At 41.9% G+C, this 72089-nt stretch overlaps 1 protein-coding gene across 1 annotated transcript; it reads right to left on the reverse strand.

The window, feature by feature from the left end:
- Positions 1-27422: 27422 nt before the first annotated feature.
- On the reverse strand, positions 27423-56496 carry LOC126236576 (40S ribosomal protein SA). The gene is made up of 7 exons (XM_049945989.1): positions 56367-56496; positions 56010-56173; positions 55676-55881; positions 52814-52972; positions 42331-42459; positions 30473-30703; positions 27423-27559 (listed from the first exon to the last, which is right to left on the reverse strand). Exons 2-7 carry the CDS (start codon positions 56140-56142, stop codon positions 27476-27478), a joined length of 942 nt encoding a protein of 313 aa, XP_049801946.1. The 5' UTR covers positions 56143-56173; positions 56367-56496; the 3' UTR covers positions 27423-27475.
- Between the last annotated feature and the right edge of the window lie 15593 nt (positions 56497-72089).

Consider the following 72089-nt stretch of genomic DNA (forward strand, 5'->3'; position numbering starts at 1 on the left):
ATGTCTTCTCGCCTCTTCTAACTGTGCTTGGGAGTTTTGTGCATTCTTGACCATTTGAGAAACAGCTGCAGCACCACCGGCGAGGGAACCTACCGCCGAGAGCGTGGAGAGGGCTGGGATGAGAAAAGGAATAAAACCGCCAGATGTCTTGGGTATTGGTAGAACTCAAGGTGCTTTAACAGATCCTCTTCTTCTTCTTCCCGCATCTTTCTTCTTCAGTGCGTTTTTAGCTGCATACATCACTGTCAGGATACAGTTCTTCAAACAACCCTTCTTGTTCTTACTCTTCTTGCTTAGTGCACAACTTGCAGCATTCATAGCATGCTTGAAATTCATCACTCCTAAACCCAACTTGAATTTTCCATGCATGGTTTTATCAACTGCAAATGCTGTGATGCGTTGACCTATAGCTATATTCTTTCTTCTCTGCATCACCTTAGCCTTATCAGCTAAAATCCAATCTGCAATGTGACTTGATAGATCTTTATTTGCAGCGTATGCAATGTCGTGTTCCATACACACTTCGTAGAGCAGATTAACTCCCTTATCACCTCGCGCCAAGTGTTTCTGAAGCTCTGTCCCAGGTCCACAGTAGTTATACCCAGGGATGCGTAATTTCAGCGGTAGTTTGTCTAGAATACCACCATCTCATCTAATGCATCTCCTAGCACGCATGTTACCGTACACTACTGTGGTGGTTGTGGACAATGCACGCCCATTATATGGCAAATTGCCAGCATCGATCCAGATGTTTTGTATAGCAGGAAAACCAAGCCAATTGACTAGCGTTTCATTTTCTCGACATCTTATGACTCTCTCCACGAGCAAAACATCAGGTTCTGAGCTTTTCTGCATCTCCATGGTGTAGAAGCAGCCTGCAATTTCTTCACCTTAACTATCCTTCAATATATAAGTTCTAGGATTTGTTCGTTGCACTTCTGAAACTGTAAATATCTCAGTTGACCAATTCAGTAGGTATTATTTCTCAAATGCCATCTTGTGTTTTGAGATACGTACCAAATCACCTACATTAAATTTCTGTTTGCGTGGATCCAGTATCTTAATGCGATAGTACATGGTATCCATGAGTCCATTATCGCGAACATCGATTGGTCTCATTTTTATTGTGCTGTGTTTGGTTCTATTATACTGAGCAATTATTTCTGGAAGGATGTCTGTCCATTTGTATGAGCTGTGAAGGTTAAAACAAATCCACATTCGACCTTGTATTGTTCTGTCAGGCGCTCCACGATACTCGCCTTCAGATGAGTGAATGTCAAGTAGTGATGTATTCTCTTCTGAAGATTGCCTCATATCAACAAGACCAGCTTGCCACAAGTCATCCAACCCTTTAATCATAACATGCCTGCGAAGGTATGCTTTGCGTGCTGGCTTGTGCAGTTCTCGAACTGCTGTCTCCATACTTATTCGATGATACTTCTCTCTCTAAGCTCCGAGATTATCGAAACAACCTCATTCGAATGAGTTGTATTACCTGCAGCAGCTGATGACATGAGCAGCCGTAGTCGCTCTATAAGTTCGTTGGGGTCGTCATAATATATATACTGAGGGATTCGATTGTTCACTGCTTTATGCTCAATGTCAATACCATCACCACTGCTGCTACCATTGTTGTTGTTTTCGCCTTCAGGTATTGGTTTTATAATGGTTTTATATTTCTTGTTGTTCAGGCTTTTCGTGACCTTGTGTACATGAGTCTTGTGCAGTATTTCACGGTACTTTTCCCTATCATTAACTGAATAATTTATAGTTTTTTTGGTTGGTCTTAGGAAAATAAGCCTTGTGTTCTCTCAAACCGTCCATCACCAATCTGTATTGTGTCTTCAGTTACAGTTATAGGATGTGCATCCAACAACAAGAGCGACTTCGGCTGCTCATGGCATCAGCTGCTGCAGGTAATACAGCTCATTCAAATGAGGTTGTTTCGATAATATCAGAGCTTAGAGAGAGAGGTATCATCGAATAAGTATGGAGACGGTACACGTTGCTACATGCTAACGCCGAATGTTCTATCTATCTGACCGGGGGTGTGACAAATAATGAATTCATCAATGGAAACGCCCTCGTTATCATGTGTTTTTGTTTTTGCTGAGAGCTGTCAGAGACTCAAAAATCGGCTTAAAGGTCTCTCTTAGTGTTTGCTGTCGGTCCATATGCCATAACTTCAGCAGCTGTAATTTCTCATGAACTGCTTTACCCGCCTGAATCACTTTCTGCTTCGTCGACATCTCGGTGTATACTAATCAGACATCTGTGCAACGTGAGGCTTTATAAATCCGGTGATTTTTCTCCTCCTCTTACTATTATCCTGATCGCCCTTCTCAAGAACATGGAAGTCTACATCTATTTTCACCTGAATAACATCGACCTTTTCAGTTCTTACAGACTTGATTAACTAGCTCATTTAATGCATTCACCATTCTCAGAAGAGTCTAGTAATACATCTGTAGTTCCCTGTGCATACCTGCAACTTTATACGCCATAGCCTGAATTTTAGCATCCTAGTACAGGCGAATGCAATAGCTGTGTACACTCATCCTCTCGGGTTAAGAGGTAGACATACTCTTGAATTTCTCCATGGTGTAGCGTAGACTGACATAGGCCTACTAACCTCTCTTACTCTTGAAAGTTTCACCTGTACCTACCATCGCTCAGTTTTCATGTTTTATCAATAACGAGAAAACCATACTGTGAATGATTCCAGCAATCTTCACATATCTTTACAAAATCATTGAACGACATGTCTGCTCCAACATGTGCCCGGTAAATGTGTTTTAAATTCAGGTTGTCTTCTTTGAAGGCTATAATGAGGTTTGCGTTATCCCTAACCAGCTGTTTGGGGAGTCTGGAATATGTTTGACTTAGATAAAATACATCAGCGCCCATATGACTACGAAAACAAATATTTTCTAATTTGGTCTTGGGGTTTTCCACAGCAACATTGTCAAATGTGAAGACTCTGTTTGGCTTTACTTTTTCAGGTGGAGGGATATCACCACTTTCACTGAATGATGTGTATGTAACACCATCTACACCGCTTAATATCTCTTGCAATAGCTGATACTTGGGTTGAAGCAGTGTTTTTGAGAATACACAAACATGTTCAAATTGAACCCCATGTGTTAGCAGAGTCGTGAGGACATTGGTCTTCCCACAACTGGATGGACCTACAATAATTGCTCGTATATTATCAGGAAGGAGAATTCCGTTCTTCTTCAGGTCTTCATTTGCATCTTCACAGGACCAGTCACCTACAACAAAGTCCTTGTGGCAAGGGTGCTTCACCCAGCCCACCATGATACTAAATGCACCAGGTACAAACAAGTAGTTGGCCTATATATAGAAAAGTACAGTTAAAGGGATAATAATAGTATGTGTAGCCATTATAGTTCCATCACTTAACCAACTGAGCTATATTGACTACACAGAGAAAACAGCTATATACTACTGGACATTAAAATTGCTACAGCAAGAAGAAATGCAGATGATAAACGGGTATTCATTGGACAAATATATTATACTAGAACTGACATGTGATTACATTTTCATGCAATTTGGGTGCATAGATCCTGAGAAATCGGTACCCAGAACAACCAACTCTGGCCGTAATAACGGCCTTGATATGCCTGGGCATTGAGTCAAACAGAGCTTGGATTGTGTGTACAGGTACAGCTGCCCATGCAGCTTCAACACGATACCACAATTCATCTAGAGTGTGACTGGCGTGTTGTGATGAGCCAGTTGCTCGGCCACCATTGACCAGACATTTTCAATTGGTGCGAGATCTGGAGAATGTGCTGGCCAGGGAAGCAGTCGAACATTTTCTGTATCCAGAAAGGCCCGTACAGGACCTGCAACATGCGGTCGTGCATTTTCCTGCTGAAATGTAGAGTTTTGCAGGGATCAAATGAAGGGTAGAACCACGGGTCGTAACACATCTGAAATGTAATGTCCACTGTTCAAAGTGCTGTCAATGCTAACAAGAGGTGACCGAGGTGACAAATACACGTTTCCAATGAGCATTCACCGTGATGGTAACTGCAGCAATGGTCTCCGAGCTGATAGTCCATGCTGCTGCAAACGTCGTCAAACTGTTCGTGCAGATGGTTGTTGTCTTACAAACGTCCCCATCTGTTGACTCAGGGATCAAGACATGGCTGCACGATCCGTTACAGCCATGTGGATAAGATGCCTGTCATCTCGACTGCTAGTGATACGAGGCCGTTGGGATCCAGTATGGTGTTCCGTATTTCCCTCCTGAACCCACCGATTCCATATTCTGCTAACAGTCATTGGATCTTGACCAACGCGAGCAGCAATGTCGCGATACGATAAACCGCAATCGCGATAGGCTACAATCTGACCTTTATCAAAGTCGGAAACGTGATGGTACGCATTTCTCCTCCTTACTCGAGGCATCACAACAATGTTTCACCAGGCAACGCCGGTCAACTGCTGTTTGTGTATGAGAAATCGGTTAGAAACTTTCCTCATGTCAGCACGTTGTAGGTGTCGCCATCGGCACCAACCTTGTGTGAATGCTCTGAAAAGCTAACTATTTGCTTATCATAGCATCTTCTTCCTGTCGGTTAAATTTTGCGTTTGTAGCATGTCATCTTTGTGGTGTAGCAATTTTAATGGCCAGTAGTGTATTTTACTCGTGAGGAGTAACTTGATCATCTGAGTAACTCGTACATCATTCAAGAAAAAAAAAAAAAAAAAAAATTGATATAGTTTGATAATAATGAGAGAGATGTATGAAATAAAACACAAACTCTGTCTGAGATTATAAATAAATTATATATTTAAAAATCATACATGGGGTGTAGTATTTCAGGACTATCATTAGAATCTGTATGTATCTTCTTCTTCTTCTTCTTCTTCGCTCCTGTACAGTATTCACCAAATAAAGCTTTTTGGCAAGCAATAAATTCACCGCGTATCTCACTCAAGCCAGTAGATGACTCACAGTACTCAGGTTTTTCACACACACATTTCATGTGTTTGTCTTTATGTTTGGGCTTCATGTGCGGACAAAGGTGTTGCTTAAGATCATCAACATGTATACTATGCACACTTAGGGAGTTTACAACATCATTGTATGCAGAGTCTATGCTTGGAAACCAACGACTCAGTCTCTCCAGTGCAAGACGTATGGCAGGGTCCAGATCGTGTAACTTCGTAACTGAGGGATTTCTTAGATAAACACAGATGTCACCTGATTTCACACATAATGCACAGTCATCATACACTGTTGTAATAGAAAGTGGCACACCAGTAAGGCAAATGTCTGAGGGAGAATGAGTTGGATAATATTCAGTAGTCATCTGCTGATTGATGTAGCGTTCTGCACCACATATTTCATCCCTGTCAAACTCGGAAATTGGTACTCTGTGGGTGCGCTATCACAGGAATATTCTGCTGGGATGGATCACATGTCAGTGACCAGTACTGACCTCCATCTTGTTGTTTAACATGCCCAGCAGGGTGCAATTTGTGCTTTTACCAGTGGGGGGGATGTCTTAGGGGGTTAGTAGAATTACATATGTTACTAGCTTGGACCGTGGCATTACGCATGGTTAAACAGCTATTTATAAATAGATGTTAGTGCCGAAACTCACTATTGACGCGCATGCACTATCAGAAAAGCCATCCCTTGTTATATCTTTAAAAGTACATTATAGGTAAAGCTTATTTACAAAATCATCTACATACGGGTACAGATAAACGAGAGGAATTCAAAAAGTAGAGGCACATTTGTGAAAAGTTGTACTTATTCTGATGATAGAAAACTGAAACATATTAATAGTAAGACTTATTAAAAACTTTCAGTGTTCGGCTCCACAAATTTAAATTATATGTAAAGTTTTATTTCAGTGCGTGGGAAATAAACATCCCAGGTTGGGATGCATAAACTAAAACCAGAGGAGGGGATGGTCTGATACAGAGGGGGGGAAATCCCCCCATCCCCCCCCCCCCCTGCAAATTGCACACTGACGCCCAGTGACAGCATTCGATGTGTCAGGGGCAGATCATGTGTCCTCATCATATAAATAAATGAGTGGGACAGACAGCAGCAACTCCTTGTCCTGATCCGTGCTACCGGATCCCAAGAGGTCGCTACTGGTTCAGACGTGCTGGAGGCTGTTGCTGTAGGTCTCGACGAGATGGCAGGTGAGGTTGCTACAGGTCCGGACGTTATAACGATATGTTTACGTAATGTGTATACATAAACATACAGTTATAAATGTCCCCGTTCGTAGTCTCTAATTATAACAATATGTTACTTTTGTGCTGTAACATATAGCTATAATCAGCGGTGGAAACATATTTGCGAACGCCGACCGTGTGCGGCTGTTTCTTGTTGGATCGTCTGATCAGTCGGAAGTTGCATTGCAGAGGAGAGTAAATGCCTATTCAAAATATAATTATTTTGGATAGCTCAACATGAATTTCCTAAGGGACCGTAGTTTATCATGCATTTACCAATAGAATATGGCGTGGAGAAAATATTTCGCCGCATGCAACTTCCGTCCGAACTCGACGAAAGAATTCGTGACTGTGAACTCTCTATTTGGCAGAAACATATAGAAAATTAAATAATTTCATGAAGAAGTGAGACATAGATTCTATAGTAAATGAATAGTCCATACACCAGTTCCATTTAACTCTGAATTTATGGCAAGTAATAGACAAACTTACACTGCAATGACGGATTTAACATGGATGCCGTTTTGACTGGCACTTCTCTTAATGAAAACAATTCCTTTGACGTTTTCACATACACGTCGCACAATAAATCTGCTGCTAGGCACTTTTAGTATTACACATTTACTTTACACTAGAACAATATTAATTTTGACAATAATAATACGGCGGCAAGACATGCGCGTCCGACACAAGTTACAGGAGACAAGAGAAGAATGAGTAACTGTTCATTGAGAATATCTCGTACCTCAAAAAAAAAAAAAAAAAAAGTGTAAAAATGTTCTTCTTCTGTCCGTTTTTCGCGCCGCGGTTTTCAAAGTCAATAACTCACAGCATCTCTGACGGCGCTTCGACAATAAACAAGTTACATCACAGGTCGTTCACCTTTTACATTTTCGCAACATTATTTGCTAACTGTAGCTGTTGCCGAGCGACTGCTCGATTAATTAATGATTTAAAATGATAAGGCAATCACATAATGTTACAACATGTCAGCAGAGCTAGGCATGTTGGCACTCGACCCTGTTGAACAAAGACGAGGAAGCATTAGACATTGACAAATATGTGAAAAGTTTGAATAATAATAGTAATAAGGCTAACCTGAGAGATTAATGTGATATGGGATACTTAGTTTTCTATTTAATCCTGTTCTACATGACTGTGCTGGAGTGCGACTGCTGTTGACACTTCATGGTTCTTCTTCTTCTTCTTCTTCTGACTGACTGACTGACTGACTGAAAAAGACTGAGGCCCCGGAGTTGCTGAGTCTCATCTATATCTCCTATAATCACGTCACCAGATACTTCCCATCCTACTGGCTGAAGTCCAACATGTGACTGGGTTAGGGGTTCCAGTTGGTTCCTGTCCTTTGCCCCACCTCAGAATGTCATCAGCTGACGTCATGACACCGCCCTCTGGTGGCGCCGGTGCAAACTAGACCACATGGTGAACACCCTGGTTGCCGTTATCTTGGATAACGGTACTTGTGTCATCACCTGACATCACAGTAGCGCCCTCTGGCAATGTGTACTAAGTCAGTTGGGCTCTGGACCTCATGGTGAACACACTGGATGTCACCATCTTGGATTATGTCACAGATGAGCGCCCTCTGGTGGTGGTGATGTGTACTAAGTCAGTTGGGCTCTGGGCCTCATGGCATACACACCTGCATGAAATTGTTTAAATAAAGACTAATGTCCAAGTCCATGAATACTTAGGAGGAGGTGGCGGTCGGGTGACTTAGTACAAGTGTCCTTTCATTCGCGCCATTTTATTAGCTTAGCAGTGAAACCCCAAGTGACCTTTGTTTACTGCCAAAATTCAAATGGTTCAAATGGCTCTGAGCACTATGGGACTTAACATCGGAGGTCATCAGTCCCCTAGAACTTAGAACTACTTAAACCTAACTAACCTAAGGAAATCACAAACATTCATGCCAGAGGCAGGATTCGAACCTGCGACCATTGCGGTCACGCAGCTCCAGACTGAAACATCTAGAACCACTCAGCCAAAATTCAAACTTGGCGCCAGTTCATAGGAGGAAGTGGCGGTCGAGTGACTTAGGTTAGCGGAGGTAGGCCAAGTGAGCTATCTTCCCATGATTTTCTTTGTTTTGTAGAGATAACCTTGGTGTGATGCATTATACTGTTGGAATTTGAACTTCTCGCCATTTTTTCTGGGGAAGGGGAGCGTGGCACTTTCCCGCCAAAACTGACCATCTTGGATGACGTCATGCACTGTTGCCAAGTGTACAGGACGCCATCTTGGATACATCTGGCAACAATGCAGAGTGCGCTCGTATTGCCCTTGACCCAATACTATCATTGATGGTTTCTTGGATAGCCCACCAGGACAGCATTCCCACATATTTTGGAGCCAGCCAAGCATCAAAGTCATCCATCCCTTCTCTTGATTCCGATAAAGATGTCATCAGGAAATAGCTTTTCATTTTTTGGAGTCTTGGGGCTTGTTTTTCGTTTGAAGATTAAAAAAGGAGGAAGTTTGTTCCCATCTGCTGCCGTTGTCGGCATACTGTAATGTGCTGTTAGTCCCACCCAGTTTTTTTGATGGTAACTTTTTTGTACTGTTCTCATCAATCATGTAATTGTGTGGCATATCAAACCAAACTGGAATCATCAACATTGCCTATTTGGCCAATCGAAAAATTCTTCTCTTTGCGTAGTGTGATGACATACCGCAGAAATTCTTGAAGTTTCTTCTCAAAATCCTATGGAAGCTTTTGGCATATTGTTGTACAGCCTTGCAGAGATAAGGCTGCTCGTTTCATAAAGCGATCAACTAATTCCTAGCTAGCTTTAACGTCTTGCTTCGTTATATTAAGAGCTGCAGCCACCTGTTTTGCTTATTTTTATTATGGTGTCCAAGGGCGTACCCAGGATCTGAACTGGGGGGGGGGGGGGGGGGGCAGGTCATACTAGTCTCAGGAAACAAGGACTCGAGACAACATACAGCACTTCTTATTAAGTAAAACAGTAAACCAGTGCAAAACTGCTTTTAATAAACATTTTAAATACAAGAATGCACTTGTACAATCCGAGAAAACATGCAGCATTTCTTATTAAATAAAACAGTAAACTAGTGAAAAACTGCGAATATCTTCTAGAGGGGGGGGGGCAGCTGCCCCCCCCCCCTTTTGCCCCTCTCTGGGTACGCCCATTGGTGTCACAGGGTGCCCCTTTCTCGTATGAATTCCAAAACATTTACTTTAACGTCAGGATGTCTTCCTTTGAGAGGTCCAGTGAATTTCATTCTAGTAGCGGTAGTTGCAAATAATCCCAATATGTTTCTTCCATAAGCGGAAGTTACTCTCTTCCTGCCCTTCTGTTAGCATATTTTTCAGCTTCCATATTTTTCAGCATAAAAATTTCTTTACACTTGAAAGTAGCTTTGTATGATGTTCTTCTCCACTAGCCTTCCATTTCGTGACTACCTAATGCAAACGCAAAAGGCACAAAATCCTGTAGTGGGCCAACAATAATGAAACGCGGTTGAGAAGTACAACAATGCGTTGTTATGTTCTGGTCAGTACCTAAATTTCAACGAGCAAATAAAAAATAATAAGAGACAGGATCTATTTGAACCGACGACTAAAGAAAATTTCCTCTCGTGGCAGTAATGGATTTTGTGCTGGCGCCTGCAAACGGAATTCGGAATTGGAAATATATACCAGTTCTTTTAACTCGATAATATCTTACCTGATTTACGTCTTCGTTTCTTAAATTAACAGGTACCGTACCTATATTTTCTTGCTAGAGTTTAACAAATGTTTTGTTACTTCAGATCATGTAGGGTAAGAAATATCGGTGAATGAATCAAGTCTGTAATCGAATCCTATGTGTCATCGAATCTTATGCGCATCCCAGTTTTCAGGAGGTGAGGGGTGTTGGCTAAGCGAGCTAAGCATCGGCATTCGCCGACGAAATGATGGGAGTGAATGGTAAAAAGAAGTGCGCACTAGATTCGCATAAATACGGTACTTCGTTGGCACCCACTTGCATGGGGAGAAATGTTCATCATAATGAAATAAGAGAAATTAGAGCTCGCAAGGAAAGATACAAGCGTTCGTGTTTCCAGTGCGCAGTTCGAGATGGGAGGGGTAGGGGGGGGGGGGCGGTAGAGAAATAGCTTGAAGGTGGTTCTATGAACGTTCTGCCAGGCACTTAATTGTGAACTGCAGAGTAATCATGCAGATGTAGAAACTTCACAAGCAGTCAAGGAGGTTTATGTCATGCATTTATAACTTCTTCAAATGTTAATCTGAAAACGATACTTCCATTTTTGACATTCTGAAGACTCAAGAACGAACTGCAGAAGCACGTGTCAGCAAGAGAAAATGTACAGGGAATCGTAAAGAAAAGTGTCGCCTCAAAATCGTCTAAATTCGCAAGAAACCTGTAACCCAAATAGATGGTTTTGAAACGACGTTTGAAAGCGCTCCGTGTTTGAAATGTATATAAGAACGGAATACCCAACATCACAAAAACTTGTTACAGTTATGCCTGAGCAAATTGGCTTCAAAGGCAGCACTTCGTCAGTTCAAATAATCTGAAAATACATTGGTTTTAAACATCTTAAGAAGAGAGCTTTTAATTGAAAGAAATGACGTAGAAGCAGCACGAAACACGTCCATTATAGAGATGCACGTGACAAGAGGTGGTAGTTGTACAGTATATTACCTTGATGAAACATGGGTGAATCAGAATCATCCCATGCATACGTGCTGGAAAATGAGTGATGGTACTGGCGGTTTTAAAGTTCCTTTCGGGAAAGGTTTTCGGATACTTATTCTGCATGTTTGCTCTTATTCTATTTTAGTTCCTGAGAATAAACTTGTATTTAGGTGTAAGAGAAACGGTAGTGACTACCATTCGGGAATGAATGCTGTCACTTTCAAGAAGTGATTCACTGAAATACAGGGTGTGTAAATAAAGTTTCAACGCAGATTTTTTCCTGAGTAGCGGTGTGCGCGCAGACCGGTCTCATCACCTGCGCCAGGAGGTGAGGGGTGTTGGCTAAGCGAGCTAAGCATCGGCATTCGCCGACGAAATGATGGAGTGAAAACATCGCGAGTGCATGGAGCATCTGTTTCAAAGCGTCGTCGAGAAAATCGGAGCGTCCAAAATGCAGCGCCTCTAGTAGCAGCGGCGTTCGATCAAATTTCATTTAAAGCTGAACAAACCGGTGCGGAAACTTTCGAAATGATTCAAGAGGACTATAATGAATACGCCACGTCAAGTGCCGTGGTTTTTATGTGGCAAAAGAGGTTCAAAAATGGCCTCGAAGACTCGGAGGACGATGAACGGTCTGGAAGACCTTTAATGACCAAAACTGACGAAAATCTGGACAAAGTGCGTCAAGTTTTAAACAGTGACCGACATAACAGCATCACAATGAGTGCAGATAAAGTGGGTTTGAATCGCCAAACTGTGTTTCAGCTAGTGACACAACAACTAATGAGAAAAGTGTGCACAAAATTTGTCCCTAAAGTGCTCTCGGACGAACAGAAGGAGCGGCGCCTGGCTTTTTCGCAGGAAATGCTTGAACGTTTACAGACCAAACCTGATTTTTTGAACAAAGTGATCACTGGTAATGACACCTAGGGCTTCGAATACGATCCAGAGTCGAAGAGGCAAAACTTGGAGTGGCACACCACTGCATCACCAAAGTTGAAGAAAGCCTGCATGAGCAAATCACGTGTGAGAAGCATGCTCATTGCTTTCTTTGACGCAAAAGGAATGATCCACAAAGAGAAGAAAGATGACTGGGGTGATCACCATGACAATGCGACTGTTCACACCTGCTTCGCCGTCACTGAAGTTTTGACCCAGTTTAACGTGGCAGTACTGCCGCAGCCACCCTATAGCCCCGACCTCGCCCCCAGTGACTTCTTTTCGTTCCCCCGGATGAAGAGAGACCTGAAAGGAAAGCGATTTGACAGCACCGCAGCAGTCCAAAAGGCTTCGACGAGGGTTTTGAATAGTATTCCGGTTAAGGAGTTCCAGGGAGCTTACCAGCAGTGGAAAAATCTCGTTGGCAGCGGTGTGTGGATTCTCAAGGCGCCTATTTTGAAGAAATTTAATCTGATGTATTTAAGTATTCAATAAATTTTATGTTCTGAGACCAGTCTTGAAACTTTATTTACACACCCTGTATTCTTGCAATGCCTAGTTTCGAAGTCGGTAATTGTAATTACCATGCCAGTTATCATTCAGTTGTTAGAGAGAAATGACCAGGTAGGAGCACCTGGAAAGGGAATACTGTGCTCTGGCTGAAAAATAAAACTATTCCGGACAATATACGCCAGACTCGTTCTGAACTCCCGCAGCTCGTTAATTTATAAAAGTCACGCCACAGAATTTACAAATTTGACTTTCTTGCATGTGAATGTGGGCACACAGTTTTGTGTTTGCCCGCGTATTATTGTCACTATAATCCGATAGACAGAATTTGCGCGCAGGATACGAGCTATGTGGGGAGAAAAAAAAAATAACATTTAAGATAACAGACATTGAAAGGTATGTGCGTGACGCAATAGACAGCGTCCCCCTTCAACGTGGGCACACTGTGCGTGTCATGCTGAAAAGTTTCAGAAATAAGACTTTCACAGGGAGGTGGAGATGGATAAAAGCCTTGAAATCCTAAATTTGCAATCGGGTGGTTCTGACATGGACTCAGATAGCAGATGGTATTACGATGTAGACTTTGAAACAAAGTAAAGAATGATCTTTCTTGGTTTTAAAGACTCATTGTTTAAAAACGTTTTTGTCAACACATCAATAGCATATACTGTACATGAGAACTTGCTAGCTTTTATTGATTAGGAATATGTAACCTGTAAAGTATTCAGACTATAATGTTCAACACATTGCCCAAGAAGTAAAGCTTTTCCCAGCTTCTTGAATTTCTTGCGAGAATGCGGCTGGATAAATTCCTCAAAAACTAGAGTATTTCGACTCGCAAATCCCTGTCATTTTCGTGGCACAAATTGGAAAACGCCTAAAAATGAAAGGGGCGGGTTACCTGTACCTGTCGAGATATCGGTGGTTTTCGACGTTATACGTCAGCATTCCGTCGAGTTATTCACAAAAGATGGTTGTTAGCGTGTTCAATGGATCATAAATGTGTTCTCTCACTGTAATTTCGAACGAGTTACTTGAAACTCATACTGCCTGTTGGCTCCGAAAAATGATAACATACTGACAATTTTTACGATAGTCTTTTTGCACTTTTTTTTGCTACCAGTAATTCGTTTTTACGCATAATGATTAACATTGAACAGCAGTGAAACACACCTACACAGGAGTAGAAAATAAATATAATGATTTCAAAGTTCATTTTGTTATGTATTACGTTTTTATTTACAATACAGTGCAAATTGCAATTACTGCAGCTATTTTCGATGATCTTGTTGTTAGACAATCTACATACATACTCCGCAATCCACCATACGGTGCGTGGCGGAGGGTACCTCGTACCACAACTAGCATCTTCTCTCCCTGTTCCACTCCAATACAGAGCGAGGGAAAAAATGACTGCCTATATGCCACTGTACGAGCCCTAATCTCTCTTATCTTTGTGGTATTTCCGCGAAATGTAAGTTGGCGGCAGTAAAATTGTACTGCAGTCAGCCTCAAATGCTGGTTCTCTAAATTTCCTCAGTAGCGATTCACGAAAAGAACCTCCCCTTTTCTCTAGAGACTCCCACCAGAGTTTCTGAAGCATTTCCGTAACACTCGCGTGGTGATCAAACCTACCAGTAACAAATCTAGCAGCCCGCCTCTTAATTGCTTCTATGTCCCCCCTCAATCCGACCTGATAGGGACCCCAAACGCTCGATCAGTACTCAAGAATAGGTCGTATTAGTGTTTTATAAGCGGTCTCCTTTACAGATGAACCAAATCTTCCCAAAATTCTGCCAATGAACCGAAGATGACTATCCGCCTTCCCCACAACTGCCATTACATGCTTGTCCCACTTCATATCGCTCTGCAATCGTTGTTCTTCACATCTTCACAAAGCTGCATTAGCTGTTCCCGCCTTCCGAGGTCACACAGACAATTCCTGTGTGACGTCGGAAGACGGGAACAGCCAATGCAGCTTTGTGAATTGCTGTGGAGCAATGGACACAACCTCAAGACAAGTAAGATTTCTCATGAAGACGAATGATCGAAACAAGTTTTAAAATATATTATTCCTTCAAGAGTTGAACATATAATACGATGTACCGAAGGCAAATGAACATTATTGTTGTCCGCAGCAACACAGTTCGGCAACACGGACTTCGTTTGTCCGCTCTCCGCCTCTACGCGTGGAAGCGCCATCCTGCGTGAAGTGGGCTATGAAGGGAAGTGGAAAAGAAGAGATGGAAGAGTTACTGAGGGCCATTGCCAGCAACGCAGCACTGGGTGCTAATGCGAAATGTATCAATGGTTTACCGCCAACCCTACAGAGTTCCACAGTACATGCAGCCAATTCTGTACGAATTCATCTATCAGCAAATGAAGGATACGATTTTTGTGGAAAGTAATAGCCCATGAGGGGGGGGGGGAGGGGGGGGAGGGGGGGGGGGAGGCTGGAATTATTGTGCCCATGAAATCACCAGATGGATCATGAAAATATAGATTTTGTTTCGGTTATTGACACCTGAATGCCAAAATTGTAAAGGATGTCTACCCTTGGCCAAACATTACAAAAAGCAATAGTCTGTTTAGTTCATGGCAAGTATTTTTCAACAGTGGACTTAAAGAGTTGCTACTATCAGCTGAAGTCACTGAGGAGGACTAACCAAAAACAGTGTTTTCTTCAGTGTGGGGACATTATCAGTTGAGGAGGATGCCTTTCTGGTTGAAGAACATACCTTGACGTTTCAGAGGTTGTTGGATGGAGTTCTCAGAGGATAGAAACCACATCAATGCATGGTGCATCTTGATGACATAACCGTCTTTGCGAGTGATGCAGAGCAGCACATACAATGCTTCCTAAGACTGAGAGCTATGAATTTAATGTTCAGAACAGAGAAGTGTTATTTTGTGTTGGGGGAGGTGGCATGGTCACAAAATTAGTAATGGCAGGGTTAAGAGAGATCCTGCATTCAGCTATCGTCACACGTATATTTTCTGTACATGTATCAATGAAGGAACTATAATAATTTCTTGGAGTCACAAATTATTATAGAAGGTTAATAAAAGAATCTGTGAAGGTTGCCAGACCATTGGTGGAATTATTGAGAATGATTCAAAGTTTGTTTGGTTAGAGGATTATCAATGTGCTTTTGAGAAACAGTTTATGTCAAGCCCAATCTTGGTGTTTCCAAATCTCAGTAAAGAATTTGTTTCAGCATGCAGTGCATCTAACCATGCATGTGACTCTGTGTGGTCTCAAAAAATAAAGGGCATATAACATCTGGTGGCCTATACATCAAGGCACATGAACTCAGCAGAGAGGAATTAATCCACTATGGAAAAGAAATGTTGAACCTCATCTATGGACTCAGCTACTTCAAGAGAGGAATCTCTATTGGAAAAAAGTTTCAAGTGATCATGAATCATGCCATGCTGTGGTTGGTGGATTCCCCTAGTAACTAGTTGGTTGACATGATGGGCAGTACAACTGGGTGAGTTTGGTTTTGAGGTCATACAATAACCTGAGAAAGTATGAAAGTAGTAGTGTTACAAATAGGTGGAATGACCTTAAGAAATACCAGACAGCACAGAAGATGGATAACGAACATAAACAGTTCAGTGTTACAGACTGGGGAGACAACTACAACAATCCCATTCAGAGGAGTGGATTCCAAGATATTGGAAAGTTCTTTCAGAAATAATCTTACCAGATGATAAAAATACCCACACCCTAAAGTACTGGTTGTGCAAGATTCCATAACTGAAAAGGAACTGTATACTGTAGAGCAGATCAAGAAGTTGTTGTTGTTGTTGTTGTTGTGGTCTTCAGTCCTGAGACTGGTTTGATGCAGCTCTCCATGCTACTCTATCCTGTGCAAGCTTCTTCATCTCGCAGTACCTACTGCAACCTACATCCTTCTGAATCTGCTTAGTGTATTGATCTCTTGGTCTCCCTCTACGATTTTTACCCTCCATATTGGAGAAATTCTAACAGCACAAAGTGCAACAGAAGAGCTGCTGACTGTACTCATAATTATTAACCTTAGTTTTCATTTTTTTAAAGCTCTGTACTGGTTCAGGTTTTAAGGTAGGGGGCGGGTCTTGTAATGAGCTGAAATAGTAATATTGGGTAGTGTATAGTTGAATATGATTAAGCTCTCTTCTAGTAAGATTTATGGGCAGACTCCAGGTTTTAAGGAGTGTAGGACAGTTGATGAACTTGACTACAGGTGGTCAGTAGGAAGTATCATCATGGTCAAATAAAGGTTGTTAAGGTTCCCCAATATTTTTGTGTTGGGAAGAAAAGTGAGGGCAAACATCAGACCCACTTGTGGCCTATGCTTTTTGCGTTTTTCCCTGGAATCTTTCCCTGAGAGTACAAGTATTTTATTCAGAATGGAGGTATCTGGAATTGCTCAAGAATGAGTTCCTTATTGAATGTGATACGTAATTTATTTGAATACATAGTCCTGGGAGCAGCCAAGTGCTGCTATGTGGAGGAAAAAGTTGTGATGTGACCTTCGGAGTTCCTGAGAGGATACCCACTGCATTTTCCACAGTAATTAATGCACACCATATTCAACGATACTTCCGGAACAGAGCATTAGGACTTCCCATTACTGTCTGAGGCCACAATGTTTAAACTTTCAACTTACACTGCAATGGAGCACAAACTCAGTACTGTTGGAAAATGAATGGCTGCTATATCTTATTCCTGTGAAAAGGTCAATGATGAAGTATTAATGGGTATACTTCGAAGGAGAGGCAGGCAGCATTGGTCGTATATTTTTGTTTATTATCGCAAAATCGATTTTCGGTCACTTAGTGACCATCTTCAGTGCTGTAATATATAACTTAAATTAGTAAGCACTGGTGTCAATAAGCTTACGGCGATCACATAGACTGAGGTCGCTGTTTACATGCTTACTAATATAAGTTATATATTACAGCACTGAAGATGGTCACTAAGTGACCGAAAATCGATTTTGCGATAATAAACAAAAATATACGACCAATGCTGTCTCTCCTTCCAAGTATACCCATTATCTGGTCGTAGTGCACAGGACACTATGGAGTCGCCAATCAATAGAAGTATTAGTGAAAATACATATCTTAGCCAATTACGACAGAGGATACAACACACCCAGTTGGAAGGTTATTGGCAAATCAGGCCATTGCATGTGCAAATTAAAGAGGCCCACCAGCTATGGTGTCGCCAAACACATTCTTCGTTTGGTTTCCTCCAACTGAACAAGAGAGTGGTACTCATGCACTCATTGAAAAAGATGTTCCATCCTGAGCTGCTAGCATGCGGTCCAAAGAGGCGAGCAAAGTCAGGTCTAATGTGCTATTCAAAAGAGTGAGATTTTCTTTCGTGACAAATTGCACCGGTTGGTCGGGTACATAGATCAATGTGCGTGTTATGTTCATGATTGTAGCTCCAGTAATCACGGCTGGTAAACGGAAAGTTGACCCTGAAATGTCACACTGTATGCCGTTAATTAACAGTCCCTGACCCTGCAAATCTATTCCCTTGCTCGTAACAAATGCAAGTAACGACTGTGTTTTCCATTACTGAAAATACCCAATGTGGATCCACTTGCTGATAGAACTGCACCGTGCCTGCCATAATTTCCTTAGGGCACTCCGCGACTGGTTCTTGAGAGTGGAAAAGAGAATACTCACAAGATTTGGGAACAGTGTGAACCAATTTCGCAGGGCAGATGGAAACTGGACCTGTTCGACAACGCAGCAAGTCTTGTGCAGTGTGAAACGCATGAGCTTGTCTGTTACGTGCCACTAACAGTATTTCCCGTACAGTTAATTGTATGAATTCCTGCAAAATTTCCCACTTCATTGGATACATATGCAAGGCGTAACATTCAAATTTACAATCTTTATATGTTAATGGTATTATGATATGAACTCTCAGCAGGATACCCGTCCGCGTACTGGTAACAGTGGACATTTTGTAGTACAGAGATAAGTGTTCGTCTGTTAATGTCATCAGTAGCTCCAGGGATGCGGGCAATTCCGATTGAACTTCTCGTAATCCTTCCCGAAGTTGTTCCGAAGGTAACAGTACCAGGGTTAGGTGCCCGCACATTGCATGCAACAAAGCCTCCTGTAGTTCCGTGGCTTCTGTGTGTGCTTCCGTAATACTATCTGCAAGAAAATGGAGCAGCTTAGTGATTATCAGCTGTGATTCGATGTTATCGAACCGGTACTTGATTATACCCAACTTGTGATTGGTTGTGTAAGCTGTGGCCTTAATGTGGGACATCAAGGTCGCAGCCAAAGCTCGCAATTGGCGCGTATTATTAACTACATCTTTCTCCAAACTCTGTAATTGGGTTGTGTGCAGATCTAGCATTCCCTGGTTGCTATTCACATTATCTGGTACCTGCCGTAGCGTTTCATTAATACTTCCGTGTCAGCGGTCCCATTTTTAGGATACAGCCACCTGCATCTAACCATCCACTTTTCCTACGGACGTGCGGGATTAGCCCTGCAGTTTGTCGCAACTGAGCTTGTAAGCATGCAAAAGCTGATCGTAGTAGCTGATATTCCCCCTGTGTGTCATTAAACCTTGACTGATTAGCCACCATGAAAAGAAGTTCATTAAATGTATCCTCTAATTTACAGATTTTGTCTTCAACAGCACAAATATTAAAGTCCACCCTTAAGGTCCATTGATGTCTGGACATAATTATGTTTCCTTGTCGCAAGAACAAAACACCACTTGATATAGGGCGTACCTTCAAGGCTTGAGCTAAGTTGCAACAGCAAAACAGAATAACTCTGTTGAGAGATAGTGCACACCTTCCCTCTTCGGTGCAACTCTTGGAACTGCTGGTCTTACCTGAACGTCACGCCTCCTGAGAAACAAAAGAAAAACAACTCACTTTAGCTCTTCCTTTTCACGCGTGGCCTAAGAGCATAATAGCATGTCTGATCACTTCCACAATTAACTTGGTTCTCTTGTTTATCTACTCCTTACTTATTCTTTTTCTTAGATTCATCTTTCTCTCCACTAGAAGTTACTGCAGACAATGAAGGAAGTTCCTCAAAATTCCCCTTGAAAGGCCTAATTCGGCTCACATGCACAATAGTAGGGCGAGTTGGAAGCTGTAATTTTAAATTCACTGGCGATGTCATCTCTATCACCTGGAAAGGGCCTTGATAACGGGATACAAATTTTTTCGTTTTGCCTTTTGGCACATACGAATTATTCATCATCACCCATCGTCCTACATGATATTTGGGTAAAGCCGCCTTTCTATTGTGAACTTTGTCCTGTCTCTCTAACGCTTTAGTGTTCATTTTTTTTTTTTCACCTGTCGCCAGATTGTTTTCAACTTTGTGGATAAATCCTTAACAGCCGAAATATCAGTTCCTGGTGGGGTCTTGAGCAATTCAAATGGAGATGGCATCTTCCGACCGAACAGTACTCCATACGGAGACAATCCTGTACTTTAATAAACTTTTGAGTTATACGCCACAGTTACAAATGCCAATAGGGTATCCCACCTGTTGTGTTGCGACATTTGCGTAACAACTCATCTTAGCTATTGTACGATCATCTCTCTCGGTACAACCATTAGGCTGCGGGTGTAATGCGCTTGTTCTCAATTTCTTTAATGCAACAACTTGCATAACTCTTTCATCAAATTGGTCATAAAGTTTGTCCCTTGATCTGTAATTATAGTTTCAGGTGTTCCTAATTTCAGCATCCATTGATGTACCATGGTGTGAGCAACTGTTTTGGCTCGCTGGTCTGGAATAGCTGTCATAGACACATGGCGCGAAAAATGATATATTATTGTTAAAACATAGCGATTACCCACTGGTGTTTGCACAAACGGCCCCAAGACGTCGAAGCCAAGTAACTGAAAAGGTCTATCCGCTTCCGGTAGTCGTTGCAACACAATTTTCTGATGACTCAATTCTGCCCGTTGAGCACACGGAATGCAATTCTTTACGTACTGATCGACATCTTGCCTACACGTTGACCACCAATAACTCTATGCTACCCTCCTTTCCGTTGCTCTTCGACCCGAATGACCAGAAAACATTGAACCATGTGCTTGCCTTAAAATTTCGCTTTGCAATTTTTCTTGTACGACTATGCGTGGACTGTTCCTAGTTTTACGGTACAATATCCCGTATTCCAAGACAAACTGTCACTGCGAGGTAAATCGTTGACAATCTGTGTCGGCAGTTTGTGCCTCCTCCCATTCGTTCTCATTTATTCCTGTGCATTCCATAGCGCATACTTTATGACTCGGACTATCCGCGTTACCGTGCGATTTACCCAGTCGATGAATCACTTCAAAATCGTACTCACTAATTCGCAAAGCCCACTTAGTTAATCTACTTGTTGGGTCCTTAAGCACTAACAACCACTCAAGCGCTGCATGGTCAGTAATCAACTAGAAACATCGTCCATACAAATAACACCGGAAATAGGTTATTCCGAAAATTAATGCCAATAACTCCTCGGTTGTTGAGTAATTTTTTTTTCTGTATTGTTTAGCTGTCTGGAAGCATATGCTATAGGGTGTTCCTGCCCATCTATTTCCTGAGATAATATAATACCCAAACCAAAACTGCTAGAGTCACAAGATAATATAAACTGTATACTAAAATTTGGAAAAGCCAAAACCGGACTAGATGTTAACAAATTTTTTACCTTTTGAAAATCCTCTTCGCATTCTGCTGACCAGTGAAATTTTGCTCCCTTCTTCAATAACTGCGTGAGGGGCCTTGCAATTTTCGCAAATTTTGGAATATACCTCCAGTAAAAATTGGCGAGACCTAAATAAGACTGCAACTCCTTTATTTTTGTAGGAGTCGGAAAATTCATTACCACCTCTACAAGTTTTGGAACCGTGTGGGCATCCTCCAGTCCTATAATATGACCTAAATAACGGACTTCTTGCAACAAAAAATGACAGTTTTCCATATGAAGAGTTAACCACACTGCTTTCAGACAATCGAAAACTTCGCGCAAACGGCGCACATGTTGTTCTATGTCCTTTGAGAAAACAATTATTTCGTCCAAATATACCATATACTGATTAGGTTTCAGCCCTCTTAACACACTATCTATTAACCGTTGGAAGGTTGCCGGAGCATTTTTGAGTCCGATAGGCAGTCACCGATACTGAAAATGACCTGTAGGTGTTGAAAAAGCTGTCTTCGGTCAGTCTTCCGGAGCGATCTCCAACTGGAGGTACCCACTTCGAAGATCCAAGGTCGTGAAGTACCTACACTGACCCAAATTATCCAGAGTTTCAGTGATATTAGGCACTGGGTATGCATCCAATACAGTTTTTTGATGCCTTGCCCCCATCAGGTGATTTTTTACCCACTATTATGACAGGAGCGGACCAGGGACTAATACTGGTTTCTATTATCCCATCCCTAGGCTGTTGATTAATTAATTCTTCCATGAGAGGCTGTAAACTTTTTGGAACACGATATGGACATTTATACATCGGTGCTTCATTCCCAGTGGGGAACGAACGGTGTGGCGGGCAGTGGACCATGAGAATTAAATAACTCTCTATATTCTGTCAAAAGGTTTTCCATGACTTCTCTGTCTTGCCCTTCTAAATGTGCCACTTTACCCCTCAGTGCGGACCAGCTGACAGACTCTCCCGGCATTGTGTAATTTGCTGCGAAATCCTTATCCAGTTCCCCTATTATCTCCAGATTCGCTATTACAGTACCCCGTGCTAACTGCACCTCTTCAAGGCCAAAATTATCAATACTGACAGGCACAACCTTTTTCCCTTCTATCTCCCGCACGTAGGACATGCTAAGGAGCATAAAACACTTCATTTTATCCAGCGGCTCATTCTCAGACAAAGGTTCAACGACAACGAATTTACCGGCACGCTAGCTCCAACATTTGCCCAGATTATTTTCCCTGTACCCTTCCGTATAGTATCCTGCGAATTAACCCTAATGGACCTTGTAGCAACAGTACTGGTTTTTCGGCCGCAGAACCTAGGCGAAATTGTATTCCGTCCAGTTCTTCTGTACGCCGTTCCAGGTTAACTTTTAAGTGATGCACAACCAGGAAATCCAATTCGAGTATGACATCATAGCTGCTGCCAACAACTGGAAGAACTTCTACCTTCACCTGGAAGTTCCTCATTTCCACTCGGAAGTTTAACACCGCTGATCTGAGTGACTTCACCTGTCCTCCACCCATGCCACTTAACGCCCAGCGTAGTGGTTTTAATTCTACTTTACTGAGCACATTTCTACTCGCCACGGATACCTGAGCCCCGGTATCCAATAAAAATTTGCACGGTCTGCCTCTCATCAAGCCGGTCAGAACAAAGTCTGCCACTGATTCTGCACTAGCAATAATCCGTACCAGGGGTGTTGCACAGTGGACATATCACCACCTGCCCCATTTAACTGAGGGGGCTGAGGCCCACCTTGCAGTTTCCAATCATGTTTCTGCCAGGACCCATTGCAATTACACTCCCGATGACCCCAACGGCTGTTTTTAGCAATCTTCTTCTTTATTGTTGGTTCTTCCAATACATTTTCCGGTAGCTCAGCCCCACCGCTCGTGTCCTGCAGGGACGTGCTGATGCGCGCAGCCCAGGGAATGCGACGCCGTGCTCAGTCAGCGGCTGCGCATGCGGTAGGTTAGCAGCACGAGGCTGGCCTAGCTCGCCTACTGCAGACGCTGCGGCTCTTGACGACGCCGAGAGTTGCTGGTGCAGCAGTGGGCAACGCCCTCCGCCGGCCGGTCCTCGACGACGTAACAGCAACTGAACGCCCAATTGGTTGAACTGATGCCGATGCCCACCTCCGATGCCCTTAAATAGTGCAGACCGCTGCTGAATCCAATGGTTACACGGTGCCGTTTTATTACAATGTTCTCAATGAGTTGGCTAACGCAACCGCGCCTGCGTAATTCTGCTAATGCTGCGTTCCGGGTGTTATGGCTGCCGCACACATACCGACGCTTGTTGCAAAACTGTGTCACACGCAGGCCAGCCTTTGTCCGCTGTTTGCCGTGAGGCTGGCGCATTGCGCACTGAAAGACACTAAATCACAATTTCACACCATATTTCCTAAAAATAACCCCTTGTCCTCTACAGCTTTCATTGGTAACGCCCACATCAAGTCAAGAACTACAACTTGCATTCTACTTACATTAAGCTTTTACTGATAATGAAATCCCTTTATGGAAACAGAATCTCACATTAAGATAGGTTTTGGAGAAACAATAGATTGATCTGTGCCCAGCAAATCAAGTTTACAAAAATGTTACAACAATGTATTAAAGATGAAGTAAAAAATAAAAAAGACCTCCATTTCAATCACTGAGTCAACTGATCCTACAGCCTGTTTTAATGCCAATGTCATTGTTGGGACCATTACATCTTTCAGCAGATAACTCAATAAAAAAATTTTTGCTTGGAACAGTGGCAGGAAAAGTTCACAATTGCCCCATACTTAAAAAAGGCTCAATAACTTCACTGATTTCCAGCATTAAGATCTTTATGAAAACCTGTCAAGAATTCAGACATTGCACCATATAAATCACTGCCCCAACAAATATGACGGGGAGGGGCACATGGATTTCAGCAGCAGTTTACTAAAATTCAAATTTCCAGAATATAATACCTAAGATGGTCATCACTCTGGAGGATGAAGCACCTTCAGTTGCAACAGCAAAGAAACTTGCCAAATCTTAGGAAGAAAGAAATACTCAACTTTCATTGCGGTCTAGTTGTATTTCCTACTGTAAGTGATCTGCCAGCTTTAAGAAACAGGGCAGCCTTTGGCAAAGTTAGTGAAAACTATAAATGCTGAAGTACAAAGACTGGAGAGTGTGCATGAAATGGGAGTTCATTTGTTAGGAAAAGGTGTAAAATGTTTTCAATAAATCTTGGTCTCAACACACTTCCACAACACACTTCCAGAACTGTACACAGTTAGAAGTCTACTGCGGAAGAAATGGATATTACAATATTTCAAAGCTTTAGATTTGCTCCAATCACCTCTGTAGATGCTAAAAGGTCATTTCTTTAGAGGAAATGTATTATCTTACAGAAGAGTCAACATGACTCCAGACTATTTTAAAGAACATGCTGCCTGTAATTAATAAGCTGATAAGGCATTGTAATGCTGAGGCTTTCAAGAAACATTTTCATGTTTCTGTCAAGAACAATTAACTTTTGGTCTAAAACTTTAAAGATACCTTAAAATATAATACAAAACAACTTTAGCATGAATATGCTGATAATGTGATTGGGTAGCACAATTTAGTAAAAAATAGGCATACAGTAAGGTTTTTCTGTATTCACACACACAAACTCAAATGCAACTCACAAACATACGACCACTGTGCCCGGATGCTGAGGCCACATTGCGAGTCGGATAGGAGAAGCAACAAGGTGGTGGGGGTGAGGAGGAGGCTGTAATGGGAAGGGGGAAGGATAGCAAGATAGGGGCGGCAACGGTTAAGTGCTGCAGTAAAGGAGAGAAGTAAAATGACTGGGTGTGTTGGTGAGGACAAAAACTAATGAACGTTGAGGCCAGGAGGGTTATGGGAATGTATGATATATTTCAGGGAGAGTTCCCAGATGCACAGTTCAGAAAAGCTGGTGTTGGTGGGAAGAATCCAGATGACAGGCTGTGAAGCAGTCATTGAAATGAAAAACACTATGTTGGGAAGCATGCTCAGTGATGGGGCAGTCCAGCCATTTCTTGGCCAGTTTGTTGGCAGCCATTCACGCAAACAGCTTGTTAGTTGACATGCCCACATAGAATGCAGCACAGTGTTTGCAGCTTAGCTTGTAGATCACAACTGGTTTCACAGGTAGCCCTGCCTTTGATGGGAAACCAGCCATGTGATCTACAAGCTAAGCTGTAATCATTGTGCCACATTCTGTGAGGGAATGACAACTAACAAGTTGTCTGTACACGTGAACGGCCACCAACAAGCTGTTGACAAGAAACAGCTAGGCCACCCCAGTGCTGAGCACACTGTCCAATGCAGTGTTCATTTCAATGACTGCTTCACAGCCTGTGCCATCTGAATCCTCCCCACAAACACCAGCTTTTCTGAATTGCGCAGGTGGGAATTCTCCCTGCCATATATCCTACATTCCCGTAACCCTCCTGGCCTCAACCTTTGTTAGTCTTTGCCCTTACTCTCTAGTCCCTTCCCTGTTCCCATTCCACCACTACAGTGTCCTCTATTCCACTAACGCACCCAATCATTTTAACTCTCTCCTTTTGTGCTAACCCCTCATCCTCCGTCTAATATCATGACTGCACCTAGCTGCCCTACCTTCTCTCCACCTCACCCCTTTTTGTGCTTCCAAATAAATAGCACTTTACCATGATCCTCATCTACCCTGCTATCCCTCTTCCTACCTGCCCCAGCCTCCTCCTCGCCCCCATCTGACTGCCTCTCTCATCACGTGCAGCCACTCACAGTGAGGCCTCAGAAACCAGACTGCAGTTTGTGTGTGTGTGTGTGTGTGTGTGTGTGTGTGTGTGTGTGTGAGAGAGAGAGAGAGAGAGAGAGAGAGAGAGAGAGAGAGAGAGAGAGAGAGAGATTATATATTAGTGCACATGCATGTGCATTCTATTTCCGACAAAGGCCTTGTTGGCCGAAAGCTTGTTTTCTGGCAGTCTTTATTGTGCCTATCTGCGACTCAGCATCTCTGCTATAAGGTGAGTTGCAACTGTCCTTTTCATAATACTGTTACATTCAATCTTGGAATTTCCATTGTTGAATTTAAGCTAGTAAGCGAGGCAAATATTGCAGGAGTGGTGAGAAGAGGAACAGCACAAAGATGAGGCAATCAAGGAACCTATCATCATACACACCAAGACTCAAATGTTTTAAACTGTTATGAGAGGACACACAACAAAATTTGTTAACCTGTATACCAGCACTGACTCTGGAAATTGGTAACCATTACTGTGAAAAAGGGAATAAAAAACAGAACTGAAAAAATTTGGATGCTCGTTTCACACAAGTGAACTCAAAGCGAGGGATACAAAACTCAGTGGTTTTGCCCAGGTGCTACAGACATGTATAGTATATGCACGCTGCTCGAGTTTTCCCACAGTGCTACTGAAATGTGTGGGGGTCCTAAGCCACGAATTGCTGAAGACAAGTTACTTCCAAATTTTTGCAAATAAAAATCTTGGATGTTTGTCATGCAAACTGTGTGCCTCTTTGCATGCTATCATTTGCAAAAAACCTCACTTCGGTATCTTGAACTTATATGACGACTGTTATGGCCACGTAATGCCCAATGCACACTGACTGAACTGGAAATCTCACATGCGACCATCCATCAGATATAAAAATCAGAAACTGAAAACAAAATTAGATACCATTCTGCACTCCATTTTAAATAAAATTTCAATATTCTACCTAAGTTTCATATACTGCTATGTATGAGCTAAAATGAAGTTTATGCAATGTGTTTTTACCTCAGCATTATGTTTGCTTAATTTGATGGAGCACAATAACTAGGACGAATAGCAAAAAAGAAACTTATTCCTTTGTCATGCAAAGATATCAGACTGTAATACGTGCATAAATCAAATTTTTTTTGGTAAGTAGTTTACTAAAATCAGATGATAAGCATTTCATAGTGGCTGGAACACCGTATCTCATCAAAGGTAGCAGCACTTTTCTATCAGTACAGCCACAACAAAGCCGCGCTCAGCATGGACCATAGCTGTAGCAGCAAAAGGGTTAACTTCATGGGTATATCTGTTACCCTTAAGGGAGAGGGGAAAATAGTCTATCCTCTGAATATAATTTGTTTCAATCCAGGACACAACTGTCTAAAACATTCTCATCTTAAAGGTGGACACACACACACACACACACACACACACACACACACACACACCACTGTTGCAGGAGTGAGTGAGGAAATGGTGGGTGACTAGGTGAAGTGAAATGAGGAAGAGAAATTGACAGGGGTGCAATTCCACCCTTCAGCTTTCAGTGAGAGGTCTGAAATAAGATACAGAACTCAAAACTTTATCAAAGTTTTCCACCTTTATTACAATTGTGTACACATTCCATACAGAAATTATGCCCAATTAGTAGAGCCTCCCCACTCAGCAGCTCCAGCAGTAGGGGCTGCCGCTGCCTGCGGTGCCCAGTCTTCAGGAACCTGGAAACATATGCATCTCACAGTGATTCTGGAAAATCAAAAATCTTATTTCCTTCGGCCATTGAAAAATAGAAAAACCTATTCCCAAATTTCAAGACCATCACGTAAGTCAACTGAAATGCAAATTAAACCTGTACCAAGAATAAAACAGATAAATCTAGGCAACAATCTTTTTACTGGACATTTCACTGTGCCTATTTAATAAATGAAGTCACATGATTTGCAAGTAGAAATATTTACAGGTCCTTTTGCTTATGATTATTCAGAATGTAATTTTCCTATGGCCAAAAATGGAATGAAAACTTTTGCTGGAACATACACAGCAATCAGCTACTTCTCAAGGTGTTCAGGTGCATTTGTCAGGGTGCGAGATCAAAAGTACTTCAGCTGTTACCTGGGGCTATTCCTAAGGGGGGAGCACAAACACATCAAGAATTTCTTAAGCATCAAAGCCTTGTTGTGATGTTTAAAGCTTTCCCGGAGTACTGATGGTTCCATAAAAAGTTCCAAAAGTTTGATGTATGGGCCAAAATTTGTGTGTCGTCGTAATTCATGGAATGGTCTGTGGAAATACAATGTTCGGTGATTGCGGACTTGGTGGGTTGGAGAAGGCGAGTATGCCGTTGGTGTTCCACAATGCGTTCCTGCACAATTCGTGTTGTTTGCCCTATATATGATTTGCCGCATTCACACGGAATTTTGTAAACACCTGGTTTACGCAGGCCCAGGTCGTCTTTAACGGATCCCACCAGTGATGAAATTTTGGAAGTAGGGCGAAAGATGACTCTCACTTGATACTTTCTCAATATTCTGCCTATCTGTGAAGAAATATTCCTAATAAATGGTAGATAAACAGTCGACCTGAAGGCCTCTTCCTCTTCCTTGTTCCGTCGTTTGTAGGTCTCCATCACTCTGTTCACTTGCCTAGGTGAAAAGCCATTCTTCAAAAATACTTTTTGCAGGTGTTCCAGTTCCGCTTGAAGACTGTCGGCTTCAGAGATAGTATGGGCACGGTGGACCAAGGTTTTGAGAACACCCATTGTTTGTGCTGGATGGTGGCAACTAGTAGCTTGTAGATACAGGTCTGTATGAGTGGGCTTTCTGTACACTGAGTGACCAAGTGTGCCGTCACTCTTCCGTCACACCAAGACGTCTAAAATTGGCAGACAACCATCTCTATCTCCATGGTAAACTTTATGTTTTCATGTATGGAGTTCATACATCAAACTTTTGGAGCTCGATTATCAATGAATCTGTGGAAATAAGATTGTCTGACAACGAGACTCTCATCAGTTGAGATAGCGGTTATCAGCTGAACTCTGCTTAGAATCCTGTTATAGAGAAACTTCGTAGTCGACGTAGTTATCTGCATAAAGATGGAAATCGACCTGACACCGATACGCCAGGCTTTCACAGTGGAGGGCGCGAGGCGCAGCGCACGGAGCCATTATGAATGCGCACGCTGAGCAGCGCATGCGCAATGTCACCTCAGAAGGCTTTAAATAGCGGAGCTCAGCGCATACTCGCCACTACTACTACAGTGGCATTCACTTGAAGATGGCCAGAAGACTCTGCGCCGAAATATCGTGGCAGGAAGTTACTGATATCCGGCAGTTCTCCCGTGTTTTTATCAAAGCCTTATTTGCATTGCTAAATTAAATGTCACAAACACTTTCATAAGTCGGAGCTCTTGGTGTGTTTAAAAATTAGCCTGTTCATATAAATGCTTAGGCAGCACAGTACAAAGTTTTCTCACAAATCCCATCCCTAACTGCAGCTTGGGCATTACTGGTGTCTGCATTTTTTGGAACTATGAAAACACACATCAGACAAAAATTGTCAGGTGTATATAAAATGTGGAAATACATGAAACAAAGGTAAGGCACAAGCAACAGAAAACAATATTTACACCAGCTTTCGAGTTCTAGCTCTTTCTCTAATAGTCACCCATCTCAGTCAGCTATAGGTTAGTAGTTGCCTTTCATTTTAATATTCTTCCATCCAGGAATTTCCATCATTAAACATTGAAATAATTTGGGCTACAATAAACAGTATATAGGAGGCTTGATTAAAAACAATTTAACTTAATTCCTCAATAAAATATGTTGGCTGCTGAACTGTGTGTGCAAAACACTCATTCATTAATCAGTATTCCAAATCTGTTTCAATTTCCAGAATTGTTCACAATTGCAGGAAATTAAGGTTAAAGTCTGCAATCATAAAGGGCTGGTTCTTTGTAATGTGGTGTTGAACTTGCTTCATAGCAGAAATCAGTCATCAATAGAGTCTCTCACCCATACTGCTCTTGTCTACAGATATTTTGATTATCTCCAAAAAAACTGCCTGGAATATCCATCTTTCACTTATGTACATTCATCTAATTCTTTACAAATTGCTGAAAGAACAAGTTAAAAGACTTTAATGCAAAAAGATATCAAGCATGGCTTCACTAGTGCAAATGAATGTTCAGTATCCTGAATCTGCACCTGTGGATATTCAATTTTTCAACATCCAGTTCCTGATGAAAACTTTTTTTCAGTTACTAATCTCACAATAATTTTATTGATATCAAGGAAAAGAGCCTGATCATTCCTTTACATTTTTCTTACTCATAGTTTCAACAGTCACTATGGATAAAATTAACTTAATCTCTTTTTTGGCGTAGAAAATTGTGTGTTCAGTGCCACACACCTTGTAGTTACTTATCAGTAACTTATTTGTACCATCAACTACTATCAAAAATCTTCATTATTGTTAGCACTTTCGAGGGCCGCAATCATCAAGCAAAATTTCTTAATCACAGTATCTGTGTGAATTCACCTATTCAATACCAATCAATACGTCATGAATGTATCTACATATAACAAGATTTGTTCAGCAGTATCACTGTATTGCAGGTATGAGGAATTTTACCTGTGATGCCCAATCTTCACTGGCAGGAAATGCAGCTGGTGCTGGAGCACCTGGAACAGCTGGTGCCACAGGAACATCTTCACTCCAGGTAGTGGCAGCTGCAGCTGCTGCTTCTGGAGCAACTGGTTCCTGAGCCCAACTATCTGCAGTGGCAGCAGCAGCAGCAGTGAAGTCTGGAATCTCTGGCTTCGCAGGGACCAGCATTTCCTTAATTACCTCCTCTTTCTCAGCCTGAAATTATTAAGATGAACTCAGAGCCTTATTTTTACTGGAAAACCTAACATCAAATCAGATAATTACACTAAAAAACAAAGCTTAAGGGATAGCATTTTTATAATAATGGCAACAACTTGTCAGTGCACAGATCTATTTTAACTGCTTATTAGTTCCCAAGGATACCAATGTGCTATTAGCAAGAACATGTGAACTCTCTATACTACGGGCATATTGACAAAGGAATCTATCAAAGTTGTGCTGACATTAAATATCTAGTAGTTATAAGCCTGCAGTGCATACTTTACTGAAAACATTGCAATGTTGCAGTGAAGATATTATATACCACAGAAATTGTGAGACTGCAAATTCACCTCAATATTTCATATGGATATGTTAAGGCATGCACTGGACAGGATGGAGGGAATTCATTAGCTGTATAAGCAACAGAAGCTGCACCTCCCCCCCGCTGCCCCAAATGTCACAGTTGCAAACACCAACTGTGTTGGCATAATTATGGAGGTGCAGGGAAAGGTTATCATAGAGGTTTTTATCAGACGGCATGAAGTAATTTGCTCACTCTTATGATACATCAGGATGACTCTGGGCTACTGACATGACATCCCATGTTATCAACACTTTTCAGATACACATCAGTTGTTGAGTTCACCTTCAGGTTACCTAGCAGGGTCAGTCAAGAGCACAAAAGTACATTTTTTTCTGTCTTATTTTGACGTTTTAGTCAGAAGATATACTTAATGACACTTTACTGTCAGATACATAGCTACCTCATGTCTCTTGTGTTGGCTACGTAACTAAGCAAATAAAATGGAAACAATATTTCTATTGAATGGGGTCTCTGTTGACCACACACGACTGAGTTTACAAAAATTTCTTTTTCAAGATATGATTTCTCTTTGTTACACTGACAATAATGATGCAACTAATAAAGATTGTTTGAAGCACGAATAGTCATTCTTTTGTCTCACTTCATTTAGTGTATTATTTGGACTTGATTTAACAGGTTACAAGTACTGTGTGTTAGAGATAGAAAATGACAGGTACTGTGACGTGATTTTAACCCAGAATACCTTCGTGGAGTAATTTCCATTATAGAAAATGGTGACATTGAGGAAATAAATAGTGACAATGGATTAGAATCAGCAGAAAATGAGACTGTGTTAGAGGCAAGAGCACATGAAATAGAAAACAGTGTTGTTGAAGATGATGATGATGATGATGATGATAATTATTATAGCAACACACCATATATAAAAAAAATTATGGAACTAAAAATGGAATATCTTGGTCTAAAAATTCCACCAAAAGCTACGCGTCTAACTGTTTATAGTGTTCTTTTAAGTTCTTCCAGGATTTACAGTAGATCTAGTGGAACAGGATCAGTAAGTGATGCTTTCAAGTTGTTCTTTCATGACAGTATTTTAGAAATCCTTGTGAAATGTACCTCTGCCACATACCTCATGGTAGTTTGCAGAGTACTGATGTAGATAAAAAGGCACAGGCATATTACGAGGAGTGGGATGCTACATACCTAGAAAATCAGAAACCAAGGTTGGCAACAGATGTAGATGACGAGTACTCGTGTGCTCTGAAAGCTAAACACGGGAGCCTGTAGCATTATTGTTAATTGCAGATCCTATGTACAAGGGAGATTTTCCTGCTTCAATGTCTATTCCAAAAATTGCCTACATTCATCAGATTTGATGACACTATAAGAAACTAAAGGTTTTGGTGGATTTCTAGACCAAGATATTCCATTTTTAGGTACATAATTTTTTATATATTTGGTGTGTTGTTATGATCATCATCATGCTATCAGAGATGACTGTACACTGCCAATAACTGTAGGTCTAATTACAATTCTCATTAACATCTCTTAGTATACAAACAACTTGCTTCCTTCTGGGGGCATTGACCGTTTGTTGTTTATATGAAGTCAAAGCCAGCTAAGTGAAAGTATGGGATTTTGATTGATGTAAAATCAAATTATGCTTTGAACTTACAAGGGTATACTGTAAAAGAAAGATTTTCCTAGAGAAAAATCAAGGAAAAAGTGTAGTGCTGGATCCAACTAGCTGGTTGCATCATCACCACTGAATCTGTCTGCCTCTTCCACATGTACTTTAACTTTACACAAGAAATTTGACTACATGGAACAACAAGGACTAAATACCTAAAGTTTTGTTGCTTAACCCCATAAAGAAAGCAATGTCACCCATCTTAGTTTTTCATAATGATCTTACATTAGTCCTATGTCACATAGAATAATCGTGCTCCGATCCTGATTAGTACCAAGCATTACGACAAATGTAGGAGGAGAGTTTGAAAGCTACAAACGAAACATAATTCTGCAATATATCACCACCAGGTGGGGGGGGGGGGGGGGGTTCAATACAATGAACAAGATGGTCAATGAATACTATGTGAAAATAACCACGTCACTTCACTTTATTACTCAAACTTTCAACACAGTAGTGTTTGAATGCTTATGTATTATGGAAGACACACAATCGGCATCTTCCATCAAGTTCTATGAAATATATTTGTCATTTACTTAGCATTCTGTTATATTTTGTACTAATTTCTATTCAAGCTAGAACTCAATTCCATTTTATTCATTGGTCTTATAATTTAGCTCCAAGTATTTACACTATTTATTCAGTGTGTCTACAGAGTTGTTAACAGCAGCACTTGTTATAAACTGTATGAACAAAAGTTAGTTTATGTGAAATCTCAAGGGATTTGAGTGTAACTGTATGATAGATCTGCCCTGAAGGTTTAAATGAACAAAAGTTAGTTTATGTGAAATCTCAAGGGATTTGAGTGTAACTGTATGATAGATCTGCCCTGAAGGTTTAAATTCAAATGTCCTCTTAACATCACCATAGGTACATATGTCATTCTGCTCAGAAGTTAAAAACTTAAATTATAATTATCTCATAAATAACCCAAAATCATAACAGGAGCCCCATTGTATCACAATTATGAACTTTCTATTAATTCTACTTCTATAGATCAAGCTTCAAAATGCTAATCACTGCAAAATCAGAGGGTGTATTCTGCACTATTTCTTAATATAAATGGTAACTTCAGCTTCCACTTCTCTGAGTAGCTTATGGTCCCTGGAAATCTTAAAATACTAACAAACTTCTTATTTAGCATGGGCAGAGCAAAACAAAATTACAGAACCACTCTTAATAAGGCCGGTATTACACTATCAAATTTCTTTGTCCAATATCTTTGTCAAAGATATTTGATAGTGTAATAGGGATCTTTGACAAATGTCGTCCAATATTTGATCAAATCTAGGCCGAGGCCGTATATTTGATCAAAGAAATCGCTTGTCTTCTGTTCACTGCAATGCGATATGTTACCACGCGGAGCGCTAGCATCGCTGCAGCGTTCTGTCGTCTGTAGTGTTTTTATAACCATTGCCGGTAAATACAATTGGTGTGTGCCGACAACTACAGAATTAATAGAGACGTCTGAAGCTGATGAGGCGCTTTACAACGTGAGGAACCCTGAATACAAAAATAGATTAAGAAGATTGGAGACCTAACCTGACCTAACCTAAACTAACCTAACATAACCCTCTCCTGTAGCAAGGAATCTGAGTGTTATAGTGAGCCTGTCTTCTGAAGATGTGGCAGTTCTTAAGTGAAAATTGTGCTTTGTGATATGAGGATACACTTCATTGAGCACATACAGAAATGTATGCTCATCCATTCTTAAGTAATTGATGTACGACTTGACATCTTCCACTGTAAGCTCACGTAACAAGTTTTGTTGAATGCTTTTATAGTGTCGTCGTAAAACCTACGGCTTCACCCAGATTAGATTAGTTTTTCGTTCCATAGATCCGTGCTGAGGAGATCCTCGTGGATGTGGACCATGTCGATTTTTTTAAGCTGAAATAAAAATACTAATAGTATGAATAAATACAATACATCATTTGTTTCTATTAAAAATTTCGCCAATGGAGTAGAAGGAGTTGGCCAGTAGTAAGTCTTTCAGGCTCCTTTTAAACTGATAAACTGATCTTTATTTCTAACTAAATTTTTTATGTTTCCTGGCAAATTATTGAAGATGAGTGTTCCTGAGTAGTGGACCCCTTTTTGAACTAAAGTAAGTGCTTTTAAGTCCTTGTGCAGATCATTTTTGTTCCTGGTATTGTATGTATGAACTGAGTTGTTTGTTGGAAAAAGAGATATATTATTTACGGCAAATTTTATTAAGAAGTAAATATACTGAGAGGCAGTAGTTAGTATACCCAGTTCTTTGAAGAGGTTTCTGCAGGAGGTCCGTGAATTTACTCCACAAATAATACGTATTACACGCTTTTGGACCTTGAAAACTTTTGTTTGACTTCAAGATTTACCCCAAAATATTATCCCATATGACATTATGGAATGAAAGTATGCAAGCTTTTTCATTTTTATGTTGCCTATGTCTGCTAACACTCGAATTGCAAATACAGATTTGTTAAGGCGTTTCTGCAGTTCTGTGGTGTGCTCCTCCCAACTGAATTTATCATCAAGTTGTAATCCCAGGACTTTTAAGACTGTCAACCTCGTATGTATGGTTCCATTTTTCCACCCCACTTCTTTTCCGCATGTGCACACAATGCAATTGGAGTACGTAGAACTGCTGCGGTTAATAACAAGTTGTTGTCAGCCATCTTGAACTTTGACGAAAAATTTGATGACAGTGTAATACCCCTTGTAGCGCTACGTCAAAGATCTTTGTCAAATATATTGGACGGAATATTGGATCACATCTTTGATCAAATCTTTGACAAAGAAATTTGATAGTGTAATACCGGCCTAAACAGAGAAATGAGCCACCGCCAATTGTCAAACAACTCTTCTAACCAGCCAGGCAGCCATACTGCATGCACAAATCGAACACCATCTGCCAGATTGCCTGGGATTTCCACATGACCGGTGACCAGCAACCGATCATTGTGATTTGCCCCCCCCCCCCCCCCGCCCCCCACACACACTCGCTATGAAGTGATCAGTCACCCATGCGCCAGATTGCTGTAATACTTCGCTTGTGTGTGGAGTCCTTCAAATATGTACATAGTAGTGACGTAACGCTCATCAAGAGCAGTTTATAGTTGTGAAGTATTTCATAGTCTTTGTCCTAAAGCCTTTGACACAGGTACTTGATTGTGCACTGTGTTTTGTCGTCATAAATGGTGCATTTTCTTTGCAACTGCAGTTTCATTTTGGTGTTTTTTCTCGTTCATGTTTTACTGCTGCAATAGTGGTCTAGAGTAGAGAATCTGTTCTTACCAGTGAGAATTACAAAAATTTAACTTGAAACGAAAAATGCCTGGGTGTCCTGAGGCGTATACACCCTGAATAAACTACTAACGTACAGAAGTTGCACTAACCAAGTATCACAGCCAGCTTTTGGACCAAAGGAAACCATTTTTAAAATAACTTAGCAAATCCCTTGCTTGTGAGTGGTAATGTATCCTGTGTACCAGTGCCATGACTGTCAATTACTGCCAGAGAAAACATGGAAGTTTCAGCGACACCGATGTCAGCAATAAACATTACCGTGGGGTAAGAACGATGACCAAAACTATGGTGAAAACTTTGGATAAACATGAATGCATTTCACTCTTGCTTACAGAAAGTATGAGCATAGACAAATTTGCTTGATGTTATTGAAATTGGACTGCTGCTGTCTTCTCAAAAGGGATGTCTTGCTTCATAGGCCTGTTAAATATCTGCATCTCATATTTTGAAGAACAAGTGCAGACTGGACACAAAAGCCTGGTCTGGGAAAAATCTTTTTGTTCTTCCTTTATTTTATGTTAACATGCAAAAACTAGTTACAAATTCATTTTTGGACATTATGTTTCCCTTACATTATTTCTTACTTAATGAGGACAGAATATTTCAATAAGAAAAAGCACCTTGGCCCACTACTTCATTCCCACAAATCTGGAAGACCATGATCAACACTTAACTTCAAATAATATTGTCGGATCTAAACTGAATTGAACAAGTGTGCAACTAACTTTTTTGTATCTTACGAAATACTGGCATATGTTACACACACAAAACATTTTGCACAAAATAATCTAATCACTTTCATACAGCCACTTTAACATACTGTATCCTGTGAAGTGTCGGCTAGGAAATATTTTTTTCTTTAAAACTACAAAAGCATGCATAAAGATATGAAGAGGGGAGGAGGTTCTAACAAGTGCGTATTTTGCACCTTTTGCCCCACTCCCAAATTCAATAAAGCAGGACTTGTTAGACCTCTCCTTCCTCTGGTCCCTACAGTGGAAACATTTTTTCACCACTAAACCAAAGACCAATGTTGAATGATGAATAACTCAGCTCATTCCTCCATCCAACTGTGATCCACCCCCACTGTCCTGTAATCACTCCCTGTTAACTTTCCAGAATTTCTTAACCTCGATCTTGCCTCAGCATCAGTCCCCAAAATCCCTCAACAAGCAGACTAACCTTAGACCTACAGAAAGAAACGCAACCCACCACCTAAAAACTTCGACCTTATAACCCTACCAGTGGATTAAGGCTCCACCACCACTGTTTTGAACTGCAGGAATTAGCTGGCATACAGACTCCGCCAGCTGTCAGATACACCTTACCTACAAACCTTGCCATAGTGACCCCACTCCAGAAATCCAGCAGGCTCTCCAGTCACTACTCAAATCCTTAGGTCCATCCCAGATTCTCTCCCCAGAGTCTATCTCTCTGCTCAACCCTACCACTCCCTGCAATCCTACCTTCTACAAGCTTCCTGAAGTCCATAAACCCAACCACCCAGGATGCCACATTGTGACTAGTTACTGTGCCCCCACCGAGTCAATCTCTGCTCTCATAGACCAACACCTTCAACCTATTACCTGGGAACCTACCATCCTACATAGAAGATGCCTACCATTACCTCAATCCCTGTCCCTTTACCACACCGTGCGCAGCTCATCACTATTGATGCCATCTCCATTTACACTAACATCCCTAATGCCCATGGCCTTACCGCTATTGAACACTACCTTTCCCAACGCCCGACAGATTCAAACCAACAACCCCCTTCCTATTCGCCGTGACCAACTATATCCTCAATCACAATTACTTCTCCTTTGAAGGTATTACCTACAAACAAATCTGGGGTACAGCTATGGGCACCTGCATGGCACCAGCCTATGCTAACCTATTCATGGGCCATCTAAAGGAATCCTTCCTATACATCCAGAATCCTAAGCCCCTCACCTGGTTCAGATTCACTGATGACATCTTTGCTATCTGGATCAAAGGTGAGGACACCCTATCAACATTCCTCCAGAACCTCAACAACTTCTCTCCCATTTGCTTCACCTCGTCCAACTCCACTCACCTTCCTTGAAGATGCTGACCACCTTGAAGATGGCTACATCGGTACCTCCGTCCATATCAAACTTACTAACCACCAGCAATACCTCCACTTCGACAGCAGCCACCCATTCCATACCAAGAAGTCCATTCTTTACAGCCTAGCCACCTGTGATCGTCACATCTGCATTGACGAGCAGTTCCTCTCGAAATATACCAAGGGTCTCACTGAAACCTTCACGAACCATAATTATCATCACAACCTTGTACAAAAACAAATATCCCAACCTTATCTCTCCAGCTTCCCACCACCTCACAAACCCCCCACCATGCGGCTACATCCTCCTCTTAAGGGTATAAGGAATGAGTTTTTCGATGAAAAAATCTATTTTTGGGTAAATGCATTTTCGAAAAATTCAGACTCTCCCGTTTAATACCATGTATAAAATATTTGGATGACGTGAATAGAACTATTTTAAATAATTTTTTAAAATAATTTCGACACAATGTTCCGCACCTTGTATATGAGACGCGAAATATACCTGATATAGACAGCCTTGCCAGAGATATAATTGAGCACAAGAGAGTTAGCTTTTCTGTTGGCTACACTGCTAGACAGTTGACAATAGATTCTGCACCATTTGTATTGTTTCCTTTGTGAGTACATCCATGTCATTGTTGTGAAAGACGTATGTGGAGAAGTCATTGAGTTTTCTTTCCTTCAACATGCCAAGACCTAGTCTGAAGGTATTTAGAAACCGTGTACATTGGCGCAAGAAAGTAAAGTGAACTAAAAATTCATCTGATTCATCTTCATCAGTATCTGATGTCCCAGTAGTGACTAACCTCAACACTGGTAGTGATACATTGAGTGACGCTGCTGCCACTACACCGGAAAGTGCTTCAAGAAGGAAACTAGCTGGAATTGTAGAAGAATACAAGAAACTAAAATTTAGACTACAAAATATGAGGTAATTAACGTCTCTTTATTATCAGACGTTTTGGAGAACAATGTGTGCTGCAAACAATGTGGAAAATGTGGTGTTTCATTGAAAACAAACTTCCATGTAGGACTTGCCTGTGAATTAGAGTTGATGTGCAGTTATTGCAAACACAGTGTTACTTGCTTCAATTCCTCACGTTACTGCAGATACAGGTAAACTATACGATATAAACATTAGACTGGTTTATGGATTACGGTGTATAGGAAAGGGCAGGGCTGCAGGTGCCATGTTGTGTGGTGTGATGAACCTCCCTCCTCCACCTTCAAAATTTAACAAACACATAATTGCAATAGGCTCTGCTGTAGAAGATGTGGCACAGGAAAACATGAAAGATGCTGTTGAGGAAGCAGTTGTTGAAAATAATAATAGCAGAGACTTGTCCATAGCTGGCAGAAGAGAGGCCACACATCTCTGAATGGTGTAGTAACAGCTACAAGTGTGGACACTGGTAATGTAGTTGATGTGTCAATACTTTCCAAGCATTGCAGATGCAATGAGAAAATGAAAAATAAACATGAAGAGGAGTGCATGGCAAATTACTATGGGTCAAGTGGTGGTATGGAAGTTGCTGGTGTAAGAAGTATTTATCAACGCTCAGTAAAATGGTACAACGTTAGATACATAAATTATCTTGGAGATGGTGACTCAAAGGCTTTCAAAGAAATTGAGGAACTGAGACCCTATGGTAACGATGTGAAAATTTCCAAACTGGAGTGTGTTGGCCATGTTCAGAAAAGGATGGTATCAAGACTTCGACGGCTCAAGGCTAGCATGAAAGGCAAGAAACTGAGCGATGGAAAAACTTTAGATGGGAAAAATAGACTGACAGATGCTACAATAGATCATATTCAGAAGTGCTATGGTCTAGCAATAAGACAGAATACAGCAGATGCAGAATTAATGAGAAGAGCAGTCTGGGCTCTGTTTTTTCATACAGCTTCAAACAATGAGAATCCCCAACATGGGCTATGTCCAAAAGGAGACGATAGGTGGTGCAAGTACAACAGAGGCAAGGTAACTAAGAAACAATACAATCACCCTCATCACCTGCCACCTGCCATAATGGATGAAATAAAACCAATATTCCGAGACCTCGCAGATATTAGTCTACTAAAGAAATGCCTTCATGGCCGGACTCAAAATCCAAATGAGAGTGTGAACCATGTGATATGGAATAGACTACCTAAAACTGTGTTTGTGGGTATAAACACACTTCACTTTGGCGTTTATGATGCTGTTTCATCATTCAATCAGGGCAATATAACAAAGCGCAAAGTTCTGCAGAAGTTGGGCCTCTGTGTAGGACTACGAACTGCCGCAGCTATGCTTTGTTTGGACAAGGAACGGCTCAGGTCTTCAGATAATGCGATAAAAGTATATTCAAAGATGGCTAGACAGCATAGCAGAGCCATCAAGAGGAAGCTGTTTGACAATTCTGATGATACAAGCTATGGAGCAGGCTTGTACTGAAGTAAAAACTTTGAAGCTAATTTCCCGTAACTTTAGTTTTTTTGTGTATTAGGTACATTTTCTCAGGGCCTATTTATAGTAGAAAGATGAAATTTTCTGTAGTTGTTCCTTAAGACCTTCTAATATATCTGAATTCAAAGATATGTGGAATTATTTTGTATTAATGGATTTAAATTTTAAAATACTTGTTAAAATGTATAACTTTTTTTAACATTTACAAAAAATAAAATATCTGAAAAACTATACATTATTTTTTTCAAAATTAATAATTCAGCATAAAAGCAGAACATATCTCTGCATTCAGTGAAAAAAAAATCAACATTATCGTCCAAATAACAAATGAGAAAATGTTCCTAACTTTTAGCTCAATTTAACATTGTAAGCATAGGGCGTTCCGTATACCCTCAACTCAGTAGCACCTAGGACTGGAGCAACTGAACTACATTCTCCACCAGGATTTCGACTACCTCTCATCACGCCTTGAAATGAGAGATGTCCTGCCCACTATCCTTCCCACCCCTCCCACAGTGGTATACCACCAACAACCGAACCTGCACAACATACTCGTCCACCCTTACACAAGCCCTGCACCCAACCCTTTAACCTCATGGCTCATAACCCTGTAATAGACCCAGATACCAGACCTGTCCCACACATCCTCCCAACACAACCTACTTCAGTCCAGTCACAATCATCATCCATACAATCAAAGGCAGGGCTACCTGTGAAACCAGTCAAGTGATCTACAACCTAAGCTGCAACAACTGTGCTGCATTCTATATGGACGACAACCAACAAGCTGGCTGTCCGCATAAATGGGCACTGACAAACTGTGGCCAAGAAACAAGTGGACCACCCTGTTGCTGGACACACTGCCAAACACGACATCCTTCATTTCAATGACTGCTTCACAGCCTGTGCCATATGAATCATTCCCACTAACACCAGCTTTTCTGAATTGCACAGGTGGGAAGTTTCCCTGCAGTATGCCCTACGTTTCCGTAACCTTCCTGGCCTCAACCTTTGTTCGTCATTGTCCTCTCCCATCTGCCCCTTCTCTGTTCCCATTCCAGCCCTACAAAGCCCTCATTCCACCATTGCGCCCAACCTTTCTTGCTTCTCTCCTTTTCCACTATCCTCATCCCCCCTCCCTACCTGTCCTCTCCCCTCTATCAACCACCTGACTGCACATAGCTTCCCTACGCTCTTTCCACCTCCTCATTCCTGCACGCTCCCCAACAGCACGTCACTGCCACCCTGCCCCAGCCTCCTCCTTACTCCCATGCAGTCGCCACTTTTCAACACACCCTAGTGCTGCTGCTCGCAGTGTGGCCTCAGTTGCCCAAGACTACAGTTGTATGTGTTGAGTTGCATGAGTGTGTGTGTGTCTGTTGTCTAATTTTGACGAAGGCTTCACTAGTTGAAAGCTGTATTTGTGACAGTCTTTTTTATTGTGCCTATCTGAGACTCGGCATCTCTGCTATATGGTGATAATATTATGAAAAAGGAAGTTGCTAAGTGCATATTTTTGTATGTCAAAATGGCCCAGCACAGCCAATTGCAATATCCACTACCATGCACGAAGTTTATTTCAAAAACACAGTGGAATGACAAACTTAGTAATTATAAATGAACTAGATCCCAGTATCACTTATAATAAATACTACCAAGTCGTACTTCTGTTTATTTTTCTTATCCAGTATTTTACACCACAATACACTTGTTTTTCCTCCAATATTTTGTAGATCTTTTTTTTTCAACACACCTCTACATACTCAAGAATACGTACCTCCTCTGGGTCCCTCCAGAAGAACAAGTCAACAACAACATCCCATTTCCCGTCGCGAGGTATGGAACCACGGAATCTCAAAACTTCCCTTGCAAGCAGCCACCACATCAGCCCAATGGAATGTGTGCTCTGTCAACAAAAGACAAAAGGTAACAAGAATAAATCATTCTAATCAAGTTTATATTTCCACTGAAGTCATATGAAAACTGAATACTGCAAGAGAACTGATTCCATATCTTCCTCTATTATTGTAAGGCTACATTATCACACCTAACTTCTACATCTACATGACAACTCTACGATTCACAATTCAAGTGCCTGGCAGAGGGGTCATTAAGCCACTTTCATACAACTTAAGCCACAATTCCACTCACAAACAACACATGGGGAAAAAACAACACTTAACATCTATCCACGTGAATTCCAATTTATCTTATTTTATCATCATCATCATCATCATCTCCTCTCCTTATGTAGGATTAACAAATTACTTTCACATTCAGAAGAGAACGTTGGAGGCTGAAATTTCATTAAAAGATCCCACTGCAACAAAAAATGCCTTCATTTTAATGACAGCCACCCACTACTAGTGCATCACATCCGTGACATTCTCCCCCTAGTTTGCACTAATACGGGTTGCTCTTCTTTGAATTTCTTCAATGTCTACACCAGCCCTATCTGGAAAGTACTTAGTACCAAACATCAATATTCTACCACAGCACAGACAAGCACAGGCAGTCTCTTTAGTGGATTTGTTACATCATCTAAGAGTTCTTTCTGTCAATAAAAAGCAGTGTTTGGCTTAGCCTGCCTTACCGATATTAAGTATGTCACTGTTCCAATTTAAGTTTTTCATAGCTTATCCCTGTCCGCAGCTCGTGGTAGCATTCCTGCTTCCTGAGCATTGGATCCCGAGTTCGATTCCCGGCGGGGTCAGGGATTTTTACCTGCCCCGAGATGACTGGGTGTTGTGTAGTCTCCATCATCATCAATCCCCATTATGGTCGGAGGAAGACAATGGCAAACACCCTCCATTGGAACATTGCTTTGTACGGCAGTGGGAGTCTCCCACATCGTTCCCCCACGCTCTGTCAAGAAGCGAGGGACTTTATTTCCATTTCCATAGCTTATCCCTAGGTACTAAGTTGAACTGTATGCCTTCAGACTTACAACAATATTATGAAAATGATGCAGACAGAAACACCAAAAGACAGGTGTACATGTGAGCCAAAAGGCCTCCTTCTACAGCACACGACCAATCTCTGGCCACTGGTCCGGCCTCAGTGGCCAGAGACAGTGGTCACGTCTGTGCACCAACTGTGCTTGCATCAATGTGTACATTAGAAGAAAGCCTCTTTGATCAAAAGCTCCCATGCTCAGTAGTCTTTTTGGTGTGCTTGTTTGTGATCCGACATGTCTATACAGAGTGTGGCAATCAGTCCTTTCCAAGAATACTTCTGTTATTCCACGATGGATTTCCCTTTATTGATTCAGCATTTAGACTGGTGTGATTAATCGTATACTGAAATTTAACCAATTCCTTTTAGTACTCATGGATGTTCATTATTTGGGATCAAACAACCACTTTTCACACCATACAGATACTTAATCTAAATAATTTTGCAACTGGTTTTGACCTTCTGATGACTTTACTACATGGTAAAAGCAAACAGAACTGCTCATTTTGCACCTACATTGTTTATCGGCAAGGAATAGCAGAGGACCTAAAACACTTCATTGGGGAACCCTCGGTATCACTTCTGTTTCAGTCTATGAATTTTCTTAAGTTGCTACGAACAATGACCTCTCTGACAGGAAATCACAAATGCCATCACACAATCAGACAACTGCTACATACTCCATAGGCAAGTAATTTGATTGAGGGGGTATACGGGGACAAGGAAAAAAAAATTCCTGGGTTATTCCCGGATTTCTCCCGTTTAAAAAATATGCTTTTCCCGGGTGAAAATACACTTTTTCTGTGTTAAGTGACAGGTTTTCCGTAGATTTTCCCTCGGAACTTTAAAACTTATCAATCCTTTGAATGGTTAACGTTTTATACAATTGCGTAGAACTTCCCGGAAAAAAAAAAAAGACAGGGCAGAGAAGTTTTGGAGAGACTTTTAATAAAGAAAAGGAGAAGTTTTGGAAAGACCTTTGATTTGCAGCAACATATACACTGCATATTTTCGTATTACGAAAGTATAAATTCGAATTGCACCAAACACAGCGCGTTAGTTTCCGGAGCGTTGAAACCGAGGTTGCGATGTCCTTTTGTAAGCGAGTCATACCTCAAGCCACGAGATCTCGCCAGCCGATGACAGCAGCTATTGAGAGCATAGGACACATGTTATAGTCAGCCAATAGCAAGATCACTGGTTACATAGCACAAACACGCAAGAGGAGAAGTTAACGGTTTACATTAATGAACACAGTGCCGTATATCTACAACAAAAGCTAAGCTTTCACATATAATATTGATCTTTTTTGCGTGTGTTATACTTTAAGATACATCACACAAACGTGCCAGTAAATTTAAAATTATGACATAAATGTCTTGGTTCGAAATTCTTGTAAGTGGCTGGTCCTCAAGCTGTTCAGTTTCGAACGCTCTGTGATTTAGATATCCATCCCACTTTCTCACATGTAACATAATTCATTTTGCGTAAAAAGAAAATTACATAGAAAGTAACGCTTTTCTAACCACCGTTCGCAATAGTATCCGGAGACTGTTAGAAATATGTTCGATTTACCAGTTGCGAGAGAGCGCCAGAAAACAGGTATTATTGTGCGTTTCCAACTGCAGTGGTGTAGGAAGCCCCTATATTCGTGTGTATAAAGCACTAAGAGAGTTTACATTTCACCATAAAAAAAAACAGAGCGTCAGAGGATACTCCAAAGAGCATCAGAATTTCATAAACCATACTAAAATCCATAATTTGGCTTGAAGTGCAAATTGGCTTTTTCCAGATTCACAATGAGTAGGTCCCATCTGATATTAAGCTTTTCAGTGTGGATTTTTGGATGTAAATTTTCTTGGAGCACCAGTACTCTATGATCTCATTTTTGATTATTTATTAGGACATAATGCCATATATGGCAGAAGATGATAACGTGCACTTGAAATTCAGCGAACAGTTGGAACTAGCCAATACTGTAGAATGAAACACTTAGTTTCAAATAAAATGATTGCCTCAGCGGAAAGATTAATAAAGCCAAATTTCTTTAGCGAACTTGCAAAAATAACTTCATTGTTCTGCAAGACGATTAATGCTTGACTGCTACTAACTCGGAAATAAAATAAAATCAGAAAACTGAAATTAGTAATATATTTTTGCCCCCCATAATTATGTGAATGTATTTTAATTCACCTGATAGCTCCCGGCCACAGAAATCTGTTTTGTTTTCATTTGACGTGGGAGCTGTACACGAAGAGAAGCAGCGAAATCACTTAACGTAAACACGGGTCACGTGGAGGTTAACCCCCTTCCCACTACAACTCTGTGCAAGCATGATCTGGCAGCTAGGGTGCGCGAGAAAAATTTTTCTCGTTTGCATCTGGCTGCTTGCTGCTACTACCGATACAGCTAACAGCCAAACTTCAAGTAGCGGGAGAAGGTACTGCTTATATGCAAGTTAAATGTGCACGCGCAACAGACCGCTGGCAATTCGTCAAACAAACCTAATGTGAACAGTTGTGACGTCATGCTCATAGCAAGCAGTTTATTGTTACAAAGAATTACAGTCTGCACCCTACGGCCTTTGACATATTTTTGCTATTTGCAGAAGCTTGTGCGTGCATGGTGTTTTGTTGTTGTAAATTGCACATTTCCTTTGCCACTAAACTTTTATTTTTTTCCCTCTCGTTTATATTTTATTGCTGCAGTATCATTCCCCAGTAGCAGGATACAATAACAATCTTTGTTAGAGAATCAATTCTGCTGTCAAAATTACAAAAATTTAACTGAAAGCTAAAACAATGAACATTATATATATATATATATATATATATATATATATATAACAAAGATGATGTGACTTACCAAATGAAAGTGCTTGCAGGTCGACAGACACACAAACAAACACAAACATACACACAGAATTCAAGCTTTCGCTACAAACTGTTGCCTCATCAGGAAAGAGGGAAGGAGAGGGAAAGACGAAAGGATGTGGGTTTTATGGGAGAGGGTAAGGAGTCATTCCAATCCCGGGAGCGGAAAGACTTACCTTAGGGGGAAAAAAGGACGGGTATACACTCGCACACACACACACACACACACACATATCCATCCACACATATACAGACACAAGCAGACATATTTAAAGACAAAGAGTTTGGGCAGAGATGTCAGTCGAGGCAGAAGTGCAGAGGCAAAGATGATGTTGAATGACAGGTGAGGTATGAGTGGCGGCAACTTGAAATTAGCGGAGATTGAGGCCTGGTGGATAACGGGAAGAGAGGATATATTGAAGAGCAAGTTCCCATCTTCGGAGTTCAGATAGGTTGGTGTTAGTGGGAAGTATCCAGATAACCCGGACGGTGTAACACTGTGCCAAGATGTGCTGGCCGTGCACCAAGGCATGTTTAGCCACAGGGTGATCCTCATTACCAACAAACACTGTCTGCCTGTGCCCATTCATGCGAATGGACAGTTTGTTGCTGGTCATTCCCACATAGAATGCGTCACAGTGTAGGCAGGTCAGTTGGTAGATCACATGGGTGCTTTCACACGTGGCTCTGCCTTTGATCGTGTACACCTTCCGGGTTACAGGACTGGAGTAGGTGGTGGTGGGAGGGTGTATGGGACAGGTTTTACACCGGGGACGGTTACAAGGGTAGGAGCCAGAGGGTAGGGAAGGTGGTTTGGGGATTTCATAGGGATGAACTAAGAGGTTACGAAGGTTAGGTGGACGGCGGAAAGACACTCTTGGTGGAGTGGGGAGGATTTCATGAAGGATGGATCTCATTTCAGGGCAGGATTTGAGGAAGTCGTATCCCTGCTGGAGAGCCACATTCAGAATCTGATCCAGTCCCGGAAAGTATCCCGTCACAAGTGGGGCACTTTTGTGGTTCTTCTGTGGGAGGTTCTGGGTTTGAGAGGATGAGGAAGCACTTCCTTTCACGCCGATCACCTGCCACCCTACCTAAAACCTCTTTCCTCATTACCTTAGACAGCTTCATCCTGACCCACAACTTCTTCACTTTTGAACGCCAGACATACCAACAATTAAAGGGAACAGCCATGGGTACCAGCATGGCCCCCTCATACGCCAACCTATTCATGGGTCGCTTAGAGGAAGCCTTCTTGGTTACCCACGCCTGCCAACCCAAAGTTGGTACAGATTTACTGATGACATCTTCATGATCTGGACTCACAGTGAAGAAGAACTCCAGAATTTCCTCTCCAACCTCAACTCCTTTGGTTCCATCAGATTCACCTGGTCCTACTCCAAATCCCATGCCACTTTCCTTGATGTTGACCTCCACCTGTCCAATGGCCAGCTTCACACGTCCGTCCACATCAAACCCACCAACAAGCAACAGTACCTCCATTACGACAGCTGCCACCCATTCCACATCAAACGGTCCCTTCCCTACAGCCTAGGTCTTCGTGGCAAACGAATCTGCTCCAGTCCGGAATCCCTGAAGCATTACACCAACAACCTGACAACAGCTTTCGCATCCCGCAACTACCCTCCCGACCTGGTACAGAAGCAAATAACCAGAGCCACTTCCTCATCCTCTCAAACCCAGAACCTCCCACAGAAGAACCACAAAAGTGCCCCACTTGTGACAGGATACTTTCCGGGACTGGATCAGATTCTGGATGTGGCTCTCCAGCAGGGATACGACTTCTTCAAATCCTGCCCTGAAATGAGATCCATCCTTCATGAAATCCTCCCCACTCCACCAAGAGTGTCTTTCCGCCGTCCACCTAACCTTCGTAACCTCTTAGTTCATCCCTATGAAATCCCCAAACCACCTTCCCTACCCTCTGGCTCCTACCCTTGTAACTGCCCCTGGTGTAAAACCTGTCCCATACACCCTCCCACCACCACCTACTCCAGTCCTGTAACCCAGAAGGTGTACACGATCAAAGGCAGAGCCACGTGTGAAAGCACCCACGTGATCTACCAACTGACCTGCCTACACTGTGACGCATTCTATGTGGGAATGACCAGCAACAAACTGTCCATTCGCATGAATGGGCACAGGCAGACAGTGTTTGTTGGTAATGAGGATCACCCTGTGGCTAAACATGCCTTGGTGCACGGCCAGCACATCTTGGCACAGTGTTACACCGTCCGGGTTATCTGGATACTTCCCACTAACACCAACCTATCTGAACTCCGGAGATGGGAACTTGCTCTTCAATATATCCTCTCTTCCCGTTATCCACCAGGCCTCAATCTCCACTAATTTCAAGTTGCCGCCACTCATACCTCACCTGTCATTCAACAACATCTTTGCCTCTGCACTTCTGCCTCGACTGACATCTCTGCCCAAACTCTTTGTCTTTAAACATGTCTGCTTGTGTCTATATATGTGTGGATGGATATGTGTGTGTGCGCGCGAGTGTATACCCGTCCTTTTTTCCCCCTAAGTTAAGTCTTTCTGCTCCCGGGATTGGAATGACTCCTTACCCTCTCCCTTAAAACCCACATCCTTTCGTCTTTCCCTTTCCTTCCCTCTTTCCTGATGAGGCAACTGTTTGTTGCGAAAGCTTGAATTCTGTGTGTATGTTTGTGTGTCTGTCGACCTGCCAGCACTTTTTGGTAAGTCACATCATCTTTGTTTTTAGATATATTTTTCCTACGTGGAATGTTTCCCTCTCTCTCTCTCTCTCTATATATATATATATATATATATATATATATATATATATATATAATGAGTAGATATAATGAGTACATCAAACAACGGAATCCACGAAACCAACCACGCACCAAATTATTTGCTTTTATGATGTGCCATCCTGTATCTCAACATTGGGCAGCGACCTGTGACAAACCCTTGTGCACAGTTCCAGTTAAGTGCTTCTACAAGCTTTCGGAGCCAGTGGCTTCTTCCTCAGGTAGAAGAGGGGTGAAGGGGAAGGAAGAGGGGTGAAGGGGAAGGAAGAGGGGTGAAGGGGAAGGAAGAGGGGTGATGGGGAAGGAAGAGGGGTGAAGGGGAAGGAAGAGGGGTGAAGGGGAAGGAAGAGGGGTGAAGGGGAAGGAAGAGGGGTGAAGGGGAAGGAAGAGGGGTGAAGGGGAAGGAAGAGGGGTGAAGGGGAAGGAAGAGGGGTGAAGGGGAAGAGGGGTGAAGGGGAAGGAAGAGGGGTGAAGGGGAAGGAAGAGGGGTGAAGGGGAAGGACTACGGAGGTTTAAAGAAAGGGGTACAGTCCAGAAAAGTCACCCGGAATCCCGGGTCAGGGGAGACTTACTGGATGGGATGAGAAGGAAAGACTCATTGCTGGAGACTGTACCAGACAAGATTTGAAAACCTGAGAGCTTAAAGGTGGAAGCCAGGGTAATATGCAAGACATTATTACTAAATCACCATGCATGAGTTAAGAGTGAAAAGCTAAGGATATTGTACGTAACACAACTGGGACGGGGACAGCAGAGGGTGTATACAAACACACAATATCCTGTAGCAGAGCATGCTGTACATCACAGACATAACCTTGGTGCCTGTTTCACCACACGCACCATCTTTGTTCTTCCCCGTGACACCAGTTTCTCAGAACTCCGCAGGTAGCAACTAGCACTACATGTCGTCGGTTCTCGCCACCAACCTGGCCTTAATTTACGTTAATTCCTTCCATGTCAGCATTTATTCACACTAACTATTTCCTCACTCCATTTTAGTTTTCTACATCTTTCATTTTCCGATGTCTATTTTTTGCCGTCCCACCCCTGATACATACAATGCACTTATCTTTTCACTATTATTAACTCTTGAGCTTTTCACTTTTACTAACTCGTACACGATGTTTTAGTAGTAATCACTGTCTTGCATATTATCCTGTCTTCCACAGGTTTTCAAATCTCGTCCCATGCAGTTCCCAACAATGAGTCTTTCCTTCTCATCCCGTCTGGTAAATCTCTCCTGACCTGGGGTTCTGGGCGACTTTCCTGAACCGTGTACCTGCCACCACTTGGTGAGTAGATGTTTTCATCTATCCGTTCATGTTATGTTTGAATGTCTTCTTTTCTTGACAAACCCCTTACCTTAGTTCTGTTGGATTCATATTGCAATGGTACAGTGCGAAAACCGCAACTCTTACTATTTTAATTGAAAACAAGAATGATGAAAATTCCTTACTTAACCACAGGGTAATTTTTCTGTGAAAGCTGTGTGTAATGAATGAGTTTTAAAGGATTTCGATGTATAGTTAAATATTGAATCCACTGAAGGTATTACTTACAGACACCTGCTACACTGATAACAAGCCTATCAACTACAGAATCCACGAAGCCAACCATGTGCAGCATTTTCTCTTGTTTTATGATGAGGCATTCTATATCCCACCAGCATTTAGCAGTGACATATGAAAAATCTGTGTGTGTTAGTTGCAGTATGTATGGAGCTTAACAGTCTTATACTTCTCGCGCCAAATCCCGCAACTTGGCTCCAGATCTGTTCTGTTGGGTTCATACTGTAATGGTACAGTAGCAAATGTAAAAATTCAGCTTTTGTATGATGAGCTCAATAATGTGAAAATGATTGTTCCTTATGTTTCTACGATACTCGTCTACCTCTGTGGTATAAAATGGACATAGTCCAAATAAAGAGGATTTGGTTTTCCATTTTTGCCTTAAAAAATTAAATTGTTTTGTTTTGTAAATTTAAACAACTTTTATGAACAGTTTTTAATAAAAAATCGATAATTAAGAATTGTATTTGGAATGGAAACAGGACTCTCGCATCCAACATGTAATTAGAAACAAGACGACGTGCAATATTCATAAAACATGATGAGATTTATGATTATGAGATGTAGGTATTTCAAATTGAACCAGAAAAAGAATTGTAACTGGAGAGATTTGAACCAACGAATGAATAACCACATTTTATTCACATTTTTTTTTTTCTTTTCTAAACTCTCTATCAGTTCCTAATTTTCAACATCATCCCATAGCATCATATACCACATGCTGAGATTCTCATCTTTTCTGTTGCTCGGACAGTCATGTTTCACTACCATGCAGTGCAGATTTCAATTATGCCATCAACTGCACTGCACATTGTCTCTATTGTTTTATTAACTGCATTGTCTAAAAGACTGGGAAAATTTCAAAGCCAGTTATCTCTGTAAATTTATGAAAAACATTAAGAACTGCCTATTTCTCGGCACTTTTTAACCGTGTTCCCACGTGTGTATCTCACTACGGAACAGATAGCAGCCTCAGCCATTTTCATACTGCACATTAACAGTGTGACAATCAGCACAACGCTGCAGAGGCTGCGACTGTACACAATTTTTTAAACAAAAAGTACGTAGCTAAAGCGTGATTAAGAAAAATGTTGATTGCTATTAATACATTTGAACATTTTAAAGTCTGATTTAACATAACTTAGTAATAAGGGAAATACGGAAGCGTCCGATCCCGCCCGTCTGCTTTGACCCATGACGTCACAAATATGGCGGAAACAAAAACAAACACACACACTTTCCACAAGAAGCCTAATGACACTAACGGGACAAGCGCGGGAAATGGGGTGTTTTGGGTGGGGGGCAAACTAAATATAAACAAATATAGACGCCTTGCGTAGCTACAACGTGTAAGTGAAGACAGCCATGCATGAATACCCACCCACCTCCCCAGGGGTCGTAACCCCTGCAACCCATAGACGATAAAGATGCTTCAGTAGCTGATTAGTGTTTTTTGTCTTTTAAAAAAAATCTCACGGATAGAACGAACAGATCAGAAAGATAAATATAATAAACTAAAACAGAAATTGGAGGAAACAGATCATTAAAATAAGTAATAAGTGTTTTTAAATTAAAAAAAAATCTCACGAGATAGAACGAACAGATCAGAAAAGTAAAAAAATAAGATAAAACAGAACTGGAGACAGCCACACTCAAACCAAACTCCGCGCTGTCATGACGTCACACACAACAACACCCTTACGTCACGGGTCAAAGTCGACGCGTTGGGATCGGACGCTTCTGTCGACCTGTAATAAGATATCTAATACATAAGTAGAACCTACTTCCAAAAGCGTAACTCCAGCGTACGTGCGCTGAGGCTTCTGACCAACCACTGTGTTTGTGTTTGTTTACATCAGGTTTATTCTTATGATGAACGGATTATAATGTTCATGATAAAACAGGCATGTGAAGCATAAAATTTACAAACTTGTACCAGCAAGGGTACTATCCCAAGGCAAATGCCATTTGTCTGACAATCCTGGAGGTACTGCCTTTTCATGTGAAGCTACTCAATAACTACTGATAACCTAATTAACAAATTATTCCAAAGAACTCACCTTGTTGTTACACGGTATTGCAATATCCACAAAACGTAATGGGGAATCAGTATTACACAGGGCTATAACAGGAATATTGACATAAGATGCCTCTGTTATGGGCTGATGGTCAACTGCAGGATCTGTTACAATCAGAAGACGTGGTTCACGGAAGGCAGCCTGGAAGAAAAAAGATCATACTTCCGATTTGGTACTTCGTGATTAAAACAGTGTTCAACAAGAGATGAAAAGATTGTTTCTAATACTATAGTTAGCATATAGTTCATATTCCACATGTGAATGCGTGCACTAGACTCACTGGATTAACAACTATCCAAAAATCATTGTGGCTGGTTTAAATGAAGAGGGACAAACACACTGCCTTTACTAAGCAGTGTTATCACATTCAAGACAAATTGGAAAAGCATTGATTGGTTATGGCTTGTCTGGCTTAAAGGGGGAAGAACGTCAAAAATTTAAAAAATTGATTTTTCAAAAATATACCTACTTAGCAGTGCACCTCTTCCTGCATAGTTTGATGTATAAAACATATACTTGAGAGATTATAAGGCACATTCGTTGGTCTTAAGTGTACCAAGATGCAGCACCACACCCCTCTGCACAGCATTTTTCTGTCATTTGTAAGTGTATTTCGATCTGTAGAATTCAAATGTTTATATTTGCACCAGAGATTGTCATACGCTAAACAAAGGACTATTCATATCAATACTTTCTCTGCTGGTATCAATGTGCATTGTTTTGATCGCGGATTTTGGTTTTTCTCCGTTTTGAAAGGCTTGCAATGTGGTGGTGTGAATTTCGGAACGATTTTCATTTGGCTGTGTTGTTTTGTGCTCGCTTGTGTAATTTTACGGCACAAGGTGCCCAGAATTTCTCGCTTCAATTTTAAACAATGTCACCAGGGCAACAGATACACAGCAAAGGGTGCTACAACAAATGTTACACCAGTGGCTCAAGACAGCAACCTCTCTGTGCCGGCAAACAAACCACCACCGAATGCTTCAAGAAGGAAACTTGTTTTTTGTACTGATGAAAATGGAGGCTGTGAATCTGAAGGTTCATATAATAGTATTGTTGATGTTAACATGCTATCACAGTAAATATTGGACAATGTTTAGTACCTGGCAAATAAGAGGACACTTCATTGAATGGTGATGTTACACAATCTGTAGGCACTGGCGAAGTGCTTGATGAAGTCTTGAACAAATTTTGTCATAGTTGGGAGAAAGGGATTTCAGATCATGAATGTAATATGAACTACAAAGGCTCAAGTGGAGGTATGGAAGTTCAGGGAGTTGTCAGCATCTTTATCAGATCTGTTGTCTCCCATGGCCTGTGATATGTGAAGTTCCTCAGTGATAGTGATAGTAAAGCTTTCCTTGAGGTTCAAAAATGTGCTTCATATCAAGCTGAGGCTTCTGCAGAAGTTAGAATGTGTGGGACACGTACAGAAAAGACTTGGTGCTAAACTTAGCACCCCAAGACAAGATTTGTCAGGGAAAAAAAAAAATTATCTGATGGGAAGGGAATAAAAGGGAGAGGGCAACTGATAGATGCAGAAATTAACAAGCTATGGGCATATTATGGCTTGGCAATAAGAAGGAACACAGTGGACTTGAAAAATATGAAGCAAGCAGTCTGGGCCATGTACTTCCACAAAATGTCTACAGACAATAACCCTATCCACAACCAGTGCCCAAAAAGAAGTGAATCATTGTGTGGCTACCAAAGGTCAATTGCTGGTGGTGAATATCACATGAATTCTCTACCAACTACTGTAATAAGAGTCATAAAATCTATATTCAGGGAACTTGTTAATGAAAACTTATTGAAGAGATGTGTTCATGCCAGACCCAAAACCCATATGTTTTAACCAATGGGTATGGGAAAGATTGCCAAAAACCATTTTTGTGGGAAGAAATACACTTGCCATTGGTGTTTCTGATGCAGTTTCATGTTTTAATAATGGTGTGCAAAGCAGGAAATAAGTTTTAGAGAAGATGGCAATTAAGCCCAGAGTGAACTGCGTCAAAGCTTTGTATCCAATAGAGAGAGCGTGTAGTGAAAGCGGATAATATTTTTGGAGGTGGTAAAATCAAGAAGAATGCATCATAGGAATGTGAAAAGGAAGAAAACTGATTTCGAAAATGAAAAAGGAAGTGCTACTGGTGCTGGACAGTTCTAATAGTATGACAAGTACAAGCAGAAAGTTTAACAGCCACTTTCCACAAAACACTTAGGTACATGTAACATCCTAAATAAATATCCTATTAGGCCTACTTTAAAACTTGGTATGCATATTAAATGCAAACTCCTTAATACAATACTGAAATTTTCCAAAGCTATTAAAAACTGTGGTAAAAATTGAGATAATTATCTATAAAATTTGAGTTATTTCTAAACATGAAGTTTAAAATGTAACAGCTCACTCATTTTTTCATAAATTAAATTGTAGAGTTTCATACACCTGTTAAGTATGGTTTGTATGCTGTGCAAAATTCATCTAAGAAGATCCTTCATGGTCATGCTCACAAAGTTTTATGAATTTGTAAAAGTACACACAGTGGAAATAGAAATGTCATATGGTTCCTCCCTGCTCCAAGCAGGCCTGCTTGACATCCTCCCCCCCAAATCTTAAGTCGTACACTGACAATTTTGGTTTATCATATGCATTACAAAGTTGACAACATTCACTGTACTGAAACTATAACAGAGAACAAAGGTAAATATAGCAACAGCATTAACAAAGTATTCTGTATGCAGAAAATGTTAAGTGCCACATGACAAAATATGTATTGACTCATCAGACTGTATCATACAGTTTTGAAAGCCATAATATTCCAGAGATCACGAAAAAGACACCTGAATTTGGTTGGTGAAGGCTCCTGGGGTGAAACGACCAGCAATAGGTGTTGCACCAGTGTGAGCTGCAAACTTCAAAACCGCACGCTGGCCGTAGTTACGAGATGAAATTACAAACACTTCGGACGGATGCTCAATTGCAACAATGGCACGAGCAGCCAGAAGTAATTTTTCCCACGTTTTCCTCAGGTTGATAATGTGCACACCTGTTTGCAAACACAAATACTACCTTCAATCAAGAGAAAAATTGTACGACACCAGAAATGCACCAAAACTATTACTCGCAACAAATATCTTCAAATTGCAATGAAATATTTTACAACAATTTACTTACCATCACTTCGCCGCTTATACACATACTGCTCCATCTGATAATCTACGTTCTCGGTACCAATATGTGTAAAAGCAGCCAACATTTTCGTGACATCGTCTTCTTTTAAGCTCAAAACTTCTAAACCTCCCGACATCTTCACGTTTTAATAAGAGCAACGATTAAACCTGCGTAAAAAACTTCAACGTAAATGTGAAAACAGTACACACACGTGATTAACAACTTATACGACAATTACGGTTCTGCTGTTACGAAATATAGTACTGTGTTACAATTAAATATTTCAATACTTATTATTTATTAAAATATTTCAGAAATGATAATGCTGCGACAAGTATCTTTAATAAATCTCACTCTTACGTGAATCAATGCCACCTGGGAGACACCTCCATGTGAAAAGGAAGCGGATATGAAAACAACGAGGATTTTGGTCAAAGAATATACACGAGGATATATCACACGTAGGGCTTGTTCTAGACAATGAAACTCTTTGACAAGTTAAGCCGAGTTTCCACAGGCAAAAGCCAGAAGTCTCGTCCACTCCCAACGATCTATCGGCGCAAATGTCTGCGTGAATCACATTCACGCAGAAAAGTCGTTGTTTATGAACTGGACATTTGTGCGATGCGCCAAGAACCTGTAAGCTGGAGTTGAAGATTGGAGCGAAGTTGCTCAAATCACATCTGCGCAGACAAGATGGAGTGTGGGGACAGAAGATCGCCGCACATCTGTCGCACGAAACGTGTTTCAGTCAGCTGTTTGTTCAGTATAGTGTTTCTCCTCAGTGTGTGCAGATACACGTCAGTCCTCCATAGAGTTCATTGCCAAATTTATCAAAATGTAAAGGGATTGTAGCGACGCTGCCGCGCGCTAATTCAAGCTCGCCAGTGTGTGTGTGTGTGCTGTGCGCGTGTGTCAGTACAGTGATGTAGCGACGCTGTGTAGTTCCGCGCCCAGCCTCTAGAGGCGCTGTGTTTTATAACTTTTATATACGTTCTGTTTCTTATGATTATTATTCCTTGTTTTTTAGAGTTAGTGAGTAGTTCCTTGTCTCCTGACTTGTGTGGACGGATACTATTTTCTCTCCGAATTACAGAAGTTTCCGAGGATTGAGGATCCTCTGTATAGATCGGAAGCAAAATTTTATAGCTCCGAACTGTCCACGCATGCCGGGCGTCGTCAGATACGCGCCGCAATAAAGTTATTATTACTCAACTGAAGGTCTTCATTCTTCCGAATCACGTCAAGCAAAAGTCGGACAGCCACCAGTTTAGCTGTACCCGACAAGTGGTGACCCCGACGTGATTCAAGCAGAGACCGACGTGATTAAGAAGAAGCAGTCGTGAGCTACGCAAGTAACGAGCACATAATGACCGAACAGCAGGCCGTCTCCAGGATTGCAGTCCGTTTGCCGCCGTTCTGGCCCGACAACCCAGTACTCTGGTTTGCGCAGGCAGAGGCAAGTTTTAGCTGCGCTGGAATAACGGTCGAAGCAACTAAATTTGCGCTGATTGTGAGCCAACTCGACCAACGTTATGCAGCCGAGGTGCAGGACATAATCACAGCACCGCCCGAGGCTGGAGCTTATGCCAGGCTAAAATCAGAGTTGATTCGACGGGTTGCCGCGTCACAAGAGGACCGGATACGTCAGGTTCTGACACAGGAAGAAATTGGCGACAGGAAGCCTTCCCAATATCTGCGACATCTACGCAGCAAGGTTGACACCGTTACTGTGCCAGACAGTCTGCTCAGAACGCTGTGGAGCAGTAGGTTGCCGCCGCAAATAAAAGCCATAATCGCCTCACAAACGGACATGCCGCTGGATGACGTGGCGCAGCTAGCAGACCGGATTCAGGACGCGATCACACCGGCTCCGGTCAGCGCAGTCGCGGCGTTGGACAACAGTGCAAACAGTACCGCGTCTGTGGCACGAGCCGACCATGATTCTCTCGCTGCCAAGGTTGAGTTTTTGTGCGCCCAGGTCAGTGCGCTGCTAGCACGGGACGACGACAATAATAGAAGAAGTCGATACAGACGGCGGCGTTCGAGAAGCAGATCTTCCGGCAGTACTACCACTCCGCAAGGCGAGGTACCGTTGTGCTGGTACCACCGACGATTCGGCGATCAGGCAAGGAAGTGCACATCGCCATGCTCGCACCCAAACGCCACCGGCGGTCGACAATAGGCGCAACCGACTGCCAGTTATCCTCCAAGCGCCTGTTCGTTACCGATAGGAGTTCCGGCGTTAAGTTTTTAATTGACACTGGGTCGGACCTGAGTATCATACCACGAACAGCCATACATCGTTGCCGGCCGCCAACTGCCTTCCGTCTGACGGCTGCCAACAATTCTTCCATCGCAACATATGGCACACAGAGGATGGAGCTTAATCTCGGCCTACGTCGCGCGTACGAGTGGAATTTTACAGTTGCTGACGTCACGGAGGCGATCGTCGGGGCTGATCTCCTCGCGCACTACCACCTGCTGCCGGACGTCGCGAACGCACGCTTGGTAGACAGCGTCACTGGCTTAGCTGTCACGGGTTTCCGTCGCAACACCGCAACGCACAGTGCCAAGTTGGTCCATGCTACGGAGGGTGAGTACACTGAATTACTGCTTAACTATCCGAACTTGACCAGGCCGCCCGGCGCTCCCAGGTTCATACCACATGACACGGTGCATCACATTCAAACGACTGATGGTCCCCCAGTAGCATGCCGACCTAGGCGTCTCGCTCCGGACAGATTGAAGATAGCGAAGGCAGAATTCGACGCCATGATTCGCGAGGGCATAATGCGGCCATCTAAGAGCCCGTGGTCCTCCGCATTACATCTTGTTCCGAAGAAGGGTGGAGCTTGACGCCCATGCGGTGACTACCGTGCGCTTAACGCGCGAACGGTGCCGGACAGATATCCCGTTTCGTTACTGAGGGATTATAATCACGCTTTACATGGTGCCACGGTGTTCACAGTCCTGGACTGCGCTAAAGCATATACACAGATTCCGGTGGCCAATGACGACATCCCAAAGACTGCAATAATAACGCCTTTCGGTTTATTTGAAAGTAAATTTATGACTTTCGGTTTACGCAATGCCGCTCAGACCTGGCAAAGGTTTATAGACTCGGTTCTCCAGGGGCTGCCGTTCTGTTTCGCCTACCTGGACGATGTGCTAGTGTTCTCTGCTGACCACGATCAACACCGACAACACCTGCGAGAGATTTTCGAGTGATTGGAGCGTTACGGTGTCGTCTTGAACGTGGACAAGTGTGTTTTTGGGCAGTCAGAGGTGACATTTCTTGGCCATAAGATTTCTGCTGAAGGCTCTCTTCCTCTGTCCGAGAAGGTGGACGCTATCTTGCAGCTACCCCGACCAACTACAATCAAAGAATTACGTCGTTTTTTGGGGATGCTCAATTTTTATCGACGACACCTTCCTCACGCTGCGGAGCTGCAGGAACCTTTGACGGCGGCATTATCAGGCCCTAAAGTAAATAGCAAGTCTCTGATACAGTGGACAGAGGACATGTGTTCTGCGTTCGAGGCAACAAAGAGGAGTATGGCCGACGCGGCGCTTCTCGCACACCCACGACTCGACGCGCCATTAGCAATTGTCGTAGATGCGAGCCAGACGGCGATCGGTGCCGCGTTACAACAATGGTCCGACAACGCATGGCAGCCACTGGCGTATTATTCCCACAAGCTTTCGCCTGCACAGAGAAAATGGAGCACATACGACCGTGAACTCCTGGCAGTATACCAAGCAGTGAAATATTTTCGCCCTCAAGTGGAAGCGCGAACTTTCACGGTATATACAGACCACAAACCACTCACTTTCGCCTTCCGTCGGAATAGTGTCAACTGCTCTCCCCGTCAATTTCATCACCTTGAGTTCGTGGCCCAGTTTACTACCGACATTAGACATATTTCTGGGATCGACAACATTGTTGCGGATTGCCTTTCACGGATCAGCAGTGTTTCCAGTAACATAGACTTTCCTGCACTGGCACAGGCACAGAGAGACGACGAAGAACTCCTTGCCTATGTTAAAGACACGGCTTCAGCATTGCAACTGAAACTTGTTGATGTTCCGGGGGAGGACACACAGCTATACTGCGACGTTTCTCGCGGCCGACCTCGTCCCTTTCTGACGCCGGCTTTTAGAAGGCAAGCCTTTGATACGGTACATGGATTGTCCCATCCAGGGGTACGCCCGACATTCCGCCTAGTATCGCAACGTTTCGTGTGGCCAGGCATGCAAAAAGACTGCCGCGAGTGGGTCCAATCTTGTCTTCAGTGCCAACGCTGCAAGATTAACCGCCATGTACACGCACCGATCGGCGATTTTCCGGATACCACCGCCCGCTTTGCCCACGTTCATTTGGATGTAGTCGGACCACTTCCACCTTCGAACGGGCAAAGATATCTGTTTACAATGATCGACCGTTTTACGCGTTGGCCGGAGGCAGTGCCGGTGGATAATATCACAGCAGACACATTAGCTTCCGCTTTTGCAATGACTTGGTTGGCAAGATTTGGATGCCCACTACATATTACCACTGACCGCGGACGGCAATTTGAATCAGACCTGTTCTCACAGCTGGCCAAGTTTTGTGGTTACACCCACCATAAGACCACAAGTTATCACCCAGCAAGCAATGGAATGATCGAACGCTGGCACCGTTGTTTGAAGGCCGCGCTGATGTGCCACGAAGAAACCTGGACAACCGCACTACCAGTGGTCTTGTTAGGCTTACGGACGACTTTCAAACCAGACCTGGGGTCGTCAGCGGCAGAACTGGTTTACGGAGAGACACTGCGCCTTCCTGGTGACTTTGTAGACGCTGATGCCACGGAGACAGTTGCTACTGGCCAGCCGGATTTCTTGCGACGATTGAGGGACCATGTATCAAAGATTCGCCCTCCGAAAGCCACACGTCATGGCAAGCCGCCCACTTTCGTGCACCAGGACCTGGAACAATGTCGTCACGTCATGCTCCGCACTGAGGGCGTTAAACCGCCTCTACAAGCTCCTTATTCTGGTCCATATGAAGTGCTACGGCGCAGTGCCCACACCATGGATATCCTAGTGAACGGCAAAACGACGACTGTCGCGTTGAATCGGGTTAAACCTGCATATGTTTTTCCTGACACCCCACTAGCGGCACCTCGTCGTAGGCGTCCACCTACCGCTGTTCCAGACACTGACGCCACATCTCTGGCGCCGGCTCTTCAACTTTCGCCGCCCAACGCAGCACAACATCCGCCTCCTGACGTTGTTCCTCCTCCTCCGACGAGGACGACCCGTTCTGGACGTCGGGTGCACTTTCCGGCGCGGTATCTCGACGCCGACGCTCCGCTTCCGCCCGGGGGGCTGATGTAGCGACGCTGCCGCGCGCAAATTCAAGCTCGCCAGTGTGTGTGTGTGTGCTGTGCGCGTGTGTCAGTACAGTGATGTAGCGACGCTGTGTAGTTCCGCGCCCAGCCTCTAGAGGCGCTGTGTTTTATAACTTTTATATACGTTCTGTTTCTTATGATTATTATTCCTTGTTTTTTAGAGTTAGTGAGTAGTTCCTTGTCTCCTGACTTGTGTGGACGGATACTATTTTCTCTCCGAATTACAGAAGTTTCCGAGGATTGAGGATCCTCTGTATAGATCGGAAGCAAAATTTTATAGCTCCGAACTGTCCACGCATGCCGGGCGTCGTCAGATACGCGCCGCAATAAAGTTATTATTACTCAACTGAAGGTCTTCATTCTTCCGAATCACGTCAAGCAAAAGTCGGACAGCCACCAGTTTAGCTGTACCCGACAGGATCATTCACACTCATGGATAATTATGAGCAGTGAATACGGCGGTAGAGACCAGAAGGCATCTACTCATGTTTCTTTAACAGAGAAATTACAAGTGATTGACACTATGGGAAACTGGGAACCGGTGATAAAGAATCGTTGCTGACTGTTTACCACAAAGAGCTAAGCAAAGTAGCGAAATTTATTCGATCTGTCGCTGAGGGATTGCTAGTATACTGTTGTTCAGTACCGCGCTATGCCATAATCTTTTGAGTGATGTAGCGCTATGGGAGCAGATGTTATAGATGTCGAGTGGCCTTGCCAGTATTCAAGGGTACTGAGGACACTGAAATGAATAGCGGCACTTTAGTCGGTGTCGCAAAAAATAAATTGAAATGAGTTGCCTTAACCGCGATCCTCGATGTGTTTTTGTTGAATGTGTATTTATTTTGAGTGTTAGTAATAATGATACTTTTAGTCTTGGTAATGGATGGTTGAGAACTGCCATTGTAAGAACAGGTACTTCTGCTTCTATTGGTGCCAGGTTGGAGAGAGTTTTGATTCCTGTGATTTTTTAATCAGAGTGAAATAACAAAATGGAAGGAACACATTACTGAAATCGCATGCTCTAATGTATAAATAACATCTCATACTGCAGAACATATTTCTGTTACATGAATAAGAAATTCCCAAAATTGTTACAAACATGAAGAAGGAAAAGAAAATTGCTTATATCTAGTTTCAAACCTACGTTCTTCTGCTCAACAACACATGTCTAACCACATAACCTCATGAAATGCACAGAAAACACAGTTTAAAAATTGTTCCTACTAAATTTTCTTAGGACATTTACAGACACAATGGTATTGACACTTTTTATGATAAATTGAACTTATAGTTATACATCTTCATTGCACCTTTGCCTTAAAATGATATCGGTCATAACTTGCAAGTTGTAATGCAGAAACAACCGATCATAGCTCGCAAGTTACAATGCAGGAACGATCGAAATATTATGAATTCGATATGGCGGCTCAAAAGTAGCGAGTGAGGGACGTAATGTGACTAACTTCCGATATAAGCTGAGTGCCAGACATACTTCTAATTTTTAGTCACACATGTCAATTGCCACTGAAATTTCTTTTCTGCACCAACAGATGGCAGGCGAGCAGTAGATTGGAACTGTTGTCATGTGAACACATCACATTTGCAGCGATCTATTGCATGCACAGATGTCTTCACAGACAGATTGTTGTGTATGGAAGAGCCTATAGACATGCATCCCCCTATCACACTTGCATAAGTTAACTTACATGTAGAAACACCCTTCTTGCAAACTGTAATGCCAACCTACGCATGAGAATGAAAGTTGAAAGGCGTTCTAATTTCTTGTTTCTACCCCCAACGTCACCTACGATCTACAATAATTGCCAATTGGTGGATCACCTCTCGTTTTTCTCTGGTTCGTTCGATGGCACATATCTAGAACCGTTTGTTTATGTGTGTGTAAAGTTTCTGCAATGCCAAAATAATGAGCCTGGTCTTCAACTAAAATGACAAAAGTTCTTAAACAGTATGATATAAATATTATAGGCATAGCTCATAATTAAGCCTATAGATGCTGAATAGTAACTATTTTTATTGCCCTAGTTCACAAGCGAAAACTAACGTCAGAACTGATAAACTGCAATGTCATCAACATTTTGAAACAGAGAATAAATGAATATAAAGAACTCAACCATTTGACCAAAGGATAGTTAAGATTTAATTTGGTGTTCTTAACTGGCACCTCCCATGAGGTCCCTCTGCAACTATGCAGAAGTCCAAGAATGTGCAAGATCTTATGTGTCTCTTGCTGCATGTGTCACTGGATTCTCTTTCTTCCTTTGCGGTCTTGGCTGATTTGTTGGGGGTATCTTGGCTGCCAGACACTCATTAGTGCAGTAGCCCTCTCCTCTTGCTGTTGTGAAAGCACATATGTAGAGAGCACATATGCAGGTTTAACCTGTTTCCATACACTATCATGGACTAGTCGTTCCACTCTGTTTAAAACATGTGTTCACCACATCTTAACTTGTGGAAAGGTCCCAAGTATGGAGATTGCAGCAGCACACACACAGCGTCAGTTTGAAACATCACATGCGAGCATGTCACAATGTGCATGTGCAGAAACAACTTTCTTACTCCATGACGTAATGTCATAGCCAGGTGTAGCTTGACTATATGCAGCTTCACTTGCTGTGACATGTTCAACATTTCTGGTTCCATATGCATCTGCTTTTCTGAAAAGAACTTTGAAAGCAGCCGCAACTTTTCTCCATAAACGATTTCAGCTGTCAGTGCTCCAATGAACAGTTTAAGTGCTGTGTGTAGTCCTAACAAAACTAGTGGTAATGGTGCTGTCCAACAATTATCATGACACATAAGTGTGGCCTTCAGATTTCTCCCCTCTTCTATTGTTTGTGGGATGATAGCTTGGTGTATGATGGTGATGGAATCCAAATCATCTAGACAGCTCCAGAAATATTATTGATTTATATTGTCATCCCTGGTCTGTTGTGATATGTCCAGGACAATGGAATCGTGAAATCTACATAGTCATGAATGCCCTTGCTGTCATCTCATATGATATATCCGTTATGGAAATCAGTTGTGCCCTATGTGTATACCTTTGCACAGCTATAAGTAAATAATGGTATCCTTCCAATGGTGGAAGTGGGCCCAGAAGGTCTATGTGCATGTGAGAGAAACGACTTATCGTTTCTGGAGAGCCTCCTACTGATTGGTGCACATGTCTGCCAAATTTGCACCTATGACAGGCCACACAACTTTCCTCACATGCATCAATCCTCCTTCATACCTGGTCATACAAACTTCTGTGTCCTCAGCTAGACAGTGGCGTTCACGCTGGGCTGTGCGAGGCTGTGGACTCTGTCAGAAACTGAATTTCACAGCGACTGGCTCACAAACGTCTCAGTAGAGCATTGGACTTATCTTAGCAAATTAGGCCTCTCCCCTTCCAGCAACTGCATTTGCTTGGTTTTAAGGAATATGGGCTTGTTTCGCAACAGCTGTTATAGATGCTCATTTGTGGCTTGATCAGCTCTTAACTGGTCATAATTTATCATAGCGCATATTACGGATTCCTGACTGAAAATGGAGGAAAAAAGGTCTTATGAACATGTGATCAGAAATGAACACTGTGCATGCCAGGACAACAAATCATCCCAGAAAACAGTACAGAGCTACAAAACATTCATGTCACAACAGATGTCGAAACTGGGAAGTAATGCACGCGTTCACACGTCGTACCATAGATTTCTGCACTCTTTTGCTCCTTCCAACCTCTCTCTGAATAGTGTCATAGGCGCCGTGAACACACTGTTGAAGGGTCTGCACACCAGGAACTGGTTGAGCATACACAACGCTTTTCAGATGCCCCCAGATGTGCACATCCAGTCCTGTGATCTAACAGATCATGCTACAGTGCCTCCACATCCTATCCAACGCCAGAGGAAGATGTTGTTAAGGTGTCACTGAACTGTAATGTGGAAGTGGGGTGATGTCCTGTCTTGCAGACATCACATAACCTCTCATACTGCCAACAGCAAATTCTCAAGTAACCCTCGCAGAGTATTCCACAGGAGTTAAGGTACGTCCCTCCATCAAGGCGTTGTGGAACAATAACCGGTTCAAGCATATGGTCGCCAAGAATCCCTGCTCAAAAATTGATGCTGAACCGATGTTGCTGAGACGTCTTAACCACTCCCTGAGGACAATCTGTAACCCACAGATGACGATTATGCAGACTGATGATACAATTTCTGGCAAAGGTTTCTTTGTTGGTAAAGAGGACTGATGACAGAAATCCCATAATTATGATGGTGTGGTGCAAAAACCGCCGACAAAGTCCTTCCTGTAAAGGGAAATCCGCTGTTGATGATTCTTGCACTTGTTTTAGGTGATAGGGATAGTAGCGGTTATCACGCAAGATACACATAATCGTTGGCAGGCCACTTGCATGGAGCTTGTACTAAGGTTCGTCTCAATATCCTGTATAACCCAGTCCTCAAATCTGGTGCATACACAGTCTGCCGCATCCCTGCACGTTCGTCTGTCTGAAAGAACCCATGCACAGCTGTAACCCCAGCTCCTGAAAGTGGATGAAAGCTGGTATAAGGGTCAGTTGGTGCACATCAGCTAGCACAAATGTCTGTTTAAAACTTTTGCTGAACCCAGTATCCACAGTCGCCTCTTCTTCTCAACTCGTCCTGATGGGCGAGTTGTTAGCGGTGCTTAAGTGTAGTGATTCGCCTACCACCTGTTCTTGATTCTACTCGACTGGTAGTGCGCTAACGTCAGAGCCAAAATCGATCAGGTAGCGCCGATTCGTCCTCCTGTCTGTCACATACAAATGATGTGACAATGTAAGTGGGCAAACTTACTTTGACATATGTGTGTGCACAAAAGAGACGCCTTGAACGACGGGCCAAACTTGAGTGCTGCAACATGATTGCCTTCAGTCATTCAACCATTCCTATCTTTGGTGTAATGTCTGTCTCTTTTTCACTGCTCTTTTGTAGCTGTGGCTACTGCAGGCCGCTGTATCCGTTTAAGAATGGGCAGAGCAATGTGCACCTCGTGACTCACATGCCAAACCTTTCGTGGTACCAGTGAACTCTACAATCTATCACTTCAAGACCTTGCCTCCACTGTACTGATATACGTCCTTCCGCTTTACCACCCAATGCTTTGTCTACTTTGTTCAACACTAACGCCAATAACTGCTATTGCATTGCTGCCAATTTTTAATTGCTTGATTCCTGTCATATAGTTGCAGTCTTAGCCATACTGCAGTCGTCGGCTTCTTGTTATATTGCCAAGATGCTTTCCTGTCCTACTGTTGCGTGCATCATGTCAGCTACAGTCGGCATAGAATTAATGTCGTCTTTCCCACAAGAAATTACTGACTGTGTCAGTGACAATGGCAGCTGCATGTGCCACACATATCAAAGGATCTCATCCAACATCACTGCTTCTACCACTGCGCTCCTGAGATGTCACCAGAATTCCAAAGGCTTCCTGTGTCCAATACATCCAAACTGTAGGATTTGTTGTACCCCTTGCTCTAACGACTTTTCCATGCATTGAACAACATGTCTCACAAGTGAAGGTGGCTTCAAAATGACATCTCAACTGTCTCTACCACTCATGTGTCCAGGCTGTTAACTGCCACCACAAACTTCGTATCATCTTTTGTGATTTTGTTCTGTATAAATGCTAATTCTAATATGGCAAACCAAAATTCGGGTTTGTCTAGTAGGAACGTCGGCACTTCTGCTGTCATCGTTGATCTCACTGGAGACTGTAGTTCCAACATCCGCCATATACATCATCTCTCTATGGACTTTCCCATCGTTTGTGAAGCGTCTCGTGCTTGCCGTTCCCTAATCTGCCTTTGCAGCTCTTCTTGTAAGCATGAATAGGAATAGGAATAGGAATAACTCATAATGAAGCGTACAGATCAAAACACCCACAAATGCTGAAATAGTAACTGTTCTTATTGCTCTTGTCCACAAGTGAAACCTAACTTGAAAACCAATAAACTGCCACGTCGTGAACATTTTAAAATAAAGAATAAATGAATACAAAGTAGTCAGCCATTTTGCCAAAGAGCAATTAACATTTCATTTGCTGTACTCAACAAGCATATCCGACAATATCATTATGGCATTCAGCGACTCCTTGGAATCACTTATCTGCAGCAGAGTAACACACCAACATTTGAAGTGATGAAATGGAAAAAAGGTATTAAAACATAGTATGAGCTTGCTAAGATTCACATAACTGCCGAACACCATTGGTGTACAGATACTTTTTTTAATTTCTGTGCAATAATAAAATTTTTTGCTTTAGTCTTTATAAATATTACCACGAAATAAAAATTTGTGGTTTTGGAGATTTAAAATTACTCTTGACCCTCATTAAAATCCTATGTAAATATAATACTTTTCATGTTGGCATTTTCATTGAGTAATGACTGTTCTGCACAGTAGTACAGTTTTTGGTTATAAATGTAAATACCATACCGATAAACAAATGTACATTTACACCACCTATGAGCTGTCGCAATCTTGACTAACAGTGAAAATACAAACAAAGCTGAGCTGTTGAGACGAAAATCTTACTTTCTGATGTACCTCCACGGCATTATAGATAACATAAAAGTTTAGGGTTTCTCAGGAAGAAACGTTTGACGGCGCCGACATCTGCCAACATCGAAAGGTAACCTGGCTTCGCTGTGCTCACACACCGTACAGTAGTGAGTCCCATGCTTCTGATTCTTTTTCTCCTTTTCCCTTTTTTTCATATCAGATTGCGAATTTCTATGAATATATATTGTAATGAGTCCAGTGTCCATACATTTAAGTGTTATTTGTATTTTAATGCGAGCTGGTACAGCATCTTGCTCACTTGTATTAGGCTTTTGTACAGAGAAAGATTTGAAAATTGATTTTACTCATTAGAAAACGATTTTCAAACGAAACCTAGTCCTCTTCAGATAACTACCTTATTAGTGTATAAGGTGAACTAAAATGATTCCTATGAGATGCTCATTTCTATATTCAACATCTGTGGATCCGTTTTTTCTTCGTCATCATCACTATAAGCTGTTCGGCTGAAAGCTGCGCAACTCCCATATGAATAATTTCACTTGTCACCATCTTGAAAGTCCTGTAAGTAGCACTTCCAACTCAGGCACAGGGAGTAAGGGTAATGACGGTGCATGTAAGGGTAGTGATGGTATGATGCAAGAAATTCATGGTTGTGGGAACCTGGTTTTACGATCGACCACTCTTGACAGTGTGGAACATCAAAATATTCCACAAGGCATTTCAAATGGAGGCATTCAGATAGACAGTCGTCAGTACAGAGCAGGACAGCACGAAGTGGGCCCTCAGTGTCAAGTGTTCCCAGGAAAGTCTGGCCATTATGTCTCTTCAAACATTCGACAATGCATTTCAAATGGCAGCTTTCATGCAGGCAATCAACAGATTGTCAAATCACATAACATCAAGTTTCTCGAGAAGAATCTTTGACAGCGTCATTATTTTATTATTGTACTTTCCTTTTATGGGAAATTATAAACGTTCCATGATGACTTGAATATTTTTTTTTTCATTGAGTGTTCTTCCACAAGTGAGGTCAGATATCTAAAAGCGAAAAATCATTCAAGTTTTGCAGTAACAGACGCCCATACTGTATATAAATATGAATATAAGTTAATGAAGCAATTTTCATTGTATGAAATTTGATGTGAAAAAGTCAACTCTGTTGAGGGAGAACAATGCAGTAGTTTATGACATTATTAGTTACATGAGAAAAAAATATGATGGAAGAGGTAAACATGCTCTACTAATTCTTTTATAAATATTGTTTGATGTGTTTGTGCGTATACGTTTTGGCTTGCAAATACGAGGGCTATTCAGAAAGTAGGAAACGGTTTGGCATAAAAAAACTAGGTACAAGAAATACATTTTATTATATATATCTGAAAGAGCGACTGACATACTATTTTTCAACATAGTTACCAAACACATTGAGGCACTTATCATAGAGGTGGACAAGTTTTGAAAGACATTCGTCGTAAAATTCTGCCGCCTGAGACTTCAGCCAGTGAGTCACACCCGCCTGGACTTCTGCGTAGTCATCAAAGCGCTGCACTGCAAGCCAGTTCTTCATCTTGGGAAACAAGTGGAAGTCGCTTGGTGCAAGATGGGGGCTGCAGGGCGGATCAGGGAAAATTTCCCATTTGAATGAATTAAGGAGTTCTTTAGTGCAGTTTGTCGTGTGGGTTTGGGCATCGTCGTGCAAAAACAAAATTTTGGACGACAGCTTTCCTTGGCAATTGTTTTGAACTGCTCTTCTAAGACTGTGCAAAGTTTGACAGTACCGGGCAGAATTTATGGTTGCTCCACGTTCGAGAAAATCAATAAGAACCACACCTCGCCCATCCCAAAATACTGTCGCCATCAGCTTCCTTGCTGACAAGGTTTGCAAACGTTTTCTTGGTTTGAGGGGGGGGGGGACCTCGTGTGCCCCCACTCCATGGACTGTAATTTGTTCTCGCAATTGAAGTATTTCACCCAAGTATCATCACCAGTTACGATTAGATCCAGTAATGAATCACAGTGTTCATGGTAGGCCTCCAGAAATGTCAATGTTGCCCAATTCGCTGTTCTTTATGGTGCTCTGTAAGCATTTTGGGCACCCATCATGCACAAACTTTGTGGTAGCCTTCCTTTTGAGTGACAATTTCAAACAACACAGTCCGTGAACCTTAAGGAAAAGTAAGTGAAAGCTCCATTATCTTGAAGCGACGGTTTTCAGGAATCGTTTCATCAACTTTAGCGACAAGATCGTCAGTTACAGTGCTCGGATGTCCACTCTTCTCTTCATCATGAACGTTGGTTCGGCCATCTTTAAACAGAATGCACCATTTCCAGACAGAACATTCACTCACTACATTGTTTCAATACACTTCGCACAGTTCACGATCATTTCTACAGGTTTTAGGTTTATTGCCAATAAAAAACGTATCACAGACCGCACCTCACAACTGGTGGGGTTTTCGAATGCAGCGCGCATTTCAAATTCGAATATCGAAAAAAACCAGACCTACAGAGTCGTTACAGCTGTCACGGATGGATGCCGACTGAGCTGCCGAGCACGCACATACCAAAATATACGCGAGCGGCTCACGCCTAGCGGCGTCAGACGGAAACTTTCCCTACTTTCTGAACAGCCCTCGTAAATGTCAATGTTTTGAAATGCCATTTAGCTTCTCAGTTCTTAAGCATACAATATTGATAAAGATTGTACGTTATGAAGTCTGCTTTGACCATTTATAAACTTTATTGTTGTTAGTTCCTCAATTCCGATGCTATACTCCCACTTTTTGTATCAACGATGGCAACATATATCCTCACTTTCACTATTACGTACTGGGCTAAGTGAACTGCCATGACATGACGTGAGATGATGTGACAGGCAGTCACACGAAGGAGCCCTAACATGATGTGATGCTGTGGCTAGTGTGAATTGTCATTAAAGGCCAATTCACACTAACCGTCATGTCCTGTCAAAACATTCCACAATACATTTCAAATAGTGGCATTCAGACTGGCCTTCAGTGGACCATCATGTCTCATCAAATCACGTCTGCATTTCGCAAGAAGAAAGTTTTGATGCCCACACTGAATATAAATAAGAATATAAGTTGGTGAAGCAGTTTTCATTAAATAACAGTTGAAGTGAAAAAGTCAGCTCTAATGAAGGAAAAAATACTGTTGCTTATGAGATTATGAGTTAAGAATGAAATAAAAACCATAATGGATAAGGTAAACAGGTGCTACGGTATTCCCTTACAAAAATTGTTTGCTATTTATATATGTATATTCGTTCTCTTGCAAATAAATGTTGATGTTTTGAAATGTTTCACTTCTGCTCACTTTACCATATGAAACTGATCAGAAGCATGTGTTATGAAGTTTGTTTTGACTATTAATAATCTTTACCGTTGTTAGTTCTTCAATTCCGATACTATAGTCAGACTTTTTGTGTCACTAGTGGCAACTCACAACCTCACTTTTCATGTTGGGTACTGTGGTAAGCAAATTGATGTTGCATGACATGATGGACAGTGTGGAATCGCCTCAAGGAAGTATGTAGAGTCTATTTACCTTATCCATTATGTTTTTGTATCCTACATAAGAAATAACATAATAAGCAACTGTATTTTTCTCCATAAATAAAACTGGCTTATTCATGCAATAAAAAGTTATTTAACGAAAATTGCTCTATCAACATATTTTCTTATTTATACATAGTGTAGGCGTTTTTTCCCAAGAAAGATTCTGGTGTTGCCTTGAATGCTCATCATATTCTCAAATGTCACCTCATTGCTGTTTCATGAACAAACATCGAACACTGGAGAGTTTCAATAGTTTTCAAACTGTAATTGCCCTTAAATAAATTTATACTTTTGCTCTTGTGCTGTAATTGTATAATTCTCTGTTTAGCGTTTGTGTACAGTTTAATTTGCCATACACATACATGATCATTTTGAATATATGCACAGACTATACAGTCATAATTTAAGATTCTTTGAACTGGATTTTATAGGAATCTCTTGGTAACAGCTTTCCGATACATCTGGATTTTTTTCTTTGTTTTTTGCAGTTTAAGCTGTCTGTTAGATTAGATTAGATTAGATTAGTTTTTCGTTCCA

The sequence above is a fragment of the Schistocerca nitens genome, chromosome 2 (genome assembly GCF_023898315.1).
Source record: "Schistocerca nitens isolate TAMUIC-IGC-003100 chromosome 2, iqSchNite1.1, whole genome shotgun sequence".
NCBI classification, from domain to species: domain Eukaryota; kingdom Metazoa; phylum Arthropoda; class Insecta; order Orthoptera; family Acrididae; genus Schistocerca; species Schistocerca nitens.

What these genes read in the sequence shown, in the direction of transcription:
- LOC126236576 (XM_049945989.1), bottom strand. Translation starts at nt 56,142, where the DNA reads ATGTCGGGAGGTTTAGAAGTTTTGAGCTTAAAAGAAGACGATGTCACG. An exon ending in TCTGGAGGGACCCAGAGGAG is followed by an intron (nt 30,704 to 42,330) that starts GTACGTATTCTT and finishes TAATAATTTCAG; the next exon opens with GCTGAGAAAGAGGAGGTAAT. An exon ending in GTGAAGATTGGGCATCACAG is followed by an intron (nt 27,560 to 30,472) that starts GTAAAATTCCTC and finishes ATATGTTTCCAG; the next exon opens with GTTCCTGAAGACTGGGCACC.